The following is a 72,089-nucleotide window of genomic DNA, read 5'->3' as shown; positions in this document are numbered from 1 at the left end:
ACGGCTGCTACTCTGAAACCTGTCATTCTCTAGAGGGTTGTTGTGGATCTGTGTTGCTGGTCTGGGGAACTGTGCACCAGGAGCTTGCTGATGAAGGACCTTTGTCTTCTGGATGTTAAGCATCAGTCCCATTTTCTAATATGTTTCAACAAAGACAAAAGACATTGATGATCTCCTGAAGATCTGTTTCTGAGTGAGCACACACTACATCGTTGGCAGCATACTGAAGCTCAATGACTGAAGTCGGTGATGTTTTGATTCTGGATTGGAAGTGGCCAAGGTTGAACAGCTTACCATCCATTTGGCAGACTAGCTGCACTCCTACCAGGATCTTATCGGTGATCAAATCTCTATTTTATTGCAGCAAGGAAGATGGAGAAGAGCATTGGGACAATGACACAGCCTTGCTTGATGCCTGTCTTAACCTTAAAAAGAGCTGTAGTAGATCCATTACAGTGGATCACCGCTTGCATGTCATCATGAAGGAGATGAAGAATGGTGACAAATTTCAGTGGCCATCCGTAATTTTCCATAATGCTTCCCTGTTAATGGAGTCAAAGGCTTTTGTCAGGTCAATGAATGCCAGGAATAGTGATCTGTGTTGTTCTCTCCATTTTTCCTGCAGCTGGAGAGCAGCGAAGATCATGTCAATAGTGCCTCTGGATGGCCTAAACCCACACTGAGATTCAAGAAGAATGTCTTTGGCAAGAGGAAGAAGATGGGTCAGAATAAGTCCTGTGATGACCTTTCCTACAGATACAAACAGAAAGATTCTTCTATAATTTCCATAGTTAGATTTATCTCCTTTCTTGAAAATCATCACAATCGTAATATTTCTAAGTTCATTTGGGATTTTCTTATGGTTCCAGATTTTCAGAACAAGAGTGTATAGCTGGGAGGTAAGTTCCTCTCACTCCTGCTTTTAATTTCTGCAGAGATTCCATCGACTCCAGATGCCTTGTTGTTTTCCGTCTGCTTAATAGTTCTGCACATTTCCTTCATGGTTGAAGGTATTATGAGTTTGTCTCTGATTGGGAGTTGTGGGATGAAGGTGAAAACAATGTTATCAACCTCAGAGTCCCAACTGAAGAGATCTTAGAAGTGTTCCTTCCAGCACACGTTGATGGCTTCCATTTCTTTGATCAACTCCCCTCCTCCCTTAGATCTCAAGGAGGTTGGCCTGGACACATGGGCCATAAATGGTTTTAACAGCATTAAAGAAGCCATTCATATCATGGATTTGATTGAGAATTTGAATCTCATTTGATTTACCCAGCCACCATCAGTTCTCCATGTTGCAAATTCTATTTTGGACCTCTGCCTTTGCTTGTTGGTGAGCTGACTTCTTTTGCAAAGAGTTGCTGTAATTCTGCCAGACACAAAAGACCTTATGTTTGTATCTCCCAATCATTTTAATAAAACCAGTCCCAATGTTTCCCATTAGAGAATCCTGCCATGGCTTCGCAGACACAGAGGATGCTGGATCTGATGGCACCCCAGGTGCTGCTGACATATTCTGGTTGTCTTCCTTTGAGTTTTGTCAGTTTTTCACTGAAGGATTGATGGAAGAGATCACACTTTGTTGGATCCTTGAATGCCTCTATGTTGATTTTCTGTCTGCATCATTCCTGTTGAAGCTCATGTTTAGGGGCCAGTCTGATGGTCATGATTGAGTGGATGAAGCGATGATCAGTCCAGCAGTCCTTAATTCCAGTCATGTTTGAGTAATGCAGACATCTTTGCCATCCTGGGCCTGGACAATGACATAGTCAATCAAATGCTAGTGGTTAAATCATGGATGTTGCCATGATATCTTGCGTTTGTTTCACTGGCAGAACAAGGTGTTAGTGACAACAAGTTCATGTTCTGCACATTTGGTCAGGAGGAGGATGCCATTTCAATTGATCTTTCCAACACCTTCCTTGCCAATGATTCCATTCCATAGTTTTGAGTCCCATTCAATTCTAGCATTAAAGTCACTAAGAAGGATGAGCCGATCTGTCACTGGTACACCAGTGGCTGGTGTAAAAATTTTCTTTGGCATCATCATTGGCATCAAGTGTCAGGGCATATGCTCTAGTAACAGTAGCATATTGGTTCACTGCAAGTTTGAAGACTCATAAGACGTTCTTTGATTCCAATAGGGAGCTTGTTAAGTTGATTGACAAGTTCAGTTTTGATGCCAAAATCCAACTCTGTGAGTTCAATATTCTGCTTCAGGTTTTCCTTTCCAAAAGAAGGTATATGCACCTCCTTGTTCCTTTAGCTGCTCCTCTCCTGCTCATCAGGTCTTGTTCAGGACAGGGACATCGATGTCATATCACCTAAGTTGTCAGGCCACAATTGCGGTACAATGCTCTGAATGATCAGTACTGGGTTGGTCCATGAGAGTCCTGACATTCCAGGTCCCAGATTTGATTAAATGGCTTTGCTGATTTTGACCGCTACAAAATGATTCCTCTGGATGCAGTACTCCAGATGGGAGGTGTGAAGCAGGCTGTGTTTGGGGTATCTTTTCTAGCCCCCTCCCCATGTGGGATGAACAGAGAAAATCCTAAAAAGGACTGCTCAGTTACAGTTACAGCGGCCAAAAATGCACTCCTGCCTCATCCAAGTGCTTAACGACTCTCTTTTAACTGCTGCCTCCATACCAGTTTATGACTAGGAGCTCACAGACATCACAATCCTGCTCCTGTCACCATTAGCTAGTCGCTGAAGGACTTGAGGTACGTACTGGTAGGAAGTGGTTCCATGAAAGAGGACTGTGCATGGATTTTTTTAATGTGCAGAAACTGTTGCACATCAGTTTCCCCACAGATTCTTGATGGGAAAAATTCTTAATCCGATGGCAAGCAGACCAAGACAATTGGAAATCTTGCTCCGCTGCAACTTATATCTGCCTTAACAGCCATTGAGGATATTAGTGTTAATCTCCACCTTAAAGGTCTTACTCCCAAAGGATTGGGAGCTGGACAGGCTTATTATAATGGCGACATGAACTTGCCATGTCACAGCACCATCAGAGGGCACATGTGGCTTTTCAAGAGGGACAACATTACCTTCTGGTGATGCTGCCGCTCCTTGGTCTGTGACTGCTTATTCATCAGAGTTACTTCTGCTTATTTTGCAGCCAACCTTCACTGGAGGTTGTTCCATGATCTGCCACCTGTGGAGGCGCTGGGTAGTAGTGCTTCTTTGCAACCAGCAGTTTAAAGCAGCATTATATGAAGAAGCAATTCTGATTTAATAGATAAGAACTTCATGAAAAATGATCCCAGATAGTACAGGATTCACCTTATTTCACACAACTGATGGACCCTTTGGCAGCTGGCACAGAAGAGTAGATAAATTTATTCTTTACTATTATATCACTATAGGTCAGTTATTTTAAGCATATAATAGTGATCTACACATTTTAAAAGCTATATCAGAAAATATCATTCTATGTTCTAAAATTCTGCAAGTATTCATACATACCATTTTTGTAAATACAGCTTCTGCTGAATTCTAAAATACTTGTGGGTCCTTTTAGAGAAGAGAACAGCTGGCTTTTCCAACTATTTTAAAACTCTTCAGGTCCTTGCTGGAGTGTATATGACTACAAACCATCCTTACTGCATAATTTTTTTTTAGAAAGATCCTCAGCCCTGCTCCAACCCCTACACTCTTGTTACACCCCAATCCAGTGAAAAAGCACCCACAAATACATTGGCTACCCAATGATTCCTCTGGCATAGAGAGGGGAATCCCTAGCTGGGACAGGTCTGACATGTCCAACTTTATGCCAGAAGCCATAGGCATAGGGGGCATGTTAGGGGCATGGACAGAAACAATTCAATTCCAACAATCTCTGACTGTGACACAGTTGGTTGGGGATTCTTGTAGTCAGGCACAAGTTAGAGCAACCCTGAGGGGTACAACCAGCTTTTTCCTCCATCAGGTCCTGTGCTGAGTGGAGTTCAGCTGAACATAAGTAGCTTAGCCATAATCTACATTACACAATAGTCCAACATGTTATTATTGTTGTTATTTTGGCACCAGTATTATGGTACTGCTATGACTCTGCCTCAGTAAGTGCCCCCTTCATGAAACTCCCACAGAACACTTCTATCTTTTCCCTTGATGTCATTTCTTTCTGCCCAAGTCACTATACCAATATTCCTGCAAGCTGGTGCCAAGAAAGAAGGGGGGAGGGGAGAACACATCAATTATTGTTCTTGAAAAAACTCTGTAAAGTCACAGAGGAGACTAAAAAGTGAAGTTCAAAACTTAACATGCCTTGAAAGCCACATTTTCAAACCCATGTGCATAAAAGGCCTAAGGCATTAAAAGGATGGCAGTGATTTACACCAGCAAACAGTTGTGTTTTCTCTAACATCAAATAGCATCACTAATTCTTTGATTTAAAAAGTACTTTCTTTTGATGAGGTTTTTTTTTTCAGAACAAAAGTTTTCCCAAGTATAATAATTTTGTATACATAATACATTTTAAAAAGAATGACAGATTACAAAGTGATGGAAGCAACTGAAACTTCGTCAATTCATTATGCAGTAACTGAGAGATAAGAGATACTGAGATATGGAACAGAATGTAAAATAACACCATAAGAATCATGGCCTATATTTTGTTCTTCATAATACATAATTACTTCCTAGTGTGTCTGTGTCCACTTTGATACATATCAGCCTTTAGGAATATGAGGCCTGATCTTGCTTCCATTGAAGTCAATGGCAAAACTCCCAGTGGTTTCAATCAGAGCAGAACTGGGTCCATACCTCCCTCTTCCCCAAGGCACGTATGTAACATTGGGATTATACAGTGATGTACAGTATTCAAAAGTATTGCTTGATGTCATTGCTCAATTGAAAAACTGTTCACATTTTGTCAAGTGATAACATTCAAGAGTTTGGTGGATGTTTTTTAATGATCAGACAGTTGTCAATAGAGGGATGGGATACAAATAGCTCTATGTTTGTTGTTGTTGGGTATTTTGTTTTCTGAGCTTTGGAGTATGATGGTCTTATAGCCCATGCCTTGGACTGGTACTTAGGAGACTTGGGTTCAATTTCCAGCTCGGTCCCATATTTCCTGTATGACCATGAGGTAAGTAACTTAATCTCTGTGTCCTTTGTTCTCTATCTGTGTAATGGGGTGATAATACAGTCTTTCTCTAGCTTGTCTATTTGGATTGTAAACTCTTCAGGGCAGGGATTGGTTCTTCTTATATGTTTATGTGCTACTTAATGCGTGACTCTAGCTGGGGCCTCTAAGGGCTTCTGTGATATTATTACTAATAATAATTTGGCAGTCTTTATTAAGAATGAGTTTGGGGCACAAATAGAATTCTCCACATCCAATTCCTATATTTGCTAGTGAAGAAGTCTATTTTAAAAAGGGGAAAAGAAAGTCAACCAAATTAAAGTAGTATAAGCAGACTGAATATATAGTGGATATAAACTGTAGGATTTTTACCTAGAAGTTTCACAGATATGTCTTGATCTTTAATCCCATGTCATAATTTTTACACCATAGGCTTCAGTAATGTTCTATTTAAAATCTAGCTATGCAAAGAAGAGCAATGGGTAAAATAAAGCAAATATTTACATAAGTTTAGTAGCACAAGCTCTCTTCTTCCAACCCTTCCACTCTTTACCTTTTTCAATTCTGTCTTTTCATACATGACAGGTTTTTGGATGGTATAGCTAAGTATTGTTCAGGACAGAATACAGATTCTTATCAGTAATCTTATCATTAATGAAAACATTTAACAAAAAAAGGCTGAATCCTTAAAAAACCCTGATTGACAGCAACAGCTCAAATACAGTGAAGACTGGATAAAGTGCTTATATTCCACTCTTTTTGAAAGGACTCAAGTAATACACAGATAACAGGGCAAAACAGTTAACAAAACACATAGTAACTCCTGAGGGGAATTAATGCACAACATATTGTTCAGGTTCAGTGACCCCAGGAAACAGAATTCACATACATAGTAGGTGAAATTCCACTCTGCTATGCTGGCATAAAAGTGGATTGTCTCTATTGACTAGAGGGGAGTTTCTTTGGATTTAGACCAAAGTAAAAGAAAGGAGAATTTGGTCCAGTGTTTGTCATCAGTTAAACTTGCATGATCTCACTGAAGGTGAATGGTATGAGGCTAGAAAGGTAGAAATGTCACATTGTTGGCTCTGCGGGAATACAAAAATAAATAATAACTGTGTAAATCCTGCTTTTCACCTCACCCCTACTGGGAAATTTATGTAAGGGCTTCATGGAATCAGTGGAACAGATCTACAAGCACTCGGAAGCCTGTGGGGGAGTACTCATTCCCCAGATCTCTGTAGATCTACCCAGAGTTTGGCCCAGCTATTCTCTTTTGAGGTTGGGACTGCATTATTTGTGTTTATATGGAGCTGAGCAGAAAGGAGCCTATGGGCTCTTTCGGGCACTAATGCAATGCAAATACAGACTCATTATATTGGGCTCAGGATATAGCCCTAAGATGGTGTGGGAGATGGTGTGGGAGATGGTGTGGTTGTGGATTTAAGGTTGTGTTAGCCTTTTTGACCAATAGTATGGATGAACAATAAATGTATAACCAGAAAAAATCTTGTATTAGTTTTGTGAGCAAAACTGGAGAGATGTTAAGAGAGAGTGGAAGTCAGTATACTAAAAGCCCTGGGCAGCAAAACCTTCCTTTCTACATAGAGGATGTGTTGGCTGTTTAGTGATAGATGTAGGCTGGACAAGAACCAGTTGTATAACAGCAAGGAAGCAGCATATAAAATGATTTCTGTTTCACAACACCACACTACTCAGCAATCTGTCAACTATAGCCTCCAGTTATGTTGGCAAGAAGGGCCAGATGAAAATTGAACACCTGAAGTTACAAGGGATGATGGTAGCCTTGTGCATGTAGATATTTTTTGTGTAGATAATGAATAATTGTGATAGTTCAAATGATAATTTTCATGCCTGAAATATAATCTTGTCTTTTTGTGGCCCTGTATTCTATCTCTAATAAGTAACAACAACAACAATAATAATAATTAATAATTTGATTAATTAATACAAAATTTTATGTAATGGGACGAATTCTTCTGCCTTCATTTTGATCCATGAAAACCCACTGAATTTCAGTGGGAGTAAATTAAGACAGAACGTTGTCCTCTATCTCTGTTGAAGATTTTCCCACACTAGGATTTTGTGCTTGTGTAACCCACACACCACGGGTGTGGTGCTCTGTCCCCTCTAGTGGCACCGAGACTATTTAGAGAGCGAGATTAATGAGTCTGCTACAGCCTTAGCTAACAGCTATGTGCCTTTTAACTCAAGTAGTAGGGGCTCATGAATTTAGTATGATCTGCCGTTGTTACACTTAGTTATTAGGAAGAAATTGAATGCATTGAAAATATAGCTTAATGTGTCTGAGAAGTAAGAAATTGTATGCATTGAAAATGTAACTTATTACATATGAAAATTAAGAAACTTGTTAACTTTTACTAAAAATATCAAAAGCCAAATTCAGTATGTCCAATTTCTATTTCACAGGGAACTGATCACACTTATCTGATGGCAGAAGCTAGCCCATGCTTATCAGTTTCAGAAATAGCTGTCGATTAAAACAATATTCTTAAAGAGCATATAATTCACAACACACAGTTTATCTGTGAGTCTCAACAATTTTCTAAATTGGAACAGATTCTTTGTTTTGTTTTTACACTTTAGACTGTAAGTGCACCCTAATTTACTTAATAAGCCGTTTGCATGTCTTGAGGCTTTTGGTCAGAGAAGTAAGTTATTTCTTTTGAAGCTGTATAGCTAAAAAGGGAAATTGATACTCTAGTCTAAATACTAGACAGTCATTCTACCCTCAATCCCACCACTTCTTTAAAAGCCATCCATAGGGATGTAATTTATATTTTATAAACCATAGGTGAAGTCAATGGGAGTTGCCAGTAATATTAATGTATCAGTATCCCCATATCACTACACCTTTATGATTTGAAACTTGATTGTAACCTTTAAATTGTCTTTGGAGCAAGAAAATAGGAGATGCCATCTGAAATTCTTTTTCTCCTTTGTATACCAAACTTATTGTCAATGAAAGAGATTAGAGGAAAACAATATTTTCTCCATTTTTCTCCACGTGTTGTTTTCTTTGTATATTTGGCAGCACTTTATTCATTGTCAGTGCCTTCTCTAGGGTTCATAGGCCCTGGTTCTTCATTGTAATGTGTTCAGCTGGATCCCTATGCCTGCATGAGATCCTGTTAAAGTCAATGGGGTCCCACATGAGAATCTGCCACTGTGTCCTATATTGCAGTATCAGAATCTCGGTCAGTGTGTCCCATCACTTGTAGGTCTTTCACACAGAAACAGGGAGTGGACTGGCAGGTGGACTCTGGGCCAGGAGCAGTACTGGAAGTTTTTACTCATTCTTTTCAAATTAGGTAGATTTCAATTTGACAGTGTCCTCTCCAACAGCAGTGGATTGAAGATTACAAGGAAAGATTATACTAGCAAACAAATCCATATAATTCTAGCTATATGTAGACTTGCAAACCCTAGAAGGGAAAAATGCTCATGAATCAAGCAGGTTATGTATTACTTGTTTCAGTCCTTTTCCCTGCCAAACTTTTTCTTGTTAGAGGTGTTAAAAAGTCTTTCTCTCTTTTGATTATGATGAAGCAATGCAATAGTTGAATAGTCAAATTAAGGAAAAAAATAAGTCTGCTGATTAAAAATTGAATGGTTCAGATGAGGATCAATTACTTGATTTGATTTCCCCAGAATCTGAATGAAATCATTTCTACTTAGTCTGATTTTTTTATATTGAAACTTGTTTGTCTGGAAAGTTACCTTTGTATATACAGGCTATTACATCAACATGTGCCTCGTTTTGTAATCTTTCCTGCTTAATAATCTCATCTAATTTAGTTGGAAGTTGATATAAAAACCATCTCTGACTGAGATTTCTACTGATTTCCTGTGTTGAAACTGTGGGAAAAGAGACAGTGATATAAGATTGTATTTACTGCTCAAGAAAAGTCTAATGGTTTAGGCTTTTATAACGAAGAATAAAAATATACAAATATAGAAAATAATTTTGACCTAGTTCAATAATGAGTGTATATGTTAAAACTCTCTGATCGGTAGAGTAAATTTTATGACCTACATCATGTGCTAAGGTAAGTGGCCATCTGTGTATGGATCTCATCCTCTCTGCACAGAAGGCGGGTAAGAACCAGCCACCTCCCTTTCTTGGGGCCCAAAGAGAAATTTCCTTTAGGTCCTATATCCATACAAGGGGAGGGTCTGGGCAGTGGGTGGGCTGGAGGCAGGACAAGAATGCATGTCAATCATGGCTCATCCAGTGGAGATTATTACAGCTGGTCAGAAAATGGCAGGGGAAAAGGGGTGTCAATGGGAAATGTAAACTTATGCTCAAAAACAAAAAAACAAAAACAGGATTTTTTTGGTGTTTGTCTGAAAAGTTTGACAAAAACTCAAAATTTTCCCTGGAAAGCATACACTTTATATGAAAAAATTCATTTAATTGAAAATCTGATTTTCTATCAAATGTCAGTTTTCATGGAAGCTTTTCAACCAGTCCTAGAGATGAGTCAGAATTAGCAATCTGATACCAGCCTGTGTATACATTTCTGCAGAGGCTAGCCATGCTGTGGGACCCTCTTTGGGGCTTCTGCGGAAGTAATGGTTGGGAAGCTCAAATGGAACTGGTAGGGAGTGCAGGGCAGCCCAGTACAGGGTGTGACTACAACAGACCTCATGTACCTCAAGTGTATGCCCCAAGATCTGTGGTGTGGAACCCCTTGTTTAATGTTAGATGAAGTAGGGCACCTAACACCTCCCAAGAGGCTATGTGCACCTCGTAGTTTCGGATCCGTAGTGAGGATTAACACATTACCATGCATGGGCTTATCAAGTGAACTCGAGGAGCGAAGTCACTTTTAATTTTTTGATCTTTATTTAAATCTTTTCCTAGAAAGATATTTAACTCCATGGCTGGTCTGTCTATTTTGTAACCTGGCTATCTGTACATATTTAAGATGATGAAAAAAAAACAATAACGGGAGAATTTGATGTATTAACAAGAAGCTTGAAGGAAAACAAAATAGCTGAAGGAAGTGTGAATAAAAATGCACATCAGTAGCACATATTCTCTGTTATTAATCAAATATTTTATATTTCTAGTGAAAGCATCTGGCTCCTTTGAAGAATACAATCAGTACACAGATAGTGATGGCGGGGGAGTGAGCAATGATCCATATCACTTAGCCATCTAGGGCAGGTGGAAAGACTGTCATGTGATCCTAGCCAGGCCCTTTCAGAGGTCCAGAGAGGCCTGGCCACTTTCAGCCTTTGAGGCCCCTAGCTATAATAAAAATAAAAAATGACAACACATGAAAACAAAATAAGGCACCAAAAAACGATGAGACATAATTTGAATATTTTTTATTTAACAAATGTTTTTCTGGTCCGATAAGGATGTGCATAAAAAACAAGTTGTGAAACTTATCATATGCCAAAAAATTAACAAGTGTCTAAATTTCAACCCCTTTGAGCTTGAGGCCCAGGCCAAATGGCCCTCCTGCTCCCCCCTCCCCCCCCCCCCGCCTGATTGGCCCTGATTCTAGCCTTTTACTCCACCCTTCACTGTTTAGCAGGATTCTTACATTATTTCTTTGGGATGTGTTCTATAATCCTTCACCTCCATCTGCACCCTAGCCTAGTTTGAAGTCTGTTCTGGATAGAAACACCTTGTAACATAAAAATCAAGTCCTGGTAGATTTAACATCTTGGCAAGAAGTCAATGATTCTTTATGACACCAGCCTAAGAACGTCACAAGTGCACACACAGGACAACAGTTTTAATGGAACAAAGGGAAAAAACCCTAAGCTTTTTTGACACATGTAAAACATATTGATGCATGGTAAGAGAAAAATCATTTGACTGATACAGTGGTGTGACAAAGCTTTTAAGATTAGCACCATCTCTTTTTTTATTTTTATATGGCAGATAATTTCCACAAAGCAGAGGTGGAAACCCGTGCTTTAACAGAGAGAAGAAAAGACAAGCAGATTCCTCATCAATGCTAAGAAGCTCAACTGCTCAGCTTGTCTGTATGGATGTGGTGATGGTGTAATAATGGCAAGTATTTCTGGTAACAGATTTAGAAAATATTATACTAGCTTGAAGCAATAAGTATGATTTGAAAAGCTTCAATTTGTGACAGGAGATGAGTTTGTAATTGCTTGGAGAAAGATGAGTGAAGATTATTTAAAATTTGAATCAAAGAAATTAGGGAGGAAAGTTTGTAAAATTAATCCTATATTTTCATTGACTATATTTCCCAAAGACTTTGGCAACCACTTAGATAAAGTGAAAAGATTTTTTTTTCAGAAGTGCTCAGATCTCAGTAACACCCGCTGAAACATTGGGCACTGAGCAGTTTTGAAAATCTGGTCCAATCAGTTGCTCCTCCCTCTCCCGCCATCCAAACAAATGGAGAAGAAAGCAGAACTTTATAAGAATAAATTTTGAGTTTTGAAACCTAATAGAAAACTTGGATTAAACTCTCTCCTTTAATATTATTTTAAACATAGATTTTGTTCAAAAATTGAAAAATGCTAAAAAATAAAAATGTGGTTATTTTTTCCCCTTGACTGGTTTGAAAATCCCAGCCTTGTTTTTGTAGTTAAATAATATAAATTCTGTCTGCATTTTTAGTAATACACAGAGTAAATAGTTGGTGAGGATGATAAAATAATTATTTATTCTCAAATATCATATGGGAGGAAGTCCTACAGATAGTACATCAGATTCACTGGTATGCTCCTCTGCTTTGACCTCCACTGGCAAAGCAGAGCATCCATTATCCCATCTTAATAAGACACTTAAGCGCTGCTTATGGTTGCTTTGTATCACCAGAACAGTGCAAAACAGCCAGAGAGTGAATCTTGAAACTTTGAATTTCACAATTCATTTTCTCCTGCAGCTGTCTACTACCCAGCTTTATTTATGTCCCCGATATATGCTAATCAGAGTACTATTTAAATAAATGTGTGCTTTATGCAACAGACAAAAGCAAGACATTTTTTTTCAGTGGATTCCATTCCCTCTCTCCAACACACCACAAATCTTTTGGACGATCATACACTTGGCATCACAGACAAAACATTATTTGAAGGGCCCTTAATACATGATTGCGTGTAGCAACCTAGTTCTAATGAAAATGTAAACATACAGGCTAAAAAAACCACATGTGTTTTAACATAAATTTGGCACATGCTATCATAGATTAGAATCACAATTTTTAATAATAGTAATAATGCCAGATGAAGCTGAGTGATATTTTTAACCTCTGTACAGAGAGGCGGGAAAAAATATTTCTTGTTCTTTTTTAACTACAATTTTGTGAAAATTCAGAAACCCTTCACCTTCTCCCTGTAAAAGAATAGCCAGATAGGTCCTTTCCCTGCTAACACAATATTTTTTAGTACAATTTATACGAGTGCTAGCCAGAGAAAGTGAGGTAGAGTTTCATAAAGGTCTATGTACAAGAGATTGTGTATAAAAGCTGTGTAAATCAAAGATAATTTTTTATCAGCACTTCTATTCTTTGCCTCTTTTTAAAGTCAATGCCCCCTTTTTGTTCCATAACAGCTTAAAAGCATTAACACACACAAATGCACTATCTGTCTGCAATGCCGGAAGATTTAACAGAAATTGTTACAGGACAACATTTTTCACAGTACAGTACAACTTACATCTTCTGGCATTTTATCACCTCTAATAGAAGCTATGCTGAACATTAGTTTAATCATTACAATCTGCATTGTGTAAGAACACTATTCATTTTAAACTGTGGCATACAAAATGTTGATCATGGATTGAAGTGATTGTCGTTTTATTAATTGTAGAAGAAACATTAATTTCTTATCACGTTTGAGTGAAATTCATCACTGTGTAGAGAAGCAGCATGAGGCCTATGCCTTACTTAAGTCCTACTTAAGACCTGATGACTGAAGTAACAAAGTTGTTTTGAACCTAGTAGTTGCTTATTGTGATGTGAACGCACTATCTAATCACATGTAGATTCTGTGCAATAAAGGACATTGTAACTCAGGCCTGGTCTACACTACGGGGGGCGGGGAGGTCGAACTAAGGTACGTGACTTCAGCTACGCTGAACTACCTTAGTTCGACTGACTTACCCGTCCTGACACCGTGGGATCGAAGTCCGCGGCTCCAAGGTCGACTCTGCCACCGCCGTTCGCGGTGGTGGAGTTCCGGAGTCGACCGGAGCGCGTGGGGAGTTTGAACTATCGCGTCTTGATTAGACGCGATAGTTCGAACTCTGAGAAGTCGAACTCTCCGCGTCGACCCGCGCGGTAAGTATAGACCTACCCTCAGAGAACCTTATCACTATTTTGTTATTTCTTCTACAAGGATACTGTTTAGACGCAATGAAACATGATTGGTAAAGTCAACTCAGTTACAATATCTTTGTATCTCTCAGCTACCAACAAAATGTACTCTTTGTATAACAGTGGGATGCACTTTCCATAGGTGGTACCTGTCTCTAGCTAGCTGAATAAGGAAATGTATTTGGCTTTGTCTTGGGAATTATCAGTATAGTCCTACATGACCAAAGGAAGTTTTGCTCCTAAAGAAAGTTATTTTAGCTGAGTACTCTGCTTATATCAGCCATCAGTAAAAGCATTATCACACTGATGTCTTTTGCAGTGTGCCTGCAAGGTCAAGAAATTCAGTCTCTTTGGACCAACATCTATTAATTATTATTATTTAGCATTTTTCTCCTTTGCTCCAACCTATCTGTAACCAAAATAAAAAATGAAGCTAAAATGTTGCAACAAACAGTTAGAATGTGCATAATTAGGGATGACTATGTAACAATAACTCAGCCCTCTTGCGAGTATGTATTAGGATAGTGCCTTGTCTGATATCATAGGAGTCAATGGCATAGTTAGATATAGAACCCATCTTTCCTGAGTCCCTGTCCAGTTACTAAACCACAAAAGAATATCATAGAATCATAGGACTTGAAAGGTCATCTAGTTCAGTCCCCTGAACTCATGGCAGGACTAAGTATTATCTAAACCATTCCTGACAGGTGTTTGTCTAACTCATTCTTAAAAATCTCCAATGATGGAGATTCCACAACCTCCCTAGGCAATTTATTCCAGGGCTTAACCACTCTGACAGTTAGGAAGTTTTCCTAATGTCTAACCTAAACCTCCCTTGCTGCAATTTAAGCCCATTGCTTCTTGTCCTATCCTCAGAGGTTAAGAACAAATTTTCTCCCTCCTCCTTGTAACAACCTTTTATGTACTTGAAAACTGTTATCATGACCCCTCTCTGTCTTCTCTTTTCCAGACTAAAGAAACTTATTTTTTTCAATCTTCCCTCGTAAATCATCTTTAATCATTTTTGTTGCTCTTCTCTGGACTTTCTCCAATCTGTCCACTCTTTCCTGAAATGTGGCACCCAGAACTGGACACAATAATCCAGTTGAGGACTAATCAGCGCAGAGTAGAGCAGAAGAATTATTTCTCGTGTCTTCCTTACAACACTCCTGCTAATACATCCCAGAATGATGTCTGCTTTTTTTGCTACAGTGTTACACTGTTGACTCATATTTAGCTTGTGGTCCACAATGACCCCCAGATCCCTTTTTGCAATACTCCTTCCTAGGCAGTCATTTCCCATTTTGTATGTGTGCAACTGATTGTTCCTTCCTATGTGGAGTACTTTGCATTTGTCCTTATTGAATTTCATCCTATTTACATCAGACCATTTCTCCAGTTTGTCCAGATCATTTTGAATTTTGATCCTATTGTCCAAAGCACTTGCAACCCCTTCCAGCTTGGTATCGTCTGCACACTTTATAAGTGTACTCTCTATGCCATTATTTAAATCATTGATGAAGATATTGAACAGAACCAGACCCAGAACTGATCCCTGCGGGACTCCACTTGTTATGCCTTTCCAGCATGATTGTGAACCACTATAATTACTCTCTGGGGATGGTTTTTCAACCTGTTATGTACCCATCTTATAGTAGCTACCTCTAGGTTGCATTTCCCTAGTTTGTTTATGAAAAGGTCTCACAAGACAGGATCAAAAGCTTTACTAAAGTCAAGATATACCACATCTACCGCATCCTCCTATCCACAAGTCTTGTTACTTTGTCAAAGAAAGAGAAATCCTTTTTCTTCTTATATCACTCTGGTTTGTTCGCTGCCTATCTTGTGCATTGAATGAAGGAGGGGTTCTGTAGAAACAATAGTATGTGATCATGTTATTAAAGACTTTGATGAAGTTTCTAAGTGGCACAAGCACTTTTCAGTACTTGATTTTACAATCTTAATGTACTTCTAATATGATGTTTGGTATGTAATTTCCTTTTTTTTTTTTTTTTTTAGAAAACTGTAAAAGAAGAAATTCCATCTTAGGTGGATTAATGGGCCTGCTCATATTCTCAGAATTAAAAATGTGCTTAAATACTTTGCTGAATGTGGGTCTTGGTGAGACTGATTGTGGTGAAGAAGCTAAAGGGTTCAATCTCACCTCACTCACTTTGAGCAGAACCTCACTCTGCAAGCAGACCCATTAATTCAACAAGAGCAACGTAAAGAACTACTTAACATGAGATAATATGATGGAACAGGCAGGGGCGGCTCTAGGTATTTTGCCGCCCCAAGCACGGCAGGCAGGTCCCTGGTCCCGCAGATTCAGCGGCATGCCTGCGGGAGGTCCGCCGAAGCCATGGGACCAGCGGACCCTCCGCAGGCATGCCGCCAAAGGCAACCTGCCTGCCGCCCTCGCGGCGACCAGCAGAGCGCCCCCATGGCTTGCCGCCCCAGGCATGTGCTTGGCGTGCTGGTGCCTGGAGCCACCCCTGGGAACAGGCCCTCCGTGATTGTACTAGAAACACTATTTTTAAAAGTAGTCAGCAAGAAGCCAGGATGAGTGTGTCAGAAAAATTCCATTAATTTTGGCAGAAATTTGTTAGATCCTGAACAAAGTCTTGAAATATTCTAATCATACACATTTATAAAGGCATCCTGTGATTTTTACAAGACCTTCACTTATTTATAATTCAGAGGAACAATGGATGGCTTTCTCCAAAGGTGCATTGCCTGAGGGTATGTCTACACTATGGGATTATTCTGATTATACATAAACCGGTTTTGTAAAACAGATTGTATAAAGTCGAGTGCATGCGGCCACACTAAGCACATTAATTCGGCGGTATGTGTCCATGTACCGAGGCTAGCATCGATTTCTGGAGTGTTGCACTGTGGGTAGCTATCCGATAGCTATCCCATAGTTCCTGCAGTCTCCCCCACCCATTGGAATTCTGGGTTGAGAGCCCAATGCGAAAACAGTGTCGCAGGTGATTCTGGGTACAAAAGGCAAAACGGGCTCCATGGTTGCCATGCTATGGCGTCTGCCAGGGCAATCCACGGAAAAAGGGTGCAAAATGATTGTCTGCCGTTGCTTTCACGGAGGAATATGGGGCAAGTGTACTAGAGAACCAGAGAGCACAGCCGCTCCGTGTCAGAGCCCCAGAGATCCCGCAGAAATGATGAACTGCATGCCATTCTAGGGGGTGCCCCTGCAACAACCTCACCCGTTGCTTCTCTCCTCCCCCAACCCTCCTGGGCTACCATGGCAGTGTCCCCCCATTTGTGTGATGAAGTAATAAAGAATGCAGGAATAAGAAACACTGACTTTTTAGTGAGATAAAATGAGGGGGAGGAAGGCAGCTGCTATGATAGTCCAGGCAGGACATTAAAGGGTAGCGGGGGAGAGGAGACCAGCCTCCCGCTCCTATGATAGTCCAAGCAGTACAGAATCTTTTCTTTAGACATGAAAGGGGGGGGACTGATGGAGCTCAGCCTCCAGTTGCTATGATGAGGACGGTTACCAGCCGTTCTGTACCATCTGCCAGTAATGACCGGGAGTCATTCCCATTTTTTTCCAGATGCTCCCGGCTGACCTCACCAAGGCCAGCCAGGAGCACTCACGGGCTGATGATGACGATGGATAGCAGTCATATTGTACCGTCTGCCACCGGAAAGGGGATGCTGGTGTTCAGCGCTGCAGCACCCCGTCTACCAGCAGCATGCAGTAGACATAGGGTGACACTGAAAAAAGGCAAGAAACATTTTTTTCCCTTTTCTTTCGGGGGGGGGGGGGGAAGGGTGTAAGTTGACGACATATACCCTGAAACACCCGGGAAAATATTTTTGACCCTTCAGGCATTGGGAGCTCAGCCAAGAATGCAAATGCTTTTCAGAGACTGCGGGGACTGTGGGATAGCTGGAGTCCTCAGTATCCCCTCCCTCCCTCCATGAGCGTCCATTTGATTCTTTGGCTTTCCGTTATGCTTCTCACGCAGCACTGTGCTGAATCCCTGCTGTGGCCTCTGTCTATCATAGCCTGGAGATTTTTCCAAATGCTTTGTCATTTTGTCTTCTGTAATGGAGCTCTGATAGAACAGATTTGTCTCCCCATACAGCGATCAGATCCAGTATCTCCCGTACGGTCCATGCTGGAGCTCTTTTTGGATTTGGGACTGCATCGCCACCCGTGCTGATCAGAGCTCCACGCTTGGCAAACAGGAAATGAAATTCAAAAGTTCGCGGGGCTTTCCCTGTCTACCTGGCCAGTGCATCCAAGTTCAGATTGCTTTCCAGAGCGGTCACATTGGTGCACTGTGGGATACCGCCCGGAGGCCAATACTGTCGATTTGAGGCCACACTAACCCTAATCCGACATGGCAATACCGATTTCAGCGCTACTCCTCTCCTCGGGGAGGAGTACACAAATTGGTTTAAAGAACCCTTTATATCGATATAAAGGGCCTCGTTGTGTGGACTGGTGCAGGATTAAATCGGTTTAACACTGCTAAATTCGGTTTAAATGCGTAGTGTAGACCAGGCCTTAGAGTTAGATGTTCTGAAACAGAAATGAAAGATTTAAAGATGGCAATGCTGTGTTCAATTAATTATTGATCAAGTGATTATTTTTCTTTTCATGGTTTTTATTTAATTTTATTGTTTTAAAAAGGTGGACTAGTAGAAATAGATTAACAGTGTAATATTTTATTGTAACATGAATCTAGGGACTTTGATAATTAATGGGTAGTTGATAATGGACCTTGATAATTAAAACAGGTTGAGATAAAACCAAATGTAATGTTATCCATTAATATTTGTTCTGTTTGTTCTATTGAGAAGTGAGCAAGCCAGGAGTGAATGATGAAAATCTGTTTGACCTGACTTTCATTTAAGGATCAAGGGCTAAATCTTTAGTCACTTAAAATCAATGAGAGTCTTTTTCCCTTTTGATCCACTATAATCAAAATTTGGTCCCAAGTGAAATGATTGCATGACAAGAGGCAAATGACTGACTTTGGCTGGAGTTAAAAAATAAATCAAAATAAATTTAGGTTGATTCTCAGCTGTAGGAGGGAAAGCAAACAGTCCCTGATTTAGAACCTGGGTGAGATAGGTTAGACATGGCGCACAACTTATCAAGCTATCATGACAAATCAAAATGATCAGAAAAGGATATTTTATCTTTTAATATTGTGTGAGTCCTCTTGTGGTGCTCACTGGGTGCTAAGTTTTAGAAACCAGACAGCACAGCAGTGTGTATATGTAACTAGGCCTTGCATGTTGTGTATATTTAGTAAATATGGTTATTTGGACTCCATAAAGCTGGTGGGGTTGCATCATATTAATTATTGTTGTTGTTATAATATCAAGGGCAAAAGACACCAGTTAGAAATCCTGATCTGTGTCCAAAGCCAAGTTCCGTTATTTGACCAATAAGATTCAAATCATAAGAGATGAGACTCAGTGAGAATCAAACAAACAATGACAGGAATATGGTTAGTCAGCGGAAATTTAGTGGCTAGGATGTATAATGGAAATGGTGGTATTTCCATTATACATCCTAGCCACTAAATCTCTACTGACTAACCATATTCCTGTCATTGCTTATGTTTAACCACTGGTTGTTAAGCACCTCCAACCCTAGAGAAATAAAGGTATAAACTAGTCCATGTTGGTTAAAAAGCACTTTTCTGTAATTGAGAAACATGATGTGGTATACACTCCACCTCTGAAAATGTCCCTTGATTTGCTAGAAATTGTGGTTTGCTTGAAATGGATGTTTTGATATATAATTCAGCCCCCTAGATTGGCTTGATGCCAATGAATAGAATTTCTGGCTCTCAAAATAAACTTGATGGTTGAAGGGGAGAATTTAAGTTGGGATTTGTGCCCACATCGACTTCTGTTTGGTCAAAGGGAAATACTAATGAAAAGGTTTGAAAAGAGAAGACACATACACCCCTAATTTCCTCTTGATTAAGGGGTGGGGAGGTGGGAATGAGATTCACGCAGAACATGACATTAAAATGCTTGAGCCCAATATAATATAAACCGGATTGCAGTGAAGACGATCAGGTGTATTTTCATGCTCCTGGATTTACCTAGGCAAAAAACAGTGACTGTCACAACTGTGACATGGGCAGTCTTACCTTGTGGTTGGAGCAGGAGTCAGGCCAGGGCCAATACCAGGAGATCCGAGAGTAAACCAAAAGTCAGGTGTCAGGAAGCAGGCAGGGTCAGGTTACTAGGAGATCAGAGTCCAAGAAAGGCCAGAGGGCAAACCAAGAGTCAGATGTCAAGGTTACCAGGAGATAAGCAGTGGGAACAGGTATTGCAGGGCAAGCAGACAAAAGCAGGGAGAACCCAGTTGCATGTATAACTTACTGTTCTTGCGCTTGGGTGAAATAGAGGCTGGAGATGAATCAAGACCCCACAGTTCCACCAATCAGATCCCAGGACTAGAGTTCATCTGCTATTTTAGCAACTGTTAGCAGGTCACTGAGTATCAGGTTAGAATAGCCTACCTCTAAGAGCCCTGTACGCCAAGGTTCAAGACCCATGGTCCCTCACAGTGCCATAAAAATTCCACTGTGGCCGCAATCTTTTTCTTACCAAAGGAAATGACAAATTCCCACTGAGTTCAATAAGATCAGAAATGGGCCCTTTCATGGTCATTATTTTTAATTATTTTAAAAATCCAAGATATAATCTGGAAGTACTTAATTTTATACAAATGTATTATTGTATTCAGCATCTAACTTCTCTTATGCCTTCTGCAACGGAAAGTCTCTCTTCAGTCCCAATATTAATAATTTCATTTAGAACATTATTTTATCTATAATGCCCACATTTTAAAAGTCGTGTGCTGAAAAATAACTGGTATCACTCACTTTTATTTGGAAGGCAGATGACTTATTCTTGAACAAATTTTGACCTTAATTTTGATAACATGCGTCTGTCTAGTTAATGACAGGTTTCAGAGTAGCAGCCGTGTTAGTCTGTATCCGCAAAAAGAACAGGAGTACTTGTGGCACCTTAGAGACTAACAAATTTATTTCAACCTCTCTAACCACTCAGTGACAGACTTAAAGGTGGCAATTTTGCAACAAAAAAACTTCAAAAACAGACTCCAAAGAGAGACTGCTGAACTTGAATTAATATGCAAATTAGACACAATTAACTCAGGCCTAAACAGAGACTGGGAATGGTTGGGTCATTACACTAATTGAATCTATTTCCCTATGTTAAGTTCTCCTCACACCTTCTATGGGTCATCTTAATTATCACTTCAAAAGTTTGTTTTTTCCTGCTGATGATAGCTCATCTCAATTGATTAGACTCTTCCTGTTGGTATGCATACTTTCACCTTTTCATGTTCTCTGTATGTATAAATATCTCCTGTCTGTATGTTCCATTCTATGCATCCAAAGAAGTGAGCTGTAGCTCACGAAAGCTCATGCTGAAATAAATTTGTTAGTCTCTAAGGTGCCACAAGTACTCCTGTTCTTTTTGTCTAGTTAATATCATTTGATTATCTCATGTTATGATACAATTCATGCTGTACAATGCACATTATGTCATATCATTTCTTCTTTACTTGTTCAATTTCCCCTCTTCATTTCCCTTAATTACATTGTTTTACTGATTTTTTTTTGTATTATTACTTGGTCTATATGTGTGAAAACCTCAGTAAAATTACTGAGCACAAATCTAATCATGTCATCAAGCTGCTGGCAAACAGAAACATTTGGAGGCATGAGAGACAGAATTTTTCAAATGCCAAATCAGATACGGAACAATCGAGATAACTGTGTCGTGAGCTTTTCATTAATTTTCATGTGTGGGTGCAATGTGATTTTTTTTCCTGGTGTTGCCTGACTCACAGGGACTGTGACAGAGAGAGTGGAGAAGAACAAAGGAAAGAAGTGGGAGTGTGTACTAGCATCAAACAATACTTTCAACTTTAATTGGAACTCGCAGGCCCACCCTAAGAAAATATAGACAGAGAAGGAATGCTGGATTAAGACCCAAACTTCATTTTTAAAATGCTTTTTAAAAGGTAAAATAACTTGGGATACAGAGCTTCTGCTGTTCCTTTTGGTTTCCTGGGAGTATGACTTCATTGGGGGTTCTGCCACTATATCCTACTCTGCCCACTGGTGTTCCTACCTAGACATGTTCCCCGAAAGGGTTTCTATGTTGTGGATTGGAGTGGTAGGAACGTTAATACAGAGTGATTCTGAATTAATTCATTAGCTTTTCAGAAATTCACTGCAATTTGCTGTGGGAAAGAGAATTTTATCCCTCTGATTCCACCCTTGGCCTGCCCCATCCTTGCCCCTGTCCATACCAATATACCTGGACCTGTGGAAGAAATATTGTGGGACTATAAAGAGGTGAAGACAATGCCGTAGTCATGTTTCCTCCATCCCCCTGTTTCCACACAGGAACAGGGAGGATCCTCTATGAATAAAACAGCACAGATGTAGTCATTTACAGTTTGAACTGTGATGAATTAAAACATAGATGCTTGCAAGAGTATAATTTAAAAGATGTATGAACAACATCTATAACATTTTATATTCTGTTTTATTAAATGTAGACAAGCAGAGGCAGAGTACAAGTGGATTTAATTAAAACAGAAGAGGCAAAAGAGCCATAAAATCAAGTTCTGTGGTCCTGATTCAGGGAAAATTGCAATATAAAATAACTATCTCATTTCATTAATTTTTTTGGATAAAACAGGCTGTCTGCTGTGAATAAAGGCTAAATGGAGAAAGACAAAATAGGACAGAATTACAGTTGAATTAAATATGTATTTGTCAAAATGCTCCCTCGATTGATTAATGGAAACAGACTGGCTAAAGTTGTTACATAATCAATAGGGTAACAAAAGTTAGTGCTGTGAGTTCATTTTTTAATTGTTATAATACATGACAGGATTGCTTTAAATGTAAATCTATTGTCAAAGGGAAATCTATGAAGTCATATCAGTTTTAGGCATTTGTAATATTTTCAGTAATCTACAGATGATGAATAGAGCACACAGGTGCATTCATGTCTTAGACTTGCACTGTACACACATCCCAAATATTTCAGTCACCAGAAGAAAACCAACTCTGTAGCCCATCAACTAGTATGCAGTTCTATTAAGCAATATACAATGGGTCAAATTCATCCCTGATGTAAACTCTATTGACTTTGGTGGAATTACATCATGGATTACTCTGACCCAATACACCCAGTTTCAACCACAAACATTAAATGTATAGGTATATGTAAGCTCTGAACTGGCATACCAGTGTATGGCAGTAAATTAAATATCAGTGAATGGCTAAAATATTGACACATGGCAATATTAAATTATATCTAACCAGTGTAACTTATGTGATGTATTTAATGTACTATTAAATATCCAAATATTCTGTGAATGCAGTGATGTGTTCTGGTTCCAAATTTATATGGCTACTCAGGCTCAGATTGTCAAAAGCCCATAGTGCTGGCCTAACTTTGGTCCCGTTGAAGAGCTTTTGAAAATTGCACTCACATAATTCCCACAGAGGGTCTCCACCAGGGAGATTAGCACAGTAGATCTGTGTAGTTGCAGATCTACTTGCCAGCTTTCACTATCCCACTACCTAAATGTCCCTTCCCAGCAAAATGGGGGAAGTGTCTTGATCACACCAGCAAAAATGGACCCCAACATCCAGAGAGGTGTTTTCTCTTTATAAATTCTCTTTATAAACTATACTGAGTTTTCAAAGGTTACGTATAGAGGCTCTTGTGAACAAATGCTTTGGCTTTGGGATATTTGGTCCATAATGGCCCAAATGTTGAACCTGTGAGGCTGTGTAGGCTATAAATGTGGTCAGGTTAATGTCCTTAAGGTCTGTCTAGATAGGTGAAACAAGATAGTGCTAGTGCCCCTGCTATTTAATTTTCACTTTATTTAAAAAAAAAATCTGGTCTGTGAATTTTGCAGTTTTCTATGGACCTTATCTTTTTGCATGATTAATTCTGCCCATGATTTATAACACTAAGAATTAAATACACAAATAATTCCAGTTACACATTAATAACATGATTTATATATGTTTGTGTGTATGTACTCACACACATACATATACATACATATAAATAAAACAAAATAAATACATGAAAATAATAATTCACACAATAAGGGTACAGTTGTTTTGTTTGGCCCATTAACATCTATAAGAGTCTGACCATTGAACTGTGAATTAGGCTCTTACAGTGAGCAAATGCAACACTCCATTTGATTTTCCTGGTGAAAGAGCAATGAATACATAAAAATAACCTGTATGGAAATGCCAGAGACTTATACGCTCTAAAGTTAACTAAGAAAACTGCAATTCTTCACCATGCTATTGTTATTAATTTGTATAATGTTAGTATTTGTTAGTAAATATTAACCCTTTTTAGTATTTCTACATTGATATATTAACTATTCTTTAGAATCTATGACTTCTAAGCAACCCTATTCAGGAATTTTATTCATTAGGCTGTATTTAATAATCCTTGGCATCTCTATGTCTATAGAACTCCAAATATTCTTGGAAACCATTCCATTAATATACATATTAAATGCTTACATGGGCATATATAAACCTGGGAGACTGATGAGAGATAATTGTTACTTCAGATTTTTCCAATTGGGGGATCAATAGGGAAAAAATGTTTATGGGGAAGCAGAACCCACTGAGAGATACTATCTTAAAGAATATTGGTCCTCTCAGCTGTAAAAAAATTATGCCTTCACACATCAATAAGATAAACTGAGAAAGTTTGTATATTAAATAAATTACATCAGAACATATGGCTTTGGAGATTATTATTGAAAAACAGGCATCTCTTTGTCTAAAAACCCTATATGACAGATTTTTTTGGAATTTAGTTGGAGAATGACACTGTGAATCGCACCAGTGGCAGTGAAGAAGAGACCCAGAGCCAGCCCTTTACCTTACAATCAAGGGTAGTAATGTATCTAGTCTTTCTGTATTCTGTATATTCTGACTGATAATCCTTGATCAAATAATTCCAATTGAGCCTGTTATTTGACAATCTCAAATCATCACTGACTTCAGACATGCAACAACAACAACCAAAGTGTGCGGGGTACTTTCCAGGTAAAGATGGAACACAGTCCTCACTCTGATGATGATTTTATAAATTAGGAACTAATCCCGAAAATCCTTACGCATGCAAGCAGTTCCACGTATTTAATTTAGTTTTTCGTGTATTACTTGTAATGTGTAGACCACTGTTCCATAGTTCTCATTGCAGTAAAGTAGTTAAAATGCAACAACTCGTAGCTCCAAAATAGAAACAAACATTGATGAAATGGACTGCCAGGACTATACAGTTTCCTAAATTTATCCCAAGATAACAATAGTAGTAATGATAATTTTATCTACAACCAGACAGCGGTTCTGATTAAGGATTACTCACATTAGTAAAGGATTGGATCCAAAAAGGACAATGGAAACTCAATGGGAGTGGAATGGGATATGAAAGAAGCAAATACAAATGAGAGTTTGGGAGTAGAGGAGAAAACAGGATATAATCAAAGCAAGGATCTGGCCTCTGTATGTTCACCACAAGGGTAAGCACTAGTAGCAATTTTTACCATGAAATGGTTTTATTCAGGATCCAAAAGGCATCCATTGGTGTATTAGATTTAGCAGTTTCTAGTGGAGTTACATTCAATGGCAACCAGTCACAGAGCTGTCATACCCTACCCTGTCACCCCATGTTTTCTCATCATGAAAGTAATTCAAATTGTAAAGTGCAATATTAGTAGTGGAAAAGCTATAGATAATGTATTTTAATGGTAAACAGAACTTGGGCAATGAATGCATAATGTTGATGCTGAATGTGAGGGAAAGATAGAGCAGCCACACGAATAAGGCAATGTGTAATGTGAACAGAAATATTCAGAGTAGAAGGAATAAAAGACTGTTCTGCAATGGTGTAAAAATAATGTCTGGCTTCACTAAGAAATCCGTGTATTGCATCATTTTGAAATGAATACTGCATAGCCACTTTTTCCATTAAAAAGCCTTCATTTGTAAGAAATGGCAATTATGGTATGCAAAGCTTTCCGAATGGATGTCAACAGGGATGAGTGCAGGTTTTAAAAAAAAAGTTTATTAGACAGAACCTCATCTGCTGTAAATTGGTGTAGGTCCATTGAAGTCATTGGAGCTATATACAGTAGCCGAAGATCTGGCTCTATAGCTCACCAAGGGCCAGATTCTGCATTCATTGTTTATGTTAAACTCCTGTTGATGTCAATATAGGTTTTAGGGATAGAAGGAATGGTATATTTGGTAGGCCCCAAATAAATTTGACTAATTTAGCATTCAGGAAAGAAATAGCCTTGTAGTTAAACATGCTGGGAAAAATTTTCTTACATATGTCACATGGGTACTTAGAAATTATTATTTTTGAAAGCAAAGAAGCTTATTTGTTTCTTAATTTAATTTGCAGGAAGATAGATCTCCTCTGAGTATTCAAAATCTAGATAAAATTTGTCTGGGGAGAAATCAATGAAGAACTGTGGGTAGATGAGCTAGAGGTGATGATGTTACTGTACATTTGATCTGTTAAGCAGGTAATTTGACATTTTGCCAAGATGAATATTTGGCGGTAACATGGAGAGGATAAAAATGATCAGGTACTCTATTAGTTGTGACAATTCTGTTAGCACAAAAACAGAGGTGCTCTCTTTTGGTCTGTGGTTGAAGAACGCAAACAGCCAACTTTATGATATAGAGTCCCCTATTTGCAGAAGTTTTAAATTTTATTGTTACTGAAAAAACTTCAAATTCATTTTCATATTCTGTTACTAATATGCTCTGCACTATGTTGAAGACTATTTTAGCACTCTATAAATAATAACCCCCCCAAAATAAAATTGATTAAGTTCATTATATATATAAATTCACTCACCACTTATATAACTACATATATACTGGTATGTAGTAGTGAATTTGATACGCTTTAAATTTTTGATGCATCACAAATATTTTATAAACATAGTACACAGCATTTATCTACTGCTTTATATTTCTAAAGGGCAGTAGAAATATTACCTAAACTTCACAACATGTAAGTAAGTAACTATTTGGGGGCTAAATTCCATGGGAGTTTTGACTTCAATGGGCTTTTGATTATCTCATTATCCCCCTTCTATTACTGCTGAAACTAACACCAATTTACCTAATTTTAGCCTCACTGTTTTTGCTTCTGTGTAACTCCATTGATGTGAATATACTAATTTATGCCAATATGAATTAAGAAGATTAAGTAATTTAGGCCCAATTCAAAGCCACTCTCATAGATTTCGATGGACTTTGGATCAGGCCCTACCGAGGCCATGCAGTGAATCATTAGACAGAAGCAACATTAAAACCATGGTTACCGATCAGTAAGGAGGAACAGCATAAAATCGCTTCTTGGATTAACTGATGTTGCAAAAGCCTGATTGCTTGCAACTCTCTCATCACTGTGTCATCTGTGTCATCACTTAATAAACCTAATAATGTGAGCATGTTAGTCAAATCTGACACCACGATTAGCTACAAAACTATTCCTGTAGCAGGCATTGCCTTTAAACTTATGGCAAAAAGAAGTCAGCTGACACATGATTGGCTTTTTCTTTTACTCCTTGCTGAAATACAAAATGTAATTTGTATAAAAGAGATGTCAAAAAACAAGTGCACAAAACATTGCAAAAGCCTTCATCACAAGAGTCAATGTATTTATATGGTCCCAATCATCATAGTATCTATCTGAGCACCTCACAAATGTGAATTAATTTCATAGGGATAGGGAAGTATTATTATCCAATTTTATAAATGGGAAACTGGTGCACAGAGATGAAAATCAGTCTTGCCAACTTCAAGTGGTAAAAAATCATGAATTAGGCCGCCAAAATAATGAGTTTTTTTAAAATACATGTTGGCTTATTTTTTATTTGCCTTTTGATGTTTGAGCCTTTAGATTAGAGATAGGTAATGTCTCCAAGCTTTTCTCCACAACCATGAGAGCTAGAAACTTCTTTAAAAATGAAAGCTGAGATTCTCATCACTTGCCTCCAGGAGCAGGGGCTCTAAGAAAACCACCAAATTGTGTGAGACTCACAATAATGTTGTAAGAATTGGCAACAGGAATTAAAACGTAAGACTTCCTGGCTCTCATCACCATGGTGGTTTCTCTGCCTCTGATCCTCTTCTGAAGTGGCTTTTTTTAAAAAATCCTTGATTATTTGCTGGCAGTTTGGGACTCCTTGGATCTGAGATGTGTCCCCAAATCTTTTGTTCCAATTGCTGCATCAACTTAACATGGTGAAATATTCAGTAATGCAGGAAGACCATATTTGTTTCCATCTCTTAATTGACAGTTGAACCCATCCTTACAATATTCAGAGGTGCTCTGGGGATGCACTATTCCAGGGGTTCTCAAACTGGGGGTCATGACCCTCCAGGGGGTTGTGAGGTAATTACATGGGGGGTTGCGAGCTGTCAGCCTCCACTCCAAACCCCGCTTCACCTCCAGCATTTATAATGGTGTTAAAAATATTAAAAAGTGTTTTTAATTTATGAGGGGTTGTACTCAGAGGCTTGCTATGTGAAAGGGGTCACCAGTTTGAGAACTATTCAGATGCGGATCTGGATGAGGATGCAGTTTGACACTTAACAGCAGCAAATATACCACAAACTGTTCTCAAGATATTTTTTTGGCTCCTCAAATGCAAGTTTACTGCCACCTTGACAGCAGATGACTCTTAATAGCTGCTTCTGAGTTATTTCTGCCATCTTGATCTGAAGCATCACAATGGCAGCTTTCCCCTTCCCCTCCCCTGCATAATTTTGACCACATCTGAAGAAAAACTAGGAACTAGACACCCTTTTCAGTTTTGAAACAAAGCTGGAACCTATAATACATTTTTGAGTACATGGGACCAAAATCTCTGATGGTGTACTTCAACTAACTTCAGTTGAGTTACATCAGGAAAAATACATCCCTGAAATTATAGTCTGATGCAACTTTCAAAATTTAACACCATTTAAAATATCAATATTATACCTAATTTCACCAAAGGAAAAAATGGGCACAAAGAAAATTAAATTATAAAATAATTGTTTAACACAATTGAGTTACTTATGTAACATTTTCATACAATTGCAATCTATATATCATTTTACATCTTCTTACAATTAAATTATTATTAACAGAATCATAAGAATTATAGGCAGTTTAAATTAGATTTATCTCCAAAAGAGGCAATGGTAAGGAATTATAAAATAATCAGATTTTACCAAAACAAAAACAAACGGGTAACCTGTATAACCTGGGAAATACAGAATTAAAGTGAACTACTGATAATGTGACGTTAGATAGGGAAAAAACAAACAAACCCTCAAGCATCTCCAAATTTGTGTTGTGCTAACCAGTATTAAATGCTTAATTAATGGAGAAAATACCAATGAAAAGCTAATAGGATTAAATATTTTTGCACATCAGTCTTACAGAACAACATTCACTGCCAAATTCGGCAGGGATCCCCTTTATATCATTTAGGGATTGCCTCAAATTAGAATAATTCAAGAGAATGTCAATGATATATCCTGCCAATTCCTATTATATTGGTGTTAAGGAAATGTTTTTATTTACTGACATTAAACAAAAGTAGATACCTAGTCAGAATCCTTGGTGCTTCAGTCAATAAATGAATTTTGTCACTCGAGACACAATTCTGCACCCCTTTCTCATACTGATCCTTATTCATAAGGGGATTTCAATGGAGATATGCTGATTTACACCAGCTGAGGGTCTGGTGCCATAATAGCAGAGCTCAGGCAATATAGGTTATGCGTTATAGTCAGCACACACATTTGGCCAGATCCTCTATTGGTATAAATGGGCACATTTCCATTGATTTTAGTTGAGCTAATTCCATTTACATTAGTTGAGAATCTGGCCCATCTTCTTATAATATATGATTCTTTCTTTTATCGGTTCAACCCCTCTTTGCCAGTGTAACTATTTGCGCAAGTCAATGTTACTCAGAGTAAGGATTGCAGAACAGGGTTGCAAAATCTTATATGCAGAACCATAGTTGGCAAGAACTAAGAGAAATAGAATGACTTACCATCAGCACTAGATTAATACCTGTATTATATGAAGAATAATGGACCAACTGGGATCAAACTGTTAAAAAAATGATATATTTTTGTAATAACAATAAGCACACTGCGTAAAACCCCTAATCTAGTTTGTCTCAGCTTTGTTGTATTCCCTTATATTGCATACCTAACATCTGCTAAACCTACTAATGGAAGAAAGTAAGTTGTACTGTCAACAGGTGTTTACCTTTATTAAAATAATTAGCAACTAAAGTACAGTCTACTGCTTTGCACACAGATAGGCTAATTAACTTTCTCTTTTGGATTAATATGTCTATGGGCAAGTAAATAGGCAGCTGTCCAATGTACTCCATCATGAGAATATCCCTTTATTTCAGAAAGGCAAATACTGGTTCAAACAAGGATGCGCGTTTTATGTCAAGGATTTGTCATTTCATCTTTTCAGTGCATCATATTATTATGCTGCATCATTCAGCACAGAGCATTATTCTACCTGTTATATTGAGTGATGCACTGAAATGACAAAGTGCTAATCCTCACTAAAATTTTAAAAGACATACAGCTATTTTCAGCAGGAGAAGCTGCAGCTGGTTCATTTATAGTCTTTACCAGCTGAGGCAAGGTTGCAACCATACCTTCCAAAGCTATCATGCATTATAAAAGAACAGTCTTCCAATTAGTTCAATTTCTAGTAGAAGGAGTTGGACGTAAAATCACTTGATCATAAGGCAAGAGACAATCAGGCTTTTTTTCAAGTGACAATATGTTATTTAAATTAAAAATGACAATATTCTTATTATTTGGGGATGGTAACAATCAGTAGTTTATATTCAGTGGGCACATTAAATCCCTTTAAATCTAAACAGAGGAGGGGACTTTCCACCTACATATCTACCTCTTCTGCATGAAGGGAGATTCAGCTGCCCCATACCACTGTCTGCCCAACCTTAGGCTTGGGGAGGATAATACACTGGTCCACGGATTAGCACAGGGAAAGGGTAGTCTAGGTGAGGAATCAGTGGCCGGGAGCTAGGAGGATACATATTGGCATCTTGGGAATTATCTGTTCCCCACCCCACCTGGTGGTGATCACTCTTTTAAAAGGGGACTGGCCTCTGGGGTCAGCAGCAGAAAGGGGGAGACCATGTCAGCATAGCTTCAGTGAATCTAGGCTGCCAGAGAGTGGGGCAGACTACTGCAGACACTGATCTAGTCCAAAAGCCTAATGGGGAGAAATTGTCTCGAGTAAATTGTACTCCATTTTGCTTATTTTGCTTTATACTCTGCTAGCTTTGAATTAGTAACAAGAAATTGTAGCCTTGAATTAGTAAAATGAAATTGTTCTCAGTTTCTTCTTTGCCGATTGTGTTAATCATTGTTCTTAGAAGGATAGAAGTTTTATGGATGTAATTATTGCCTTATTTACTGTTTGGTGTGTGAGTGAAGAATGGATGGTATACTGATTAACTGAGAAGAGACAGCTGGGCTGGATGGTCAAGAGGGGAGTGGAGGAGTCAAGAGGCACCAACTTTATTATCAGAATCACCCAGAAGGCAGATTGATGATCCTAAAGCAAAAGCACACACCCCGGGGACAAAATAAGAAGTTGAGCCAGAGGGACGAGATAAGAAAGAGCTGCGGATCCTCCCGGTAACAATAATGTTGATTAAGAACAACCTTGAATAACTCGTGGTTGACAGCTCTGGTGTGACACAGCAAGGTCCATAGGCTTGTATGGGAACTTATTAGTATAAAAGAAGGGTCTATTGCCATGGGACTTTGGGTTCATTCTGCATCAATATCAGAGCTTCGAACGCGTTCAACAGAGATCCAGATCCCCTCCCCCATGTGCAGTTTCAGCTGGCCACTGGAACTGACCAAGCAACACTAAGGACTGGTAACTATAAGATCCAGCTGCAGAACCTTTTGGGGTGCATGTGTGTGAATGGAAGCATATGCTGATTTTAATGCTTAAATTTTCTCTCAATAAACGTAATGTATTGCCTTATCCCCTTTAAAAAGATTCCATGTGCTTCTTGTAAGCATAACAGCCTCCCATAGATGGTAATGAACTCCTGTGAATCCAAACACTTAATAAGGTTTGGGGCCAGGTTGCAAATGAACATTGAGCTTTACCATCCTCCTCAACAAGATGATTTCTTCCCTCCAACTTTCTCCCATGTTTTTTTTCCCTTGCCTTTGATATTTTCTGTCCTATGGAACTTGCCAGTACTATGTTATTTGCTGTATTTAGCATGGGAATACTGAAAATGCCAGGATACATTTCACTAGGCAAATGGTAAATATCAAGATTTTAATGGCACTTGTTCTTCCATTGTGAGGTGAAAATAATAAAAGTCACCATAAAGAATATATATATATATATATCTGCAGTACAATTCAATGGGTCATTCCAATGGCAGATATCTAGAGTGCAGCGCAACAAAAGTTCTACCATTTTGAAAGCACCTACTGCTGTCAGGGCTATATTGAAGGCAAACTGACTTACTTGGAATAATTTACATTTTTATTTACTTTCTTTGTAAAAACTTATATGTGTATGTAAGTTGTTTATTGGCTTACTTATGAGGCTGAATAGTACTTTATAGCATGAGTAGATCCACTGAAGTCAATTAGTCTGCTTGTGGACTAAGTAGTTACTGAGTGAGTAAGGACGCTACAGTCTGGTCTATAATAGGAAATTCCACCAGAAATGAAAGAACCTTTCAAAATGGCAGAGTTGTTTTAAGGTGCATCAACTGTTCTTTATAAGGCAACATGAAAAAAACAAATTAAACAACCCAGCCTAAAAACCACCTGATTTGTTGGAATAAAAGAGACAAGCATACTCTAAAATAAAATATATATTTCATTTTCACACTAAACCATTAACAATAACATGTTTCTGTCATTAGAGATGAAAAACAGAGACTGTATGCCACATGCTATGTATTATTCATAATGGACTGTGTTATACACTATAGCAACCTGCATGAAACATGGTGAGAGAAGCACAGGTTTCGGGGGCATCAGGAGGTCAGTCTGCATGCACATGGCTAAAATGCCAACTGCTTTTGCAGTATCTCTGTTGATTGTTCTCTTAATAAAGAGCTAGTTTGATTTCAGAAACGGAGTCCCAACACCCAATACATGAACATGGTTACAGAGGTCATCAATCTAGTGAGACCCACAGCAAGAAAGAAATTGTGATTAAAATCAGCACCTAGAAACAGAGCAAATAAGCAGCATGAAGGGACTCAGAGTACAGGGATTGCTAGATTTTCAGACAGAAAACCTTGTACAGCAGTGGAAGAAAGAATGGAGTCTGTACACAGAACTGACCATGGGCTATAAATATGAGGAAATGAAGGTAAAGCTTTTTCACTATCTTACTGGGGGAAAAGATGAGACGTGGATGAGACACTGTTGCCGAGAATAATGCCCAAAAATAATGGAACTTTTCACAAAAGTGTTTGATGAGTACTGTGTCCCCAGACAGAATGAAACTATAGAGAGACTGATTTTGTACCCAAAACCAGGAAGCAGAAGAGGGAATATATACTTACATTATATTAATATTAAGTAATTCTAAAACTCTCCTGATGTATCGCTGTGGAAATTGTTAGGAGAAACATTTATAATGATAAAACCCTGTGCACTACTGTCACCATGTTTTTTTGACAACTGGTATCTAGTTTCTATGGTGATAAATACCTTGGAAACACCATAATTTATAATCTAGATATAGATTATATGAACAAAGTAGAGACAGACAGAATGAAAAGAGTCCCTAGCAGTGTCATTCTGGAAGCAGCAAGAGATCTCCAAGTTCACAGCATGGAAGAAAACAATTTTTCAATGTGAAAACAAATGGAGAGTGAACTACCCTCCAATGCCTATAGCTACTTGTGGAATTAGCTCCATGTGGGCAGAATCTGCTTTGCATAGAGCGCTAATTAAGTCAGTGGGGCCCTATGCTTGTGTAAAGCTGTGGCCACACAGAACTCATTGCAGGATCAGGGCCTCTGATTCGTCTCTCCAAGTTAGGACTGAGTGCACGAGCAGTACTATGTGGAAAAGCTTGTGATTATGCTTGCACTTCTTAAACGGGGTCTGTCCTGTAGATATCTAGGCCAGCTCCACAAATCTTGGATTTAGGTGCCTAACTCTCTCTTTAGGCACCTAAATCTAAAATGTAGGCACCAACGAGAGCCCCAAAACAGTTACAAAGTTACTGCCTAACCCTGCAGATGCCCCAAATCCCTCAGTGCCTATGTTTCTGCCATTAACATCCCTGAGATGCCTTGGCTTCTTCCTCTGAGCATGAGCACTGCTGCCTCAGTCCAATAAGCAGCCCCTATCTCATGCCTAGGCCTCAGCAGAATCCTCAAACCAGCTAAAGCTAGGTGTTAACCTGGCTATCCTGCCAGGAATGCTCAGAGCATATCTACTTCCACACTAAATACCTTTGTGCATTTGGTCTCTAGAGAACATTTCTCCCCAGGACTTCATTGTAACAACTTTCAGGAGTAACTATATTCAATTCATTTATATTTGTATTGTCAAGTCAAAAACCTAAAAAATAGGGGTTTATAATGTGAATCCAGCTATTAATGTTTTCATTGGGTGCTGCTGTCATACATAGATTGAAGACTGGTATGCCATGATTTGCATATCTGGATATTGGCCAATAAATTTTACTGTAACATTGACAGTTATATTTTAAAAATTATGAAAACATGCAATATACTGAAAAAATCAGGGGAAAACACATGCCCTGGAGTACCTGTGACCTAGTCACTATGGTTTAGCAGTCTTGGGGGGGTAGGGGAAGGGGGAATTGGGAGCTTCTCCAAGAATTTTGCCTTAAGGGTGAATTTGCTCTGAGAGAAGTTTGTTCTGTATAGCTAGGCTTGATACCCTAGGCTTTATCAAGGCTGTTTGCTGTTTCCCTTATGGGTTGCACCTGTGAGGCCCAGGTGTTCCCCCTGATAGGAGTGGAACTATAAAACTGAGACATGGACAGCTGAGTAGGAAAGCTCAGATAGTTAGTATAAGATCTTGTGCTGAGAGAAAGTTATATTGAAAACCTGGTTAGGAAAGCCCTTTTTCGTGAGGCTATTAGAAAGCTGGAGCATATAAATCTCTGTATGAAGAGAACTATTAGGGAAACTTCTGCTTTAAAATCCTAGTATTAGTAAGAATTAAGCAAGGAAGGGCCTGCATTCAGACACAGCTACTAGAGAAGCTCTGCACTGAGGAGGTGCTATAACTCTTACTGTATATGAAGAATTTAGGGAATGAATATAGGAAGACATAGTTTATGTGCTAATGCCTGTGTCTTCGAAGCTGCTGTTTCATACCTTCGTTAAATTAGTTTAAAGTTTGTATGGTGTTTTTATAGGGACTTCTTATGTGCCTTGTTAGAACTATTACATACCTATTTATCTCTTTGCTTCTGTGTGAAGCAAGAATTTGTTGAGTTGCTCAACAAGAGAGGCTGCAAAAACCATTAGCACCACACCATCAATTTTCAGAAGATGGCAATTGGCATGATCTCTCTGTTTTTTAAGTTTAACTTATGTTAGCATTAAAATCATGGAACAAACATTAAGAGAGAAAAAAATTCCCTGCACTTCAGGAGAATAACCATGTACAATTAGTAGCTTAATGTTATGGAGAGTAAAGTTTGCCAGATTTACTTGGTTGTATCTCTTTTGATATAATTATGAGACTAGTAGATGCAGTATATTAGGAGTTCAATCAAACATTTGATACTGTGTCCCAGGAAAACTTTCTGGGAAATTTAATCCAAATTGGTTTGGATATGAACATTCTCATAAAACAAGCTAAATGACTGTAACAATGGGAATGATGAACCACTGTGTAGCAAGTAATGGGGATGTATCCAGTGAGGTACCACAAATATTAGGGTTAAATTCAATTCAGATATGATCTTTATTAATGATCTAGAAGTGAGCTTAAACCACATGCTATTGAAACTCTAGGTTGATGCTTAATTGGGAGGAGATCACAATACTCATTAAGGCAGATTTAAAACAGCCCAGACAGGTTAGAAACATAGACCTCATTTTGTTATTTGCTTCCTATCTTGGAAAAATAATTTGAAACACATGCAGAATGGCAGATGGAGCCATGGGAAATAGTGTTGCTAGGAATGAGCAGGGAGGATGGTAGAAAGCAAGGTAAACATAGCTTTGCAGTGCAATATAGCAGTAAAAATGAAATGAAGTTTTGGCCTGTATCTATGGGGCATCATGTGTCTGAGGAGAGAGAATATATTTTCCCTCTACACTACACTAAATTTGGTGCAACTGCACCTAAGAGATAGCATTCTGCTTTGTTGACAACATTATTGGAAACATATTAATAATTTTGATAGAGCTCAGAGAAGAGCAGCAAAAAAATCAGGGTCTCTGTGGAATGACTTATGAAAATGTAACTTGTATGTTTGTTTTTGCTCTTATTAATAATATGAAGAAATCAGTTGGGGTCCAAAAACAGTTAATGAACAATACACAAGCATGGAAGGCCTAGCTGTATACATCCTACTGTTCTAGCTGGTTAGTGGTAGCTTCTAAAATATAGAACACAGTGAGCATCTCTAGAAGGCTCACAAACTATTTTAAAAGGGTACTACCTAATTCCTATATACTGCAGTATGTATCTTGACTAAGCCAAAAAAGAGTAAACCTGATATTAGACTGTAATCACCCAGGGTGATGCAGAATTATTTAGAATGGTGTATATAGGGATATTGCAATGAGAAATAAGGTGCTATTAGGAAAGGGACAACTTAGGCTGGCAAATATCCTGACAAAGAGATGTATTAGGTTGTAGACCAATGTTGGGGAACCTGCAGCCACTGGGAGCTGTGGGCGGCCATGCCTGTGGATGGTCAATGTAAACAAACTGTCTCGCAGCCTGCCAGCAGATTACCCTGATGGGCCACAGGCTGCCCATCACTGTTGTAGACTGTAGGAAGTAGTAGAAGTTCTGTCACTTTGGGGACATTTATCTAGACATTACAAACTATTAGAAAATGTGATATAGGGAACAGTAGTGCACTGGAAGAGAAGTGAGTTGGAAGGCCTATTTCTTTTTGGCTACTATAATTCTGGGAATTCTGCCAAGCTCAACAGATACAGAAAGTGGGTTTGGGGTCGGGAAATGAGGGAGATTCTATGGAATATTTCTCACTTTAGTTTTCTTCCCAGCCAAGTGAGCATAGCAATGATTTATTATTTTGCTTATAAACACTCTCCTAACTCACATTATAGTGACTTCAGGGAAATGTTTTTTTCATGAACATCTTGCATAGCAAGTTACTTTGCTGTCTGGTATAACCCCATTTCAGACAATTCAGTTGTTGTTAATTAGCATTCTTGTCTATGATAACCAATTTCATTATTTTCCTTGTGTCTCCCCCCCCTCAGCCTCTCTTTAGTTTTCACTCTGTTATACATTTACCAGCCAGATATATTTGAAGGAAATAAAGGTGAAAATTATTTTTTGTCTATTCTGAGGACATTGCAATTAGGACGTTTTTGTGATTAGACTAAATCTTCAAATTATTGAATTAGAGGTCTTCAGCACAGATTTCTTTGAAAACCTAATGCACTATTCATTTTTCAAAATCACAGAGAAATAATCATGTACTTTAAAAAAACCCATCATAACTGCAAAATGGACAGATTCAAAGCAACTCTTAATCATAGAAATTTGAGGGAAAGTTACATCTAAAATCATGCATTTTCTTGGTATATCAAAAATAAGCAGTCTAGAGGTGGAATACAATACTTCTGATATCTTTTTAAATTTATCAATATCTCTAAATTAGGACCTTCATTTTTCACACAGGTATTTGTGTTGCCTCTCAAACCTATGGTCCTCATACTGAGAGGTCTGAGAGAATAGTTTTTAATAGATGACACTGTTTTCCCCACTGGATGTCATTTGAATAGTGTTACCCATTCTGTGACAGCTCTCCAGTTTGTCATATTTTACAAAGAACTCTGAAAAATTCAACTTCAAACTTGATTCATACTTTCTAAATATAAAAATGAATGAGACACATTTCCAATAGTATTTCAGAAGTATTCTCACTTGCTTTTCTGGGATGGAAGGGATTTCGCCAGCCCCACCACTTGCATACCATTCTATCAGGATGTACAACTACATTGTTTACACTTTGGCTGAACATAAAAATCAAATCATATCTCTTTCAGATTAAAGATTCTATGATATCCTACTGTTAGCTGCTCTTGATGCTACCTGAGTCAAACAGTGGGCTGGTAGTTCTTCAGAATAATTATGTCCTGTTCTTCTCTCACCTCCTTATTTTTCTTTTTTTTCCTCTTTCCCATATCTTCTAAGTCTTTTGATTTCTCAAAGTTTTCAAGGTCTTTTTTTTTTTTTTTTTTTTGGCCATGGTCCTTATGTCCCTTGAAGCACTGACTCACCACTTCTGGAAAATGTGTCTACTCTAGATTACTCCAAAAGTATTGTTTCTAGGGGTCTAAATTCAGTATTGGAAGGAACAACAAGACCATATACCCACAGAAGAAAAGAACAGCTAAATGTAGGGAAATGAAGACACTTTCTGAAGCTTAATACCATCTGGGCCTTGGAATCAGAAAATCTCAGGGAAAATTATTTAAATAGGAGTTAGGTGTGATACCAACAGGCCTCTACATGGAATTAGAGTTGTGTGAAACCTAGCAGTATGAGGCCCCTGAAATTAGCTCTGTATGGGTGGACTCTATTGACCTCCATAGATGCCTTATTGTAGCATAAGAGACTTAGTTTGCACGTGTTTTGGACAACTTTTCTGGCTCATGCTATTCACATTGTTTCATGCCTTTGTTTAGCTTTGAATTTCAGGTTTGTATAAAACTCAATAGGAAACAAACACAAAATTTACAGCTTCTGTTGGCTTCTTTCAGTTGATTCCATTATGAGATTATAGATTTTTTTCTGGTTTAATAACATCACACTAAACAAAAATCATTGGTTTCTGGTGAAACTTTTTCTCTTTCTTGTCCTGAAAACTCTCACAACAAAAGGATTTGGTAAAAGGTTCACATATACAGTCTTGTTCTGACAGCAGGCACAAAATTAAAGGAAGTTGAGTCTTGGGGCTTGTTACAATACTGTATTTCACACAGATCTAATTTATAAGAGTCTTTCAATTAATCTACTCCTGATTTTTAGTCCTGGAGTCATATAGGTTTATGTTTAGGAGGATGATGAAGGCATATAATATGCTTTTCTGTAACAGACAAGATGGACAAAAACTCCTAGAACAGTTATAATTTACACTTTTTATGTAATCGAATGTAGAACTTCTCCTAGGATCACATTTTGTCCATTTAAAATTTCCTTCATCTCCCAATCCAAAATTCTAGTGTGTAGAGGTTTATTTCATAAAGTTTTGCGGTACTCAGATTTGCAATACCAGACTTGTAGGTTCACTTCTGCCTAGTATAAGTCTCACATCTAAATTATGTGACCAGTCTCCCCATGGTTTGTATGGGGAGAGTTTAGATGTCTAAAGAGAGGAGGTTCAGAATCCAGTTAGCTGAGCAGGCAGCTTCCTCAGCTTCCCAGAAGTGAGATGCAGGGAAAGGGTTTAGGGGCTAGATATCAAAAGTTCTTAAACCCCTAACTCCCATTGATTTTGGTCTTGGGTGCTTGACTGACAGGCTGAAGGGAAATGTCTCCTTCCAGTTTGGATTATTAGCCATGAACCATCTCCTAGAGAAAGGTGCCAAAGTCAAGTCAGTTTTTTCTCATGAAAAAACAGAGAATGAGGGAGAGATCCACCCCATTATAGAGACTTGAGAATCTCCCCTATCCTAGGTGATTGTCCTAACAACTGGGCTATTGGGAGATCTGGTGCGCGCGCGCACACACACACACACACACACACACACACACACACACACACACACTTTTGTAATGAGACCTGATACAATAGGTGTGCACAGCGCACATCTATGCTGGAAAGATGGGGGGGCCTGATTCTTGCTTGCATATTTATACCTGCCTCTAGAAATTTCCACTACTTGCATCCGATGAAGTGGGTATTCACCCACGAAAGCTCATGCTCCAATACGTCTGTTAGTCTATAAGGTGCCACAGGACTCTTTGCTGCTTTTGTGAATGTAGCCCTAGATTCCTTTTGGCTGAAGAAGGGGTTACCTCTTAAATCAGGGGTCTCAAACATGCAGGCCCACGGGGCACTTCTGTGCAGCCTGCCAAGGTCCCCGCACCGTCCCCCGCCCCTCTGCCTACCTCCAGGCCAGGGGTGAGCAAACTGTGGGCCGCATTCGGCCCGTGGGATTTTTCCCCATGGCGCCGCGAGCCCTGCGCCGCTCCCTTAAGCGGCTGGCAGCACGTCCCTTTGGGCTGGAGGGGAGGGGGGAGGAGGCAGAGGGCTCCTGCATTGCCTTGCTTCATTGGCTGGGAACAGGGAACCGTGGTCAATGGGAGCTTTGTGGGAGGTCCCTGGAGGAGGAGCAGTGGAGCCCTGTGCCCACCCCCGCTCCTCCAGGGGCCGTGGTTCCGACCGCTTCCTAGAGCACAGTGGCGTGGGGCCAGGAGCCTGCCCAGGGCCCTGCACCACTGCCACCCCAGAGCCTCTCTAGGTAAGCGGCGCCGGGCCGAGCTCGCACCCCGCACCCCTCCTGCACCCCAACTCCCTGCCCTGAGCCCTCTGCCACATCCCGCACCCCTCCTGCACTCCCTGCCCTGAACCACCTGCTGCACCCCAACCCTCTGCTGCACCCCTCACCCCTCTTGCAACCCACACCCCAACTCCCTGCCCTGAGCCCTCTGCCACACCCCGCACCCCTCCTGCACCCCAACTCCCTGCCCTGAGCCCTCTGCCACACCCTGCACTCCTCCTGCACTCTCTGCCCTGAGCCACCTTCTGCATCCTGCCCTGAGCCCCCTGCCACACCCTGCACTCCTCCTACACCTCAACTCCCTGCCCTGAGCCACCTGCTGCATCCCACACCCCTCCTGCACTCCCTGTCCTGAGCCACCTGCTGCACCCTGCACCCCGACCCCCTGCTGCACCCCTCACCCCTCTTGCACCCCACACACCAACTCCCTGCCCTGATCCCCCTGATGCATCCCACACCCCTCCTGCACCCCCTGGTGACAGGGAAGGGGCAGTATTGGGGTGGGCACTTTGGGAAAGGGGGTGGAAAGGGGAAGGGAAGGGGTGGGAAGAGGTGGGGCAGGGGCAGGGCCTCATGGAAGGGGTGGAGTGGGGGTGGGGCCAAGGATGGGGGTGTCAGTGATGCGGCCCTCGGGCCAATGCACTAGACCTCATGTGGCCCTCGTGGTCATTTGAGTTTGAGACCCCTGTCTTAAATAATGTGAGGTAGAGAACCACTGAGGATGTAGCATTGCATGATAAAAATTTACCTTAGTTAGCAGGTCAGCAGTTTGAAGTTCATGGAAGGATAATTTGATAAACAGATACTTTGTTAAATAAATTTGTTTGTGCAGGGAAGTTTCCTTGAAAAAAATATAGTCTAAATTAATCATGGAGTGAACATTTTAATTATTTGCCTTTGTTGTCTATATTTTTTGCTTTGCAGGTTTTAGTGAGGAGATGGTTTGTATGGAAGAAAATTCAGAAAAGCGGCCAGGCTTTTGGTGCTTATCCAGATTGAATTTAGCACTAATTTAGCTTTTCTAGACTTAGATCAGACCTTCAGCATAATAAATCTAATAAATAAAAACACAATTGTCAATATACTGCACTTTTTCTTTTTAACTAATTATTATAATCATTTATATTACATTAACGTGTACAGGCCTCAACCAAGACAAAAACTCAGAGTTAGGCACTCAACAGGCATGAAGTAAGAGTCTGCCCGAACCCAAAGAGTTTGCAGTCTGAATAAAGAATACAGACAAAGGCTGAGAGGGGGAAGAGAGGCACAGAAAGTTGAAGAGATTTGACCAACATCACACAGCAGGCCACAGATAGAGATGGGATTAGACCTTAGGTCTCCTGAGTCCCAGACCAGTGCCCTACCTGTGGGATAATACTGCTTCAAGCAAGGATTAGAGGATGAATTTCCCCAGGATCTGATCCAATCCCCATTAACATTTACTGAAAGAGTCCCATTAACTTAAAGATGTGCCGGATCGGGCCTCCAGTACAGAGGGCCCATGCAAGAAATTTTGCACCCCCAAAGACATAAGTCTTTAGAAATCCTGGGAAGTGCCTAATGCCACTTTTAAATGCTAGGACGTGAAAGTGCTCAATAAATGAAGTGCTCTGTATCTTCCAGTATATTTTGTTGAAGTCAAATATTTTGGGAATGCTGTTCTGTTCAGATTTGGGAATCTGTAATTTTCATTAGTCGTTGCTCTAATTCAAGTTTCAGTTATACCATAAGGGAGCAAAAGCAATACCACGTGACACTGTGAATGGCAAATAATTGTATAGATTAAGAAACAATTTGGGACTGAAGAATAACTCCATATAGCAAAAAGAGTAATAAAAATCAAATAGCCTGATTCATTCACTCGTTCATTTCATTAGGCCATTGTGAACTTAGGTTAACCAGCTGGTTATAGCTACTTTTCATTGCTACTTGGTGGCACAGCAGCCACAAAATACCAGTAAAACTAGCTAAAAGTCTGTAATGAACAGGAAATAAGAAGTGCTAAATGCATAATGAACATTATTCACAATGAATAATTCCACCAGATTTAGTACTGTGTCCTTGCTTTAGAAAGAAAAGAAAAGATCTTTTCCAAGATGTTTTGAAACTGAATAATGAAGTTGTTAAATGACAAATTTGCTAGAGATGTGAGTTTCTGTAGAATTGAATCACAGTCTTTCACTCTAACATGATTTTCCCTCTTTAATTAAGGCTCACAGAGAATGCAGACTGGTTTGAAGAGTTATTTATACCCTTTAGTAAAATGTATTTCTGCCCCCCTTTCTGTGCTATAGGATATTGAAGCATTGTCTAATAATTTATCAAAGTCAGAAACTACCTCTGTTGATAGAGAAAATTTCACCTTGTGATAGATTTGGGATACTGTATCTCTTCTGAATTAAATCTTTTCAAAGAGATTCTGAACCTGATTTTTTTTCAGGCCATACACAGTAAAAACTCATTGAAAACACCTATAGCATGTACCCTGAAATGTATGACACAATTAGATGCAACTCACCTTTCTAACAAGCCCTTTGGTAACTAAACATATATTTATGCATTTGCAGATGTCCACATATGCTTCCAGCTAGTCCTTTAAACAATTTAGTCTGTACAATTAGAATGCGATATTAGATCCTGAGGTAGAAGTACTCAGGGCCGCCCAGAGGGGGGGGGGCAAGTGGGGCAATTTGCTCCGGGCCCCGCAAGGGCCCCCATGAGAGTTTTTTGGGGCCCCTGGAGCGGGGTCCTTCACTTGCTCCGGGGGCCCCAGAAAATTCTTGCAGGGCCTGGGCCCCCGGAGCTGCTTCTGCCCCTGGTCTTTGCCGGCGGGGGGTCCTTCCGCTTCCGGGCAGAAGGACCCCCCGCCGCCGAATTACCGCCGAAGATCCGGCTGCACTTCGGCGTCGGGTCCCGCTTCGGCGGTAATTTGGCAGCGGGGAGTCCCCGCCGCGGGTCTTCAGGGCACTTCGGCGGTGGGTCCAGGAGCGGAAAGATCCCCCACCGCTGAAGCGGGGGCCCCCCGCCGCTGAAGACCCCAAGCCCCTGGAATCCTCTGGGCGGCCCTGGAAGTACTTCTCAGCAAGCCAGGCACTTGAAACACCAGGACTACATAATCGTGTTTGCTACCACAGCCTTGGGCAATAATGGGTCAATATCATGCAAACATTTGAGTATTTGCTAGAATTTCAAAACAAATTTCTTTCACCAGGCTCATTCATCTCTTTGATATACTTTTCACAGACATTTGAGTGATCAAGTTTTCATCTGACAAATACTTACAGAAAGGATTAAGTTATTCAAAGGGCTAGTGCAAGGTCTATGACCTACTTAAGTTCCTATTTACAGGGCTTTTGCTTGCTGACCCTTTGCATGGACATGAATTTAATCAGGAATAAATTTTAAACTCATTCATGGAGTAAGGTGTATATTTCTATATAGAGAACACATTATTTGCCAGAAAAAGTAGACAGGTCCCAAGATCCTTTCCCAGAGCCCTAGCTCACATGCAATTAAAAAAAAACACAAAAGAATCAGCTCTCATCCTTCACAATTAGAGTGTACATTTATGTGACTGTGATGAGAGAAAATTTAAATTCTTCAATCAGAAAGTAAATCTTACATTAGCTTAATTGGAATGATGCTTCTGTTGAGACCTAGGCAAGCCAGAAAAGCTTTAACATTTTCTGCAGTTCCCTAACTTACCTTCCAAGTCTCCTTCAACTGTTCCTTCTCCCTGAGATATTCAAAGCCACAGTGACTTCTTCAAGACCTTTTCCTGGGAAAATTATGCTCATGCAATCAGGAAAGAGAAATAATGCCTATTCAATTACATGACTAATCAAAACTAACCAACACAGATAAAATTGTAATACTGAGCACTGCACTCTTTCAATGATCCATACACTAAAATACATTTACAGAATAGTCAAGTAGGACCAATAATGAATACATTTGAAGAAATCACATTTTCCAAGAGCTGAAAAAAGGCTATATTTGACAAGTAAATTATTCCCTAGATTATTTTTTTTCATTTCTGATACTGATCATTTTCATTTTAAGCTTGCTGCTATTTTGTCTCTGGGTTGTAATACTACACCACTACCTATATTTAGAATTAGGTGAATTTATTCATTCATAATGTGTGATGAAATACATGCAATTTAACAAATCATCTCTCTTAAGAACATAAGAACAGCAATACAGGGTCAGACCAAAGGTCAATCTTGTCCAGTATCCTGTCTTCCGACAGTGGCCAATGCCAGGTGCCACAGAGGGAATGAACAGAACCAGTAATCATCAAGTGATTCATCCCCTGTCGCTCATTCCCATCTTCTGGCAAACAGGCTAATCTGCTGGTGGGCCATGAGACAGTTTGTTTACACTGACGATCTGTAGGCACGGCTGCCTGCAGCTCCCAGTGGCTGTGGTTTGCCATTCTCGGCCAATGGGAGCTGCAGGAAATAGGAGCCAACATGTCCCTGCAGCCTGCACCACTTCCCGCAGCTCCCATTGGCCAGGAATGGCGAACTGTGGCCACTGGGAGCTGTGGGAGGTTGTGCCTGCGGACTGCCAGTGTAAACAAACTGTCTCACGGCCCGTCAGCAGATTAACCTGACAGGCCACGTATGGCCAGTGGACCACAGGTTGCTCACCACTGAACTAAGGACACCATTCCTGCCCATCCTGGCTAATAGCCATTGGTGGACCTATCCTCTATGAACTTATCTAGTTCTTTTTTGAATCCTATTATAGTCTTGGCCTTCAGAACATCCTCTGGCAAGAAGTTCCACAGGTTGACTGTGTGTTGTGTGGAAAAAATACTTCCTTTTGTTTGTTTTAAACCTGCTGCCTATTAATTTCATTTAGTGACCCCTGGTTCTTGTGTTATGTCTAATTTGTGAGGAAATGAGAAATAAGCGCTAAACAGTGGGAAAGGTTGGATTCTGGGATTAGTGCTGAGAATTCCTGGAGTTCATTTTGCTTATCTGTTTTAAATAATATTGTGGGTCTTTTTTTATTTCATTTTCCACTATGCTGCATGTATTTATAAAATAACTGGTTTAGGTTCCTCCCATGTCCACCATTATTTATAGTCATGAAATTAAAGCAATAATAATACCATAATTTATTGGTGCCCTTTCTCACATGAGCTGTAAGCCAATATTCACAGAGCCTTACAGGGTTGTTTCCATTAGGATGAGCAATTGGAGGTAAGAGTTAGACATGTTCTTGGTGTAGTTCTGTTCATATACAAAGAATGTACACAAAGTCGTTTTTCTCAACAATGTAGGGGGAAAAAAAAGGAGGTAGTTGCCTTGCTTAGAAATCCTCAGATCTGCCACTCTTGTGAGCTTTGTGTCCAATTAGCTGTGTCACCCATGGTCACAATCAATTCTTTCTGCCTCCAATACCCACAGTCTACAACCAATATCCTAAGTTTTATCTACACTCTGACTATAGAGATGCAAATTGCAGAGCGCACCAAAATATTGTGCTTTTACTGCCATGTGTAAATGCTGCTGGTGGAAACTAAAAGTTACCGAGTTCATGTTAGCTTAGTCCTGTTTATAACAGAGCTACATTAACTCAAACTTGGTACCTTTTAGTTCACTCCATTGTCACCCATACGGCTCAGTGAGATCTGAACATTTTGTGCACTCAGCAATTCACACCCTTACAGTTCACACTACAGCACAGTGTACACATGGCCCTAGACTCCATGGTTGTAACCAGGGACACCTCTTTTAATATAGCTTGCCATGTGGCCAGCTGCCTTGGGCACTCAAACCATTTTCTGCAGCTGTTTTACTAGATAAAAGGACTTGAGTACGCCTTCTATGGAGCCTGAAAGAAACTGCTTGTGACACCCATTAGCTTTAATTGGCATCTGGTCTTAGACCCAACTCCTGACAGCCATTAGCACCTTTCAGCTCAACAATATTACTACTTGCATGCAGTGTTATTGTATCACTTATGGGCACTAGTACAGTGTGCACTAGGGAGTTTGGGAAGATATTATTTATCCACTCTGAGGCACAAAGGTCCTCTCCCTGAGGTGGAATGTGTGCCCCCTGCAAAAAAGAAGGCAATCTTTAACTCTAACAACATCCATATCTTGGGAAGTGAGTTGAACTGGCCCAGAACAAATCATGCCAAATCAACCTAATAACTTTCTTTGACAGGATAACGAGCTTTGTGGATGGGGGGAAGTGATAAAAGTGGTATATCTTGACTTTAGTAAAGCTTTTGATACTGTCTCACAAGACCTTCTCAGAAACAGTAGATGGAGCTACTATGAGGTGGGTGCATAACTGGTTGGAAAACCATTCCCAGAGAGTAGTTATCAGTGGTTCACAGTCATGCTGGAAGGACATAATGAGTGGGGTCCCGCAGGGATCATTTTTGGGTCTGGTTCTGTTCAATATCTTCATCAATGATTTAAATAATGGCATAGAGAATACACTTATAAAGTCTGTGGATGATACCAAGCTGGGAGGGGTTGCAAATACTTTGGAGGATAGGATTATAATTCAAAATGATCTGGACAAACTGGAAAAATGGTCTGAAGTAAATAGGATGAAATTCAATAAGGACAAATGCAAAGTATTCCATTCAGGAAGGAACAATCAGTTGCCGACATACAAAATGGGAAATGACTGCCTAGGAAGGAGTACTGCGGAAAGGGATCTGGGGTTTATTGTGGACCGCAATCTAAATATGAGTCAACAGTATAACACTGTTGCAAAAAAAGTGGACATCATTCTGGGATGTATTGGGGGGGATAGCTCAGTGGTTTGAGCATTGGTCTGCTAAACCCAGGGTTGTGAGTTCAATCCTTGAGGGGGCCAATTAGGGATCTGGGGCAAAAATCAGTACTTGGTCCTGCTAGTGAAGGCAGGGGGCTGGACTAGATGACCTTTCGGGGGCCACTTGGGGATCTGGGGTAAAAATCAGTACTTGGTCCTGCTAGTGAAGGCAGGGGGCTGGACTAGATGACCTTTCGGGGTCCCTTCCAGTTCTATGAGATAGGTATATCTCCATATATATTTATATTTTTTAATTCTTCCACTCTACTCCATGCTGATTATACAACAACTGGAGTATTGTGTCCAGTTCTGGGCACCACCTTTCAGGAAAGGTATGGACAAATTAAAGAAGGTCCAGAGAAGAGCGATAAAAATGATTAAGGGTCTAGAAAAAATGACATATGAGGGAAGATTGAAAAAAATTGGGTTTGTTTACTCTGGAAAAGTGAAGACTGAGAGGTGACATAAATTTTCAAGTACATAAAAAGTTGCTACAAGAAGGAAGGCTAAAATTTGTTCTTCTTAACCTCTGAGGATAGGACAAGAAGCAATGGGCTTAAATTGCGGCAAGGGAGGTTTAGGTTGGACATTAGGAAAAACTTTCCAACTATCAAGGTGGTTAAGCACTGGGATAAATTGCCTAGGGAGGTTGTGGAATCTCCATCATTGGAGATTTTTAAAAGCAGGTTAGACAAACACCTGTCAGGGATCATTTAGATAATATGTAGTCCTGCTATTAATGCAGGGGGCTGGACTAAATGACCTCTCGAGGTCCCTTCCAGTCCTATGATTCTATGATCTAATATGTGCCTTCAACAACACAAAATTATTTTTGATTCATTTTGTTGATGAAAACATTACAATGTAATGATGTATATGAAGAGGGAAATACCTTCTCCGGCATTGCTTATGGGTTTCTTAAAACAAAAGCAATACACTTGAGGGCACTAAATGGTTGTTTTCATCTCTATTTTGTTTTATGTTGTTTTTTGATCTAACATGAAAATCATTACAATGTATGAAATAAGACAGCAGACAAGACCCCAGGGAATTCTTAGTTATGTAACACCACATCCAATTCATTATTTTGTGAGCCTCTCCCTCAAATAGCTTTCTGAAAGATCAACTCAGTTGAAGCTACCAGGGGTTTTTAGCTTTGCTAAAATCTACCATATTACATGCTCAGTGAATTTCCACAGCTTTTGTTTGAGTATCTGACAGCACCTGTCATTTGCCTTTTTATATCTTGAAAGCTGCTGGTGGTAGCATAATCAAAGATGTTGAGTAAAAAATATATCCTAGAGCAGTGGCCCATAAAACAAGTCTGCATATATTTTAGCATAGACTGTAGATGTCATAACCTGCTGTTTTGTTTTTCTTGTATATATCAGCACTTTATTGTGTAGTCAGGTGTACAAGCAAGTTACTTAATATTAAAGATGATGTGTTTTCAAACTGCAAAACTGCAGACAACCTTATTAAACTTATACAGAAAAGAAAAAAAATAGTAAACTCCACCAAGGGGCACATTGCAGAAGAAACAAATAAGCCAAGCTTCACCTTTCTTGACTTCAGCAAAATGTTAATGACCCCAACGGCTTGTTATTTAGGTCTCAGTTCTCAAAAATTATAGCAGCACCAAAGTTTAAGGGGCTGTTCCGGTACAGCAGAAGAGTAAAACTTGCCTGTAAAGACGATCTTGGAGCAGAAAATCACAAACTAAGCTTCAGCCCAGGAGCACATTTTATTTTATTGTTTTTTTTTCACTCCTACAAATGTTGAGGGGAAATAGTATTGGCTTAAAGAAAGGGGGAAAATAGTCATTTCTCATCAGCTCTTGATGTTCATACAGAACCACTTTAAAAAATAAATAGCTGCAGGCTGGTTTATATCTGGCCCTTCCACAAGTGAGCAAGTGCAGAGAGGACCTGAGGAGCCCTTCCCATCTCCCTTCCCTCTCACTCACCTACAGAGACAGGACACAGCCTTAGTTCTTTTGCTTCTGGTTCTCCATAAGTGAAGTAATCTAGTGTGGAGCAGATTCTCCAGGGTGCCATTCCTTTCCCTGCACTGGCAATCATGCAAAAAGGGAGGACAAGAAGCACTCAGACCCATTCTCCTACTTACTATCAGAGAAATTATTCATTCCCACACTCCATCTCCTCCCCTTCCTACCCCAAACGGGCTATGACTTCAAGTTGATTCTCCACTCTGTTACACCAATACAATAGTGTGATGCCATTGATCCCAGTGTGGTCACACCAGCATAGAACTAATGGAGTGAAGTGGAGAATCTGGCCCACACTCTTTCTTTTAAACTGGGGAGGCTCCAAGGGTTAATATGAACTGCATAGTACTTTTAACCTCTCAGTTGTTAGTTCAAATCTAGCCCAAGATGGCCCTTGTTGAAAGCCATTAATGGCTAACATTTTTTCAAAAGGCTATGTGAAATACGCTGGTGGTCTCTGTCTAGTTCCTAGTGGACTAGTATTCATATTAAAAAAAAAATCAGCATAATTGGCAGTTTCAGCAGGGAAGCCAAAGACTGAATGGCCCTGAAGAAAGATCACCTCTCTCTTATGAAAGTGGTGGTCTCACAAAACATTGAGGGGAATCTTGCCCTGATGTCCCTGTTGTAGGTAGTCAGAGAACTTTAGTCTCCAAGTCAATCTGGTAAATTTCTAGTCTACTTAAAAAAAATCAGCTTATAAATTGAAATGACGCAGACCCTTGATATGAAGCCTGGACTTGTGCTACACCACCTCATTAGATAGGTCAGCCATTTCATTAACAGTAGCCAGTCACACAAAGATAGCCACTTGGCTGCAGGCTGAGGCAGTTTGCACAGCACTAGTAATATGCGAACACCTCACAATGTAGTCAACATCGGGCTTGGACCTCAAATCTGTGAAAACATGAATTTTCATTTGCATGAGAATTGCCCTAACACAGTTAAAACAAGATTTGTCTATGGTCAAATGTCTTGTACAGAGTGAAAATGAGTCCTGTGTGGAAATACACCCCAAAATGCAAGGAGAGGAGGATGTGTGTGTGTGTGAGAGAGAGAGAGAGAAAAGAAGAGAGCAAGAAGGGAGGTAGGAGGAGACTACCAGAATTTTTGCAAAATGAAGGTGTGAACTAGATTTCAATCTGGAGACTCAATCCAAGTAATTAGTTGAGTATAGTAAAGAAAAAAAAACATAGACGGTGTAAATGCTGTAATTGTTCTAGGTATTCTGTCAAAAATATGTCTGTAATATTAATTAAAACTAAGGACTGCAAAGTGGGAAAAAAGAGGGAACAAAATCTCACAGGAAAAAGAATGTTCTTTGCATTTCAAGAAAATAATTTATCTACTTTTAATCACACACACCCCGTTTTATCACCTTAAAAAGAGTTATGTTAACAATGTAAAGAAAAAGGAGGAAAGAAATCTAAAAGAAGCTCATGGCTAAATGGAATATGGATACTTCCATTGCAAGTTGGTACAATTCTATCATATTAGGAGAAGAAAAATTGAAATACATGTGACCATGATCCACACATCAATAACAACCGGCCTTTAAGCAGTTTGACTTTTCTGGATTCTATTCTAGGAGCATTGTAAAAACAACTCAACCATCTACTGCAGTGGTGGGCAACCTGCGGAATGCAGACCACACATGGCCGTCAGGGTAATCTGCTGGCAGGCTGTGAGATAGTCAGTTTGTTTACATTAAATAGAGAAGCTGGAGGATGGGTGTGATTAGTTTGGAAAAGAGGAGACTGAGGGGGGACATGATAGTGGTCTTGAAATACTTGAAAGGCTGCCATAAGAAAAATGGGGAAACATTGTTCTCTCTTGGCACAGAAGGCAGGACAAGAAGCAATGAATTCTAACAACAGCATAACAGATTTAGATTAAATCTCAGGAAAAACTTCTAGCTGTAAGACCAGCAGGACAATATAACAAACTGATTAGGGAAGTTGTGAAAGCTCCTTCACTGGAGGCTTTCAAAAAGAGGCTGAATAGCTATCTGTCTTGGATGGTTAAACACAACAAATCCTACATCTTGGCAGGAGTTAGACTAGTTTATGCTTGTGGTCCATTCTAACCCTAAGGTTCTATGATTCTATCTTTATGAAATCATCACCCTGCGGAATGTAGCTGCCATAGATAACTAAATAGTGTTACCTCAGAATTTGCATTATTTCCTAGGTGTTCGGTATAGAGGAATAGTTATAAAGATAACTGATTGTGTGTTATGTCTCTCTTCTTCTGACCAGTTCACAGAGGATGTGAGCTTACTACCATAAAGTATCAGATGTACTTAAGACTTTGTATAGGAGCCTCGTTCCATATTTTTATAAATACAAACAATTAAATACTGCTACCAGCTAACTGACTTATTCTTTCAGCTCATAGGATAGAGGCCTGCTATTCTGGGGCCTGGACAGATGCAGTAAGTGGAATTCCACACTCTAAAAACATAGAATTCAATAGAGCATTATTTTCCTTTGTATAGTTGCTGTTTTCTATACCCATCCCACAGATTTCCACAGATGAGATCTAAGGCCACGTTTACACTTACCTTCTGGGTCGACGCAGCGAGTTCGACTGCTCGGAGTTCGAACTATCGCGTCTGATCTAGACGCGATAGTTCGAACCCCGGAAGCGCTAGTTCGAACTCCGGTACTCCACCGCGGCAGGAGGAGTTGCCGGAGTCGACCTTGGAGCCGCGGAGTTCGCTTCCGCGGCGTCTGGACGGGTAAGTAAGTCGAACTAGGGTAGTTCGAATTCAGCTACGTTATTCACGTAGCTGAATTCGCGTACCCTAGTTCGACCCCCGACCTTAGTGTAGACCAGGGCTAATTCTCCATTTAAATTCTGGTTCATAAACCTGACACAAACGTTTCCACTGTTTAACTGAATTCTATAAGTCATTTTCATAAGCGTGTTCATTAGTTTGGCTTCCTTACAGAGTAAAGATCAAGTCATCCTTTCACTTTGTTAGGCCATCAGAATAACAAGAAGAAATTGCTATGTCAGCGAAGCTATAACATACGTGTTGTGTCAACAAGCTACAATAAGTGTGCTAGACCTCACCTGGATTTAACACCAGCTGAGGCTCTTGTGTGTTTGATTTATGTGCTTATTTGCTTGATTATTTCAAGAAGAAAACATCCAGGGATACCTCTTGGGATATAAAGTACTTTTGAGATATGGAATGTCATCTTAAAGTTATATAGAGTGCTATTTTCCAGTTTACTCTTGTAAATTTTGATCCAAAAGAGAGTAGATAACTGTTCACAGGAGAGAGATACTAATTTGCATAACTTTTTTCTACAGATTTTGAGTGTCTTAAAAATTCTTTTTAAAGACTGCCCTATAAAAGTTCAAGCTATCGGATGGGGTCAGGGGGAAAACTCTGTGCATCAAAGTGACATTCTCGGAGATGTAAAATTTTGCCACTTTATGCAGCAGTTAGAAATTTGTGGATCTTTTGCAACATTCATAAGGGACCACAGTATAATTCTAGGGGGGAAGGGAGGGAGGGAAGAGGAAGAAAAGTAGGTTAGACTTGAAAGTTTATGCCATATTCACAAAAGGTTTTCAAAAATGCAAGCACCTGCATACTTTCAAACTGACAGGCAATCAGAGATTGTATCCTGTTTAACAGAACTTATTGGAAAATAAATTGAAGTTACACTAAATCTAAATAGAAATATGGATAAGAATAAGAAAATTGTTTAATAACATGACAAGGGTTTTGTAAAAGAAAAGCCAACAACATCCTTTATTCATATTCTCCTTACACTTTTACCCTCTATAACTTAACTCCTAGGCAGTGCTCTTTTTAATGAGTATATTGCTGACAAAGGTTGCACTCAGTAAATCTGACTCTTGGCACAAAAGTATTAATTATCTTTGTAATGGCTACCTATAGATTTATTTTCCCTTTGAGACAGAGAAGCAGAAAGAATGAGAAAAAATAATTTTTAAATATGAAAGTGTATGTGTGTATATATATATATATATATATAATATAATATTTACTGAACTTTTTCTCTGCTTCCTATTCTTCCTCTTCCATTTTAAGTGTGTGCAAAGGTAGAAGCTGAGATGACAGCATTGAGTGGGATTTTCAACACCTCTAAGCATTACTCTAACTCTGCTCCCATTTACATCAATCAGAGGTTTACCATTGACTTCATTAGGAAAAAATATCAGAACATTGTTTTGCGCTTTTGAAAACACCACTCATTGTATGTGAATGAATGAATGATTTTAAATGAATAACTAATTTCTGCATCAATTTCTATCTGTCTCTCCATCTAATTGTGGATTTCACCCAAAGTGAGAAATTTAACTCCGTATTTGTTGGCAATAAAACAATTACAGCATCTAGAAGTTATATTACATAATGAGTTCTAGATCATCTTAAAATGTTATTTTATCAATTACCAATATTCAATCAAAACAACATCAGGTGACAACTGATTGGATCCCAGGGAAGTACACATTTTAAATATTAAATTATCTTCCGATGAACCAGCAAGAGAAACTACCTTAAATTCCTGCTCCGGTGACCATAAGACTTTAGATATTAGAAATTTCTTAGCTTCCTAACACACTGGCCAAGTCTGTCCTTATTCCCGTCTAGTGGCTAGAACCAAGTAAAGAGGTTAGAAATCTGCTGCTGCCTCTATATTTCATTTTGACAAAAAAAGTCTAAGATTTTTTTCATGGAAAAATGAAAAAAAAGAGAGAAAAACAAAATAAGTTTTTCTTTTCAATGATTTTTGTCCAAAAATAATAAAAATTCCAAACAGCTCCACTTGTTATTCAGATTCCTGTTACAGCCTTTGGGGACTTTAGTGCCTCTCTTATGCTGCTCACTAAGACACACTTTTTTTTCCAGAAGCTGGTTTAGAGAAAGAATAAGAAAGTGAATTTGCTGTGAGAGTTCTCATTTTTTTTTAAAAGTTCATAATTAACAGCAGACCCATCCTCAACTTATAATGGGAGGTCTACTGTTGAATGGAAAAACTCTGCATTTGAAGCACTATTCATACAAATGCAAGAAGGTGATGCAATAGAATAAAATGCATTAGTTAAATATGTTTGTTGTAAAATGGTCACTACTATTGATACTCATTGTTGCAAATTATCTGAGACAAATATCCATTTCACTCTTATGCTATTGGGGAGTAGAAAGAGGCTCACCTTAGTACAACACAAAATCCAATGTTTGGATCCTCGCTGGATCACCAGTGTGTGGGAGTCTTGCTTGTGCTTAGCTGAGTGTCAGCTTCCAACCACTTGCAGTGTGTGACCCACTCAAGCACTCCCCTGGAGCTATGCTAGCCCTTATTTTGCATTGCAGGTTAACAACAGGTGTACTCCTGTCTCCAAATCCTTTTGAAGTATTCTCCTGTGATATCCAGCCCCTGATACTGTATACTCACAGAAAATACCAGGTTTGCTGTCCCCGAAGGAATTGTATACACACCAGCTTGTAAGATTCAGCTCAGGACCAGTGCTTTACTTAACACCAGAGCACTGAGATATATTTAGAGTCAAAATAAGAATAAATGTATTATCAAAGTCAAGAGATTCAGGAGATAGTGAGTAAGGATATTGGAAACAAATAGTTACATATAAAACAAAATCATACTACACTTAACTATCAGGTTAACCTCCTGTCTAAAGAAGTTTATCTCACCGCAATTATTTTGTAGCTGTTTCAGACAAGGTTGGCTGAGACCCTGTTTTCATGAATGTAAATGTATTACCCATTTATTTCCTCGGTGCAGGATGAGGGGGTGTTTTCTTTACCTTCTATACATACCTCAAGTTTCATTGTCTGTACTTGGAGACAGATTAACCACTTATCGTTTGTTTCTCCCCCCCCTCCCAATCTGTTACTTCCTTGTTGACTTCACATCTTTTCATTAACAATTGGCTTTATCTGCATATGGGCATCCATTGTGTTTGTTTACAAAGTTTAATTTACATCCCAACTGAAAGAGAGACATTTCTTACCTTCAGGCAAGAGGAAAACCTGTTTTTCACCTCTGTTGGTAACTAATGCTTTGATACAGACTTTACCAACATATATTCCCAGCACACATACATAACTCCTTACATGGTATCTGTACAAACATTTCACAATGATATTAATGACCAGTGTGACCCAGCTTTCTTTTAAGACCTCACATGACATTCTTTGGTGAACCAGAATGGAAATATCAGAATCTAGATATTCCTGTAACCCCCTTGCCAGCTAACATCGAGAGATTCTTGGGTCACAGGAAACCACTATGATTCCATGATTTGAAAGATCAGCCCCAGTACTGGTGAAATTTAGAACTACTGGCATGCAACAGACAGAGGTGGAGAGGTGCAGACCCAGATATGGCAGAGTAATGTGCGGCAGACAGGAATTCTGTGTTTCCCATTTGCGGCTAGATTACAGCTCCATTACAATGCCTAGAGTGGTATAAAGAAGCCATGCTATACTAGAGAATCTGCCCCCAGAATGTTTTCATATAAAAACCTCATGTAGCCAGGTAATGCTATTAGAATACTGATATGAAAAAAGCAGGAGTTAGTTTGACAAAATATCAGAGTTAATATTGGAGACATGTATATATGAAACAAATCAGAATGCTATTTTGTGATGCACATTTTCCAAATTCATCATGCAAAGACAGGAAAATGGCAGCCCGAGCAGCAACCAACACAGTAGTGGATGCATAATGGCTAGTCCAATAGCAAGCACTCTTCTTGCAGGAGTGAAAAAATACAAGTATCATCACCAATCAACAGGAGTGTTGTAAAACGTATGTCTTTTCCAAGCAAAAAAAAAAAGTTATTTAAAATACAGCATTAAAAATGTGATCATTTATTTGGCATTTGATTACACATGGCAGCTGGGAGACGTTGGCATAGCAATTGTCAAAGCATCAATATCAATAAAAGAACTGAAGCCGAAATAAGTGGCAGCAACATGCACAGATGTGTGTGCCCACTCCCACCTGCTTCAGCTTACCACACAGTGCTTTTTTAGTCAGAATTGTTTGTGAGACTGAAAAAAATCTGTCAGCCGACATGACTTATTAGAAAACTTTAAATTCAGCTAACGCTTCTGCAAAATAGTTCTTTCAAACTTGGCATTTGGAATAACTTACCTGTGAGAACAGGTGTCAGTGACATACACACAGTAATGTAGCATGTGCAGGTATGTTTCCCCCAGCTGCTACACTTCTGTCATCCTCCATGTCATTTGTTGCTCATTTGAACTGGGCTAGTATAATGATCCAATGAAGACGAGTCAGATGTGGGCTGCAAATCAAGAAAAAATGTTTTCATGAGGAACTTTGTTAAACCTTGGAATAATCTTGCAAAGGAAATAGAGGAAACCACATTATTTGAGACATTAACAAGTAAACTGGGTATAAAGCACTAGGAAACGTGCTAAAGAACTGCGCTGAGAGAGGGGAGATGACCTCATCCCTCCCTAATTTTTATGCTTGCTGTCATACCTAACTGTTCAAGAACACACAAAACTGTTCAAGAACACACAAAGCCATGGCTTTGAAGATGCAGAAATAAGTAGGCGAGGGATGGTGAAATTAGAAGTCATTTGGAGGGGACACATGAAGAGTGTCTTCTAATCAAGCAGACCCTGAGGGTACATGAGAATCTTGCCCACCTACCCTAATGATCTCAGGGCAACCGTACAGAATATCTGTCACTCCACCTGCTGTCTGGCACTTCATTCTTGGCAATGAAGCCAGTTTTGGGACTGTGCTGCTGGGAATCTCAAACTATGAAAGTGAATACACACAGTTTCCAACTCTGCTCCTCAGATCTTCCAAGCCCTCCCAACTCTGACATCTAACAATTTTTACTGCCTCGGCTGCTCTCCAATGAAGGATGAATCTCCAAGAAACAAATGTAGAGGAAGCAGACTGGAAGGGCAAAGGTAGCAGTCCCCCCTGCAGCTTCTGGACTACTTAGATCAGCGGTACCTCATTGATGGTAGGCTTTTTTTTTTTTGCACTAGCAATAAACAGCCCTTAGGATGTTACCCAGTGTTGTCAATACCCAGTACAACTTTATAAAACTTGGAACAATATATGGAAAAAAGAACTATTGGAAGGCACTAGTCTATGAACCGGAGACTTCAATTTGCATTGTCTCTTTTCATTTTCATGGAAAGGGCATTATGGTGTTCTCTCCTTTTCTTCATAGATGAGTACTCTTTCCACCCCTTCCTTTTTTACCCTATGTGGTCTGGGAAGGAAGATTACGTGGATGCTCACTGCCACTGGATCTTTGAGAGCAAGGAGCACTAATTCTCTGTACCATAGCTGGCAGGCAGAGAATAGTGGAGCACCATTTATTGAGTATCACCTGCTTCAGAAAGCATCCCTATTAAGGAGAACACTTTAGCATGTGCTTGTGTCCTGTTGAATTCCATACATTTTCATTGGTGTTGAAAAGCCATTTTTGTCGTTCCCTCCACCCCAAATTGTCAATCAGCTATTTACTATATTATCCATGATTCCTTACAACACTTTTCCTGAAAATGGCACTTTGGGTATTGTCATAAGTAGTTAGTTAAGGGTTAAGTTCTACCTGTAAAGGGTTAACACAGACCTGGTGAAACACCTGACCAAAGGACCAATCAGGGAAGAGAAATTGAAAATCCCAGAGAGCGGGAACTTGGGTCTCTGTGTTCTTTGTTCTGTGTTCTTAGCCGTCTGGAAGTACACCAGTCCAGACGCTTAATCAAGCCTGCTCATCTTTCTGAACTAATTTCTTCTATTCAAGCTAGTGAGTATTAGAAGTACGGGGTAATTTCATATAAGAATCCTGTGTCTGCAATTCTGTATGTTGGTATTGATTATTCATAATTTTGCCTGTATTGTTTGTACTGAGGAAAAGGGAGAAATTTCTCCAGGGATTAATAAGATTAGACCCTATGAATGTCTATCTTGGATTCATAGAGATTGTGTATTTTTTTTCCTTTTTTTATTCTTTTAATAAACTCTTTTTAAGTTCAGGACTTGGTTAAGTTCCTTACCTGTGGATTCAGGGGAAGGAAGCTAGGCGCCACTCTGTGGAGACAAGGGTTGTCTCCAAGCAGAGAAAGCAGGGAAGGGAGAGGGAAGTGAAAGGAATCTTTCTCCCTCTGTGATTTGATCTGTGCTTCCCCAGGAAAGTCTCTGGAAGGAGGAGGGGGGACAGAGGGGTGTCTCGATTCACCGAATAATCGAGTGGTGGCAGCGAGAAGGAACCCTACTCTAAGGGTTAGGGTGGGGGGTGAATACCTGCGGGTCCCCATCTTTGAACTCACAAGCTCAAAGTGGGGGTGAGACCCTAGGACATGGTGGCACAGCGGTGTGTCGAACCCATTGCTGGAGGCTTTCTACCACAGTAGAAGCATTTTCAATACAGTGCCTGGGAGGAGGTGTGTGCATTCCTTAGGTGGGGGAAAGTGACCCTCACAGGTTTGCTGGGGAGATAACGATTCTCAAGCCAGAGGTTTTTCACAGTTCAGAGCTAGAAACATTTTTAGCTCTGGTTGCAAGGAGGTGTGTCCCTCCTTTGTGTGATCAGGATTCCTTGGGTGGGGGGAGGTGCTCCTCGGAGCTCATCCTGTCCAACAGGGAAAACAGGTTTGGTGAGGAGAGAAAGATCCTGAAGCCAGTTTTTTTTTCCTGTGACTTTTGAAATGCAGAAGGCAGGAAGGGTTTGGTGAGGAGAGAAAGATCCTGAAGCCAGTTTTTTTTCCCTGTGACTTTTGAAATGCAGAAGGCAGGAAGCCACTGATACCTGCGAGAATTTCACTAGACTTTTCTCGCAGAGACACAGAGAGTTTTTTAGATTTTCCCTGTTGCTCAGTACAGAACAATAGAGAGTTGCAACACACAATTTGCTATACACAGGATTAATTACCCTTTCTTTACTCAAGTTATCATAAACAGGGAGGGGTGTGGCCAGCACCCCAAGGCACAGACATGACGGAAACAAGTGACCAACTAGAGCTTGCTCGATTGCAAATACAAATCCTGGAAGCCAAAGAGAGACAACACAAGATGGCGATGGCAGCCATGGAGGCAGACCAGAAAGCCAGAGAGGCAGAGCAAAAAGCCAGAGAGGCAGACCACATCAGACAAATGGAATTAAGAGAGAAAGATCTGGAAATCCAGAGGCAGGCTCTGGAAGTAGAAAAGGCTAAGCAGCATAATCCACCACCCCATCCACCTACTGATAAAACTTTTCGGAAAAAATTTCCCGCCTACAGGGCAGGGGATGATGTTGAGGCCTTTTTAGAAAACTTTGAGAGGGCCTGTATTGGATACCATCTTCCTAAAGAACAATACATGATGGAGCTGAGGTCACAGCTCAGCGGACAATTATCCCTGGTGGCAGCTGAAATGCCTAGAGACCAGATGGACGACTTTCCACTGTTCCTAACCAAGGCCAGACTCAGAATGGGCATCACCCCTGATCACGCCCGTCAGCGTTTCAGAGCCCAGAAATGGAAACCAGAGATGTCATTTCCAGAGCACGCTGCTTACCTGGAAAAACACTATTTGTCCTGGATATCAGGATCCAAGGTTGAGGAGCTAGACGACCTACACCTCCTGATATTGATGGAGCAGTTCCTAGATGGTGTTCCTGAGAACATTAGATGCTACATCCAAGATGGTAAACCAAAAACTCTCACTGAGGCAGGAGAGATTGGAGCCAGATGGATGGCATCGGTAGACAACACGAAAGCTACTGCCAAAGGGAGCGAATCACACAAGGTATCCACCGAGACTAAACCTTACCATCGAGGGCCAATCAAGCCCACACCTACAACCCAAGCACAGTCACACCCTACCTCTTCTTCTACCTCACCAGTTTCCAGTAAACCAACACAACCCCGTGACCCATCAAGTGGGCGATGTTTTGGATGCAATGAACTGGGGCATATCAAAGCCAAATGCCCAAAGAACCTGAACCGGGTCCAACTCCTTGCACCTGCACACCAAGGAAACCCGGAATTAGATATCTCTCAAATACCCGTATGCTTTAGGGAAACTTTGAGAGTGGACGGAAAGGAAGTTATCGCATGGAGAGACACTGCAGCACATATGTCAGCTATCCACCGAACCTTCGTGGACCCCAAATTCATCAACCCGAAAACCAAAGTGACAGTTCGCCCCTTCATGTCAAAACCTGTAACATTACCTTCAGCGCATTTACCTGTCCAGTACAAGGGCTGGTCAGGGACGTGGACTTTTGCTGTCTATGACAATTATTCTGTCTCCATGATTCTGGGCAACCACTTGGCCCATCACGTTGAGCCGCCAGAAACAGAGGGAGTGGTTACACGCAGCCAAGCCAGATGAGCTGCTGCACCCATACCTGTTCCTGAGCCATCCACCGGGACCCCGTCTGTGTTACCAGAGACCCAGACAGAGGTGGTGGAACCGGATCCCAGGCCAACCCCTACAGCGGCCATAGTACAGCCAGTCCCAGAACCGGAACTGGAAGAGCAACCAGCGCCAGCACCGGCGCCAGCGATTACAACTCCACCGCCAGAGGGCGACAACGGGCCTGAACTGGAAAAACCAGCACACAACCCTACCCAAGAGGCTCAGCCGGAGCCTGAAATGATACCTTGTGCACCAGCGGGGAGCGGTTCACAGTCAACAGAAACAATCTCATCACCTACATCACTTCCAGAGGAACTGGTGTCTCCCGCCTCAAGGGAACAGTTCCAGACTGAGCAGGAAGCCGATGACAGCCTCAAGAAAGCATGGGCGGCGGCACACAGCAACCCACCGCCTCTCAGCTCCACTAACCGATCCCGGTTCGTTGTGGACCAAGGACTTTTATACAAGGAATGTCTTTCTGGTGGACACCAGGAGGGCTGGCATCCTCAAAAACGGTTGCTAGTTCCGACGAAGTACCGGGAAAAGCTCTTAAGCTTAGCCCATGATCATCCCAGTGGCCATGCTGGGGTGAACCGAAGCAAAGACAGGTTGGGAAGGTCCTTCGACTGGGAGGGGATGGGCAAGGACGTTGCCAAGTATGTCCGGTCTTGTGAGGTGTGCCAAAAGGTAGGGAAACCTCAAGACCAGGTCAAGGCCCCTCTCCAGCCACTTCCCATAATTGAGGTCCCATTTCAGCGAGTAGCTGTGGATATTATGGGTCCTTTCCCAAAGAAGACCCCCAGAGGAAAGCAGTACATACTGACTTTTGTGGACTTTGCTACCAGATGGCCGGAAGCAGTAGCTCTAGGCAACACCAGGGCTCAAACTGTGTGCCAGGCCTTAACTGACATTTTTACCAGGGTGGGTTGGCCCTCTGAAATTCTTACAGATTCGGGAACAAATTTCCTATCAGGGACCATGAAAGACCTGTGGGAAACTCATGGGGTGCATCATTTGGTTGCCACCCCGTACCACCACCAAACTAATGGCCTAGTGGAAAGGTTTAATGGAACATTGGGGGCCATGATCCGCAAATTCGTAAATGAACACTCCAATAATTGGGATCTAGTGTTACAACAGTTGTTGTTTGCCTACAGGGCTGTTCCACATCCCAGTTTAGGATTCTCACCATTCGAGCTGGTGTATGGCCATGAGGTTAAGGGGCCATTACAGCTGGGAAAGCAGCAATGGGAGGGGTTTACACCTCCTCCAGGGACTAACATTCTGGACTTTGTAAGTAACCTTCAAAACACCCTCCGAGACTCTTGGGCCCTTGCTCGAGAGAACTTAAGAGATGCTCAAGCGGAGCAAAAGGTCTGGTATGATCGACATGCCAAGGAGCGGTCCTTCAAGATAGGAGACCAGGTCATGGTCTTGAAGGCGCAACAGGCCCATAAGATGGAAGCGTCCTGGGAAGGACCATACAGGGTCCAGGAGCGCCTGGGAGCTGTTAACTACCTCATAACATTCCCTGATTCCTCTTTAAAGCCTAAAGTGTTTCATGTTAACTCTCTAAAGCCCTTTTATCCCAGAGAATTACAGGTCTGTCACTTTACAGTTCAGGAAGGAGATGACACCGAGTGGCCTGAAGGTGTCTACTACGAAGGTAAAAGAAATGGTGGTGTGGAAGAGGTGACCCTCTCCACAACCCTGAAACGTCTGCAGCGGCAACAGATCAAGGAGCTGTGCACTCACTTCGCGCCCTTGTTCTCAGCCAACCCAGGACGGACTGAGCAAACCTGCCACTCCATTGACACAGGTAATGCTCACCCGATTAGGACCCCACCCTACCGGGTGTCACCTCATGCCAAAGTTGCTATTAAACTGGAGATTGACAACATGTTGGAGATGGGTATCATCCGCCCTTCTACCAGTGCATGGGCATCTCCAGTGGTTCTGGTTCCCAAACCAGATGGGGAAATACGCTTTTGTGTGGACTACCGTAAGCTAAATGCTGTAACTCGTCCAGACAACTATCCAATGCCACACACTGATGAGCTATTGGAAAAGTTGGGATGTGCCCAGTTCATCTCTACCATTGACTTAACCAAGGGGTACTGGCAGGTACCACTGGATGAACCTGCCAAGGAAAAATCTGCCTTCATCACCCATGCAGGGGTGTATGAGTTTACTGTGCTTCCATTCGGACTGCGGAATGCACCTGCCACCTTCCAAAGGCTGGTGGATGGTCTACTAGCAGGGAGACTGTGCAGTTGCATACCTCGATGATGTGGCCATTTTTTCTGATTCATGGCCCGAACACCTAGAACATTTGAAAATGGTTTTTGAGCGCATCAGGCAGGCAGGACTAACTGTTAAGGCCAAAAAGTGTCAAATAGGCCAAAACAGAGTGACTTACCTAGGACACCAGGTGGGTCAAGGAATCATCAACCCCCTACAGGCCAAGGTGGAGGCTATCCAACAGTGGCCTGTCCCAAGGTCAAAGAAACAAGTCCAATCCTTCTTAGGTTTGGCCAGATATTACAGGCGATTTGTACCACACTACAGCCAAATCGCTGCTCCACTAACTGATCTGACCAGAAAAACCCAGCCAAATGCAGTTAAGTGGACTGATGAGTGTCAGGAAGCCTTTATCCAGCTTAAGGCGATGCTCATGTCTGACCCTGTATTACGGGCCCCGGACTTTGACAAACCCTTCCTAGTTACCACCGATGCATCTGACCGTGGGGTAGGAGCGGTTCTCATGCAGGAAGGACTGGATCACAACTTCCATCCTGTCGTGTTTCTCAGCAAGAAGCTGTCTGAGAGGGAAAGCCACTGGTCCGTCAGTGAAAAAGAGTGTTACGCCATTGTGTATGCCTTGGAAAAGCTACGCCCATACGTTTGGGGACGGCAGTTCCAGCTACAAACCGATCATGCTGCACTAAAGTGGCTTCATACTAACAAGGGAAACAACAAAAAACTTATCAGATGGAGTTTAGCTCTCCAAGACTTTGATTTCGAAATTCAACACATTTCAGGAGCTTCCAACAAAGTTGCTGATGCACTCTCTCGTGACAGTTTCCCAGAATCTAGTGGCTAAAAAGTGTTCTTTACATGTTATATGCTTAGTAGTATATGTAATAGTGCATGTGTTTATTACTCTGTTGGTTTTACAGTTTAGGAGGAAATCACCGCCAGTGCTCCCACTGTTGGTGATTTGGGGGGCGTGTCATAAGTAGTTAGTTAAGGGTTAAGTTCTACCTGTAAAGGGTTAACACAGACCTGGTGAAACACCTGACCAAAGGACCAATCAGGGAAGAGAAATTGAAAATCCCAGAGAGCGGGAACTTGGGTCTCTGTATTCTTTGTTCTGTGTTCTTAGCCGTCTGGAAGTACACCAGTCCAGACGCTTAATCAAGCCTGCTCATCTTTCTGAACTAATTTCTTCTATTCAAGCTAGTGAGTATTAGAAGTACGGGGTAATTTCATATAAGAATCCTGTGTCTGCAATTCTGTGTGTTGGTATTGATTATTCGTAATTTTGCCTGTATTGTTTGTACTGAGGAAAAGGGAGAAATTTCTCCAGGGATTAATAAGATTAGACCCTATGAATGTCTACCTTGGATTCATAGAGATTGTGTATTTTTTTTCCTTTTTTTATTCGTTTAATAAACTCTTTTTAAGTTCAGGACTTGGTTAAGTTCCTTACCTGTGGATTCAGGGGAAGGAAGCTAGGCGCCACTCTGTGGAGACAAGGGTTGTCTCCAAGCAGAGAAAGCAGGGAAGGGAGAAGGAAGTGAAAGGAATCTTTCTCCCTCTGTGATTTGATCTGTGCTTCCCCAGGAAAGTCTCTGGAAGGAGGGGGGGGGGGACAGAGGGGTGTCTCGATTCACCGAATAATCGAGTGGTGGCAGCGAGAAGGAACCCTACTCTAAGGGTTAGGGTGGGGGGTGAATACCTGCGGGTCCCCATCTTTGAACTCACAAGCTCAAAGTGGGGGTGAGACCCTAGGACAGGTATGATAGCAGAATATATAAAGAATCAATTAACTGAGAAAGCTGATAAACTAGGTAATAGGATTACAGCATAACTGGGAGAAGTAAATATAGCTGTCTATTGTTTTGGGAAAGTGAGATGGGAAACTGAGTCACGAGTCCATCCAATTCAGGCTTCATCAATTTTGCCTTTATAAATTTTCAGATAGAATTGACTGAATATAGTGTCTGAATATATATTTATGCCAGGCAATAAACAGATAAGATGGAGCAGATAGGGGGCCAAGTTTCTCTGTTTCTGGGATACCAGGAATCTCTTCTCCTCTTCATGATGTTGTCTCAGCCTCTGATCTTTGGTCTGGTTCTTCAGTCTCATTCCTTCAGTTTCTGATCTGGTATTTCTCCACTTTAGGCTTCATTCATTGGCTTCTTATACATTTCCATATTACATATTCGTTACCATTTCTCCAATCAGATTTAAGCATTGTCTTACACAACCTGTACAATATGAATCCACAAGCTTCAATTTACGCTTTTACTGTTTGAACTATTTTCATGTTATGTTTTCATGTCATCTTGCTTTTGTTTTTTTCCCAGGAAAGGGACTTTTAGTGTTGCATTTGTGTATTTATTATACTAATTAACTTTCCTTTTTTATAAATCTTCCAACATAATAACCCAACAGTTGGGATGAACACACATTTCTGGTTAAGAGCTTCCCAGTTAGGAGCTTTCTTCCACTAAGATGATCCTGTTAATTGACTTCTATTGTTCTGACTTGCAGGGACTGTAGGCCAGATCCTTAGCCACTGTAAATCATTGACTTCAGTGGAGTTATGCTGATTTTCATTTGAGTGAATGATTTATATCAACTGAGGATCTGGCCTACCTGTATTTGTGAGACTAACGCAGAGCAAAGAGAGTGAATATTTTAATACAAACACAACTGTAATAAGGTTAGGTTACTTATGGTTATATAAGCAGTTTGCGTACACACTGATGCTAATCACAATGTTTCTTTTAATGTTGTTTGTTTGCATATTTTTCAGTGTATTATACAGCTTGAAAATTCTTAGCTAACATTTGGAAACTATTATACACTATTACTTCCCTATAATCACAACAGTTAAATCAGGTCATCCAGCTGTTTAGCATCTGATAAGATTAAAAGCACTGATTATATTCTTTCAATGAGATTAAAAAAACTGGAAGACTTGCGAGTTCCCTAACATGATATTTTTCCCCCTTAAAAAAGATATAAGCATTCCCAGACAAATCCATAATTTGCAATAGGTCTTTTAGGCTCTATGTTACATTATTCCTCTTAACACTAAACTTTTTTTTAGTTTATTATGATTATAACTTTTGCACTGTAGATGGTTAATACTCTACTTCAGTTTCTGTTATTTAGTATGTTGGAACTGTCTACATTTTCATTAATTACATCAATCAAACTTAACGCTCTTCCACCTCTAAGAAGGAATTATAATTATTTTTATGACCACATATATGGTAATGAAAGAACTATTTCATGACATTTTAATTAATTCTCAAAATGCTCATGGACTGCAACACTGACATTATCTTGGAATTGCCAGTGCAATAGAGGGAAAAAAGTCAGATTTTAAAAGTTATGCTGGCTAATTAGGATTTTGGAAAAAAAAAAGTCATTCGCAAATGCAATCAAAGTCATCTTATTTTGATGCCTCCTTTAAATTCAAATGTTACTTTCCATAATTTATGGCATTAAATATATCTTTGTTCTCTTCTGCACTAGTTTAAATCTTCACAGCTGCAATTTTGGAATGTTTTGTATTCTAACAACTGTGCTACTTTTTAAAAAAGCATAAATTGACAAATGGCTAATGAACAAAATGATTTTTCCCCACTATAAAGGAATGTGAGTAGGGAAACAAAAAACCTTACAAGACTTGAATGAAGGTTCAAAGAGCAGAAAATAATAATAAAAAGGAAGGGCAATATTTCTTTCAATTTTAACCTGATTTTTCTAACCAGTCAGATAACGTTAAATCTGTGAATGCAAAGAATATGCATTCTGCAGTTTAGCTGAGATTTTTTGAAGGTGTCTAAAGGAAATTAGAGGTCCAAAGTGGGAGTCTTAAAAATTCATAAGTGATTTGGAGCACAAATAACATTGGAACTCACTAAATCAGCTAAATCACATGGGCACTTTTAAAAATCCTACCCTTAATTTCCATTATAATTAATAGGAACTGGGCATCCAAATCTCCTTGGCAGCTTTAAAAATCCTTCCCTATATGTTCTGAAATTCTCAGTCATCCATACTTAGATGGTTCTTCTTTCATTTGATCACTTAGACACATCTGGCTCCACCATGGGCAGTGGATCTATTGTGATTCAGCTATGCAAAATAGAGATGGATGAGGAAGGGTGGGGGGGCTGTCTGCTCATCATGACTTCCCAGTGTGGGTGGGATGGTAGCAGTACTAAAACATCTTCTGTTGATTGGATCCTCTCATCCTATCCACCCATCATGTAGGCCATTGACCAGCTCCGAACCTTCAGGGGAGAAATGTTCCACTGCTGCCTCTTCAAGCACAATCACTGACCTGTTTACTCAAGCTGGGTGCTGGGATGTGGATGTGCTGGGATCCCCGGGGTGCAGCCTGGGACTGTGGGACTGCAGTGCTTCCTTAACTGTCTCCAGTCTGGGCTATCTCTCACAATTAGGGTGACCAGATCACCCAGGTCAAATATCGGGACGCGGGGGGGGGGGGGGGGGGGGGGCGGGGGCAGAGGGGGAAAAAATGGCGGCAGAGCAAAAAAAAAAAAATCCCCCACCCCCGATTCCTCCTCCCTCCGCAAGCGCTGGAGGGAGGCCCGGGAGACTCAGGGGAGCACGGGGCCGGGGTGAGTGTGAGTCCAGCCTGGCCCCGAGCAGGCAGGACTCAGGCGCGGTATCTGGAGGGAGAGTACGGGTGGCCTGCGGGGCCAGGCAGCGGCTGTTCTCCCCACCTGGGCAGCAGGACTCGGGAGCAGCCGCTGCTGCAGCTCCCACTGCCGCGGGGGGAGGAAGCGGCCGCTGGCCAAGCTCGGCAGCTGCGGCTCTGGCGCCCACGAACCCCCTGAGCCCGGGCCTGCTGTGGGGACCCAGCGCGCACGCTGCGCATACCCAGCCCCTGGTCACTCGCGTCTGGGCTGGCTGCCCAGCTGGTGCAATCCTGCGGGCGGCCTCGGAGTGGGGGCAGCAGGCCCCAGCCCCCCGCATCCCGCTCAGGTCCTGCAGGGGAACGAACGGGACTGGGCTGCCGATGCCTCCGCCACGGGATTGCACCAGCTGGGCAGCCAGCCCAGACACTACTGGCCAGGGGCTGAGCGCAGTGTGCGCGCTGCCCCGCAGCAGGCCCGGGCTCGGGGGGTTCGGGCCTGGGCACCAAAGCCGCAGCCGCCGAGCGCCACGTGCTTGGCCACTTCCTCCCCCCACAGCAGTGGGAGCTGCAGCAGCGGCTGCTCCCGAGTCCCCTGCCCAGGTGGGGAGAACAGCCGCCACCTAGCCCCACGGGCCGCCCCCCTACTCTCCCTCCAGGTACCACGCCCGAGTCCTGCCTGCTCGGGGCCAGGCCAGACTCACACTCACCCCGGCCCCGCACTCCCCTAAGTCTCCTGGGCATGGCATGCTTGGAAAGAGGCGGGGATTTGGGGAGGGAGACAATGGGGCAGTGAGGGGGCGGGGATGGGGGCGAGGATTTTGGGAAGGATCCAATGGGGGAAGGAGGAGGCGGAATCGGGGCAGGGGAGGGCGCGAGCCCTTCGGGCTCCGGAGCCTTTGCTTGTTTGTCCAGTGTCCCGACCTAACATTGGTCAGGACGCGGGACAAACAAGCAAATATTGGGACAGTCCCGATAAAATCGGGACGTCTGGTCACCCTACTCACAATGCCTTGCTAGTGAGCAGCAACCCCTCCAGGAGCTGTGATCACTCAGCACAACTGCATGTGGAGTCCCACATCCAGCTAGATTGTATGAATACTCCCAGAGCCACTCATGAATCACACAGAGAAAGGCACCAGCCAAATCCCACCAGTTCCCAGCACTGTACCCCAGGAATATACCGTCTTGCACTGCTCAAGATGGGCACTGCAAATTTACTAATTGCTTCACCACTTCAATAATGGAAACTGGATATACATCGGGCTTTGTAAACCTGAGCAAATTTGCCACACACTTCATACAAACTCATTGGTAAAGATAAACAATTAAACAAATTTATTGACTATAAAAGGTAGATTTTAAGTGATATTAAGTGATAGGCTAAAAGTCAGAGTGGTTACCAAAACAAAATAAAATATAAGCCCGCAGTCTAAACTCTCAATCCTACTAGACTGGGCAGCAACTAGATTATGCAGTTTTTCTCATCCCACTGGATATTTCAGTCCTCAATATACAGGTTTGTTCCTTAAACCTGGGCCAATCTCCTGTGTTGGAGTCTTGTCTTCTCAGTGTCTTGGTTGCTTTCAGCATAGGTTGGGGCAGGAGAAAGGCCCAGTATGTGTCCACTCTGTCTGGTTTATACCTTCAGTCCATGTGCTTGGGGAGCACAAGTCCAGGCATGTCTGAGGGGCACTGCTGAGTCTCTCCAAGCAAAGTTGAGCAATTCCCCTGGTGTGGCCTCATGCAGGTGAGCCATTGCATTGTAGCTCCCTTGCTGGACAATGGCTGTTGAAGGGTTGTTTGACACCCCACCCAGGTGTGGGTTAATTTCCTTGCTGTTGCCTCTGGGGAGCTAATGTTTGGCTGATTCCCCAACTTACAGCATGTTTTAGTGACCACCTTACAGCACAATCAACTGCGTATGCATTAATGAGACACATATATGGATAGAGAAATCACTTTCAGCAGATCATAACCTTTCCCTTGATACCTTACAAGGCATGCTTTATATGTAAGATCACGATTCTATGAAAATGAGGAATATGGGGGTTACAGCACGGTCTCTCAAGATATAGAATGTCACAGTGGGTTTGGCTGATGCTCTTTAGATGTGTTTTTCTTTTGGTTCTTCCTTTCTTCATCCAGTGCCTTGCCTCCCTGTCTTTCCACATCATCTGCCCTGACATCCCACGGGTACTCTCTCATAGTTTGATATCCAAGAAACTAGAGGAATGTCTATCCAAAGCACAGTGGAAACTTGTAGTATCTCAAATACTACTGCACTGTAATTTGGCAAATTTTTACTTTCTAAAAGCAGCCACTCTAAAGGTAAGTGGTATAAAATCTGTCACAAGTGGCACAAATATTTTTGAACTGAAGAATACCACAGAATATCCCTCCTTCTACTTCTCCTGGTTTTGTCACAGTGTTGCTTTCTGACCTTAACAAATTCTCACAGGGAGAATTTTTCTCACGTGGGCTCTCATTTCGGGTAACCAGATTTATACTATTGGGGCCCAGTTTTTTCAGAGTTTTTGACCACCCACAGCTCCAACCAACTTCACTTAAAACGTGGGTGCTTAGCAACTCTAAAAATTAAGCCCCAGGAATCTGGTTTTGGCCACTAAAAATGGAGACATCCGATTGATATTTAGCATCTCTCTGTATTTTTCTCAGTAAGTAGTTTGCGATTTTTTTTTAAATTCCAGCCAAATTGATCCATTGATTGTTTGTTTGTTTGTTAATAAGTAGTTTGTTGTGAACAGGGGTGTATTAAAGAAGGATCTATATAGTCAAGAATTCAGAAGTTGGGCTGGGATAGCAGTCATGGATCCACAATGTTTGGACCAAGGGATTTGTGGAAGGGGTGCCAGTATCAGAGAATGGCAGGGTTCATCAAGAGGAGTAAATGAAAATATCTTTTTGGATTAGACCTACATCCCATTTAATCCACCACTGTTTATGGTAATTCAGTCTAGGCTAGCTAGAACACAATATCATTTTTCTTCCCTGAGTGGATGAATATAACTTTTAGAATCAGGTTTATGGTCTGAATTCTTGTGTGTAATTAATTTAAAGCTCACGTTGTATGAATATTTGTGCAAACATTTTTCCATTACTAGAATATTCATAGACAACTAAATAAACTATAATGATATAGCTATAACTACAATAAAGAAGCAACTATCTCACTTACAGTACTACAGAGCAGATAATAATAAAGTAGAGTTAATCTGGTCTTTTGCTGTCCATCTTTTTATTATCTTAAGTGCTGGTGTCCATGGGAAAGAGATAATCCAAGCCCTGGTTATATGAGTTTGTGAATATTGGTAGGATAAACACGTAGACTGGCACTTGAGTAAATGGTACTACCTAGTCCAAAACAACTTCCTTGCTCTATGGGGGAAGTAAGATGCATGACTCTTTCTCATTGTGCAACTTCCCATTCCACTCTGAGTCAGCTGTACTGGATGGCACCTTCATGGGGAGAAGGGCAGATCTGCTCCCTTACAATTCTACTCCCTGCCTTCTTTGCTGGTAGTGAGGGCCACCATGAAGGTTGCTTTCCCAGCATGTTGTGACTTGTGTTGTGGATAGACTGTATAGGGAATTAGGGGATGTTTTATAAAGCTTTATGCCCGTGTGCAGGAACAAAGACAGGTTCATGATCGATTCCATGGGTAAGATTTAGAGGGAGAATGAGTGACAAGGAGACCTACATTTTGCTTCTCCTCCCCCTGTAAAACTGATCCTGAGGCCCCGATGCAGGCAAACATCATACTGAACTTTAAATAGAGCATATATATTTTCACTTATGACCAACATCCAACAGGCAAAAATCATTCCTCTGCTCTCCCTCCCCTCTTCATAAACCCTTGACCAATAAGTGCCAAACATTTTAGATGGCTCCTTCTCTACCACTTTCATATCCTTTAATATAGAGAAGGTTTTGTTGAAAAGCCTTGCAAGAGGGAAAAAAAATCTTATTCAGAAGACACTCAAGCTTTTTCAAAAATAACTTCCTGCTCAGCTGCTTTAAAGCTCTTTATCACCACAAAAACTCCTACACAATCCAATAAGAACTGTTAAAAACATTTCAAGAAAAAAAAATCTAGCTCTCCAGCAACTTCAGTAGCTTAATGATCTGGTAAAAGACCAAACAAACTGATATAATTACCATAGAAAAGCTATTACATAGCTCCTCACATTCCGCTTGTTTATAGGATAAACATTAAAATAGTTACATTGTTTTAAAATTTCTTCAAAAGTTTTTCAATTTCTACCCCCATCCTCATTTACTGAGCTCATTTCAGTCTTTTTGCTCCGAATGTATCAGATAATGAAATCCATGCTTTGCTGTCAGTAAAACACAGAGCTGTGTGCTAAAGTGACTGACAACATTACTATGTGTATGTATATGAGATGCAAGTATATATACTCATATATAAGTATCTATCTTATATTACTTAGAGTTATATTACTGCCAGTCATCACTATAGTATCTGATTGCCTTCCATGTAAAATCAATAGCAACAGACAAGTTCCTAGCAGACTGCATGAAGAGTCCAGCACTCCTGTCTATTCAGAGTGAAAACTCTGCTTGGGA

The sequence above is a fragment of the Mauremys mutica genome, chromosome 9 (genome assembly GCF_020497125.1).
Source record: "Mauremys mutica isolate MM-2020 ecotype Southern chromosome 9, ASM2049712v1, whole genome shotgun sequence".
NCBI classification, from domain to species: Eukaryota; Metazoa; Chordata; order Testudines; family Geoemydidae; genus Mauremys; species Mauremys mutica.
The sequence above is the reverse complement of the archived record's forward strand: the minus strand, read 5'-3'. Positions refer to the sequence as shown.